Genomic DNA, 55,204 nt, shown 5'->3' with positions numbered 1-55,204 from the left:
TAGTGTGACCATATTTTCATTACCGAATTGAGTTATTTCTAATATTACTATTATTATTATTATTATTATTATTATTATGCTTGAAGTTGTAGTAGAGGTTTTCCACCCATTTTTTTAGGTATTGTTTTCTGCCCCCCCACACATGCCATTCTGGTCACACCTCTGAACTCTGGAGTTTGAAAAGAAAGAGAAATAAAGAGTACAAATTGAATTAAAAGAGACTTCAGAGCAAAACATCAGTCAACGTTAGTCTGATTTAAGAATCAATAACTAATCCATATCGATCAAATCAAATCAAATTTATTATAAATTAATTATTTATATAGCACATTTCATTTACAAATAATTCAAAGTGCTTTACATAAAATAAAAGCATTGCAGCAGGGAGTGGAAGAAGCATTAAAATACATAAAATAATATAAAGAGAAACAAAACAAGCAACAGTCAAGATAAGTTAAATCACAACAATAAGATCCAGTAATTAAAAGAGCTGACGCCGCACTGCTTGCCGGGAGACGTAGTTTGGCTCACAGCGCCCATTCTAAAGTCCGTAAACCCCACCAGCTAATCACAGCAGCACAGTCATCCATCAGCCAATCACAGCGCCTCAACCACCTCACTGACCAGTCAAAGTATTCTAAAACCCATAGCAACTAATCATAGCTTCACAAAATCTCATAGCCAATCACAGCGTCTCTCCTACCTGGGGAGCCAATCCTGTCACAACAACATACATGATGGTGCTCGGTACTGCGCTTGCGCACAAAGCGGACAGCTGATAACTCATCTATTATGCTACTTGGCTAAATAAAAATCCCGAAGAGAGGCGACGGGAATCGCCGCTGGACCGCCGGAGGACCGAAACACAAAGTAAACACATCTCTCTGGGTGGTGGCGGTGGGGTTGGCGGGTGAAACGGTGCAGATGATCCGTCCCGGTGGTGTGCAGAGAGTCGCTGCGGGTCGGAGGCTGCTGGGCGCTCGGCGCCTTCAAACAAAGCTCAGCTAACAGGCTAACATGTCGTTAGCGAGCCGAGCGGCAACATCTGCAGAGATCCGAATTCTGACCGAATTACTGCGCTCATCGTAGGTTTCAGAAACCACTGAGTGTCAGGGTGTCCCGTCCCAAACATGTTCGCATAACCAAACACTCGCTATTACAACCAGTTAGCATATTTCAGGGGTTCGGTGAGCAGCCCAGCTAGCTGCTATCTAGTTAGCTAGCCGCTAGCTAGCTAGCTGCGGCTTGCCCGCCATCTTTTAAAGCTCGGTAGGTGGATGTTTGGTCGGTGTGTGGGGCGCGCAGAGCGCGGCGGCGGCCGCGGGGATCGTGGGCTCAGATCCCCCGACCCGCGGTACATCAGCGCCTCCGTGTGCGGAGCTCCCGGTGGGCCGGCTCCGCGGCTGGAAATGAGCAGTTTTGTCGGTTGTTAGCGGTTAGCTCCTCCGTTAGCCACCGAACGGCAGCGTGCAGCCGACCGCCGGACCCGCACATCTGTGGAGCCCCGCAGGACTTTGGTTTGGTGCCGGGCCGGCAGGTAGAAGGCTGCTTTTCTGGTTCTGGAGGCGCTCTGAGCGGGTTGTTGTTGGGTTTAATGCAGTTTGCGGTTCCGGTTCCCTTTGGTCCGTACCGGCTCGGCTGCGGGTCCGGACCAAAGGGAACCGTAAATTGGACTGGCATTTGAGGCAAAATTGTCTTCTTTTTCTCTCCTTGTGACCATGAGTTTTAATCCTGATGCATATGCCTGGAACAAACCTATAAAGTTGAGAGTCTCCTGTCACATATAAACTTTGAATGAGGTCTCTGCGATGTCGTATGACGAGTTATGAGGGCTCCAAAACAGGGCATTTTCTGGCATTTTTGGTTCGTTAAGTGCTTTTCAATCGATTTTCCCATTGAATTTTTGGAATTGGACGGCATGTCCAGACCGGCTGCGGGTCCAAAGCGGTTTGATTTAAGCTTATCCGACCTTAAATCAACTTCTCCCACCTGAGAACAAGCTCAAACTTTCATCACTTTGCAGAGATGAAGCAGATAATTGAGTAATCAACCCAGAAACGTCATAATCCAGATGTTTGCTCTGATAAACCAGGTCCCTGTCACACTGTAAAACTCTAAAACTGTCACCTTTATGAATGCAGACACCTGAAGGAGTGAAAGTCCCCGTTTTAACCCGCATGTGTACATGTGGAGGTGGGATAAAACATCTGGATCCACCTCACCTGGACACCTGGTGAGGAGCAGGTAATCTTATCCGACCTTAAATCAACTTCTCCCACCTGAGAACAAGCTCAAACTTTCATCACTTTGCAGAGATGAAGCAGATAGTTGAGTAATCAACCCAGAAACTTTATAATCCAGATGTTTGCTCTGATAAACCAGGTCCATGTCACACTGTAAAACTCTAAAACTGTCACCTTTTATTCATTCGCTTCTGCTTAAAGAGAATTAACCTTCAGAAAAGTTTCCGATCTGAAGGAAAGTCGTTTTTTAAATGCAGCTAATTTAATTCTGTTGTTCTAAAATAACTTGAGATCAAACGTCCGATGGAGCCGGAGCTCCTTTTTATTTATATGGTGCAGAGACAGCAAAGAGAAGCAGAGGAATGAAAGCACCGATGTGTTCGTGAGAGCAGAAAGATGCAGCGAGAGGAGCTCTGCTGAGGACCTGTGGCTCCGAACATCTTTCCCAGAGCTTCAGCTGACAGAAAATAACCTTCTGACACCTTCAAACTGAGTGTCCGGAGCTCGTTTGGAAGCAAAACTCCAGCAGAAAGATGAATCTTAAAGGTGCAGTTCCAGCAGTTAGACCGACCTTGATTGAACCAGATGTTTGAAGGTGTTCAGCTGCAGGTTTCTGTAGTTTCCTCCATCAAAGTGATGAGGGAAGTGATCAGATGTATCAGCCAGGTAATGAGCTCTGAGCTCAGTTTCATCGTGTTGCTGAACGTCTCCGGGTTGTGAGACGGCACATTTAAAGTCAGTAAGGAACATTCAGGAATCCTGTTGAGCTGTACAGCTCCAGCTGTGAGTTTGTTTAAAGTGTTGAAACCTTCATTTAAACTGATAAGTTGCCAGATTTCTAAAGATGAAACAATCTGTGGAACTGGTCTGTTCTCTGAGTTGAATATGTTGAAATCAAATATGTTTAAAGATGTGTTCAGATGTTTAAAGGTGTGTTCAGATGTTTAAAAATGTGTCCAGATGTTTAAAGATGTGTTCAGATGTGTCCAGATGTTTAAAGGTGTGTCCAGATGTTTAAAGATGTGTTCAGATGGAAGCAGAGCAGCAGGCCGTAACCCAGGCATGTTTGGGTGGAACCTGCAAATTGTCATTAATTCTGTGGTTCTGTGGCTATTTTGACCTACAATCACAGCAAAGTTTGTTAAAAGTTAGTTTTTAATATTCTTATTATATTTAATATACTATGAAATTACAGGAATAAACTGTAGAAGCATCAAATTAATCTGAAGTCATAAAAAAAGTAAATTCTGGCATTTGAACGTTCTGACGGAGGAGCTCCCTCTGCCTGGTGTCTGTAGTGACGGAGGAGCTCCCTCTGCCTGGTGTCTGTAGTGACGGAGGAGCTCCCTCTGCCTGGTGTCTGTAGTGACAGAGGAGCTCCCTCTGCCTGGTGTCTGTAGTGACGGAGGAGCTCCCTCTGCCTGGTGTCTGAAGTGACGGAGGAGCTCCCTCTGCCTGGTGTCAGTAGTGACGGAGGAGCTCCCTCTGCCTGGTGTCTGTAGTGACGGAGGAGCTCCCTCTGCCTGGTGTCAGTAGTGACTGAGGAGCTCCCTCTGCCTGGTGTCTGTAGTGACGGAGGAGCTCCCTCTGCCTGGTGTCAGTAGTGACGGAGGAGCTCCCTCTGCCTGGTGTCTGTAGTGACGGAGGAGCTCCCTCTGCCTGGTGTCTGTAGTGACGGAGGAGCTCCCTCTGCCTGGTGTCTGTAGTGACGGAGGAGCTCCCTCTGCCTGGTGTCAGTAGTGACGGAGGAGCTCCCTCTGCCTGGTGTCTGTAGTGACGGAGGAGCTCCCTCTGCCTGGTGTCTGTAGTGACGGAGGAGCTCCCTCTGCCTGGTGTCTGTAGTGACGGAGGAGCTCCCTCTGCCTGGTGTCTGTAGTGACGGAGGAGCTCCCTCTGCCTGGTGTCTGTAGTGACGGAGGAGCTCCCTCTGCCTGGTGTCTGAAGTGACGGAGGAGCTCCCTCTGCCTGGTGTCAGTAGTGACGGAGGAGCTCCCTCTGCCTGGTGTCAGTAGTGACTGAGGAGCTCCCTCTGCCTGGTGTCTGTAGTGACGGAGGAGCTCCCTCTGCCTGGTGTCAGTAGTGACGGAGGAGCTCCCTCTGCCTGGTGTCTGTAGTGACGGAGGAGCTCCCTCTGCCTGGTGTCTGTAGTGACGGAGGAGCTCCCTCTGCCTGGTGTCTGTAGTGACGGAGGAGCTCCCTCTGCCTGGTGTCAGTAGTGACGGAGGAGCTCCCTCTGCCTGGTGTCTGTAGTGACGGAGGAGCTCCCTCTGCCTGGTGTCTGTAGTGACGGAGGAGCTCCCTCTGCCTGGTGTCTGTAGTGACGGAGGAGCTCCCTCTGCCTGGTGTCAGTAGTGACGGAGGAGCTCCCTCTGCCTGGTGTCTGTAGTGACGGAGGAACTCCCTCTGCCTGGTGTCTGAAGTGACGGAGGAGCTCCCTCTGCCTGGTGTCAGTAGTGACGGAGGAGCTCCCTCTGCCTGGTGTCAGTAGTGACGGAGGAGCTCCCTCTGCCTGGTGTCAGTAGTGACGGAGGAGCTCCCTCTGCCTGGTGTCTCTAACTGGTGCTAACTGTCTGCAGATGTTTCCATGGTAACAGCTGCAGAGATTCACTGAAACATGTTCCAACATGAACATAAACCCAGAATCTGAGGCAGAACCAGAGTTAGTTCAGTTCTGAGCAGCTTTAAAGTGAATATCTGCAGATGTTTCCATGGTAACAGCTGCAGAGATTCACTGAAACATGTTCCAACATGAACATAAACCCAGAATCTGAGGCAGAACCAGAGTTAGTTCAGTTCTGAGCAGCTTTAAAGTGAATATCTGCAGATGTTTCCATGGTAACGAGCTTTTTTCCTGCCTGAATGGTTCATAGGTCAGAGTTAAGTGGCTGAAGGCGAGACGCTACAGGTGAATGGCAATATTTTAAAATAATAGATATCACCATGAAACTTCTTCAGTTGATTACTTGTACAAGTATGGAAAAAAAATGTATTACGAGTTTTAGAAATTTTGTTTGTTTTATTAGGCATTATCTCATTAAATATGCTTACATTTGCGTATATTTCCAGAAGCTCAATCTGAACATGTGATAAAGCCAGGTGCAAAATTCTTTTTTCATTTTGTTTACACACAAAATGAAAAGAAAATTACAGAGGGATTTCAGGAGATCTGCTTTAATTTCCTAGGAAATCAAAATATACTGTCCATAGGCTAAAAAAAACATCGATTTTCGCCATATTTTTTTATTATAATGTCACATAAATCAGGCCAGGAATGATTTATCAACAATTCCTTCTGTAAATATCTTCAGAATACTGCTGAGTGTATAAGTGGAAAGTTTGGTGTTAGTAGGTGCTCCATAGGCTGAGATATGCCCCTTTTCCACCCCCGAGCTAGCCCTACTCTACTCGGTTCGATATAGCGCGACACTGCACGGCACGGCACCACACAAACCGTGACCTGGAAGTGGGCGGAGTCGGCCCGGTCACCATTAACATGACGTCGGTTTCAGGCGACTACAAAGTTAGTCAAAAGTAAACACAACGATGGAGTGTAGTGTGTAATGCAGTTGACAATCCATATTGTTTAGTTAAACCAAGCTCTTTATTAAAAAAGACAGTACAAAAGTAAACAGCAGGAGTTGTCTCAGATACAGTGTTGGTGCCGGTGGAATGCAGATAGCAGCTGCTGCCTCAGCTGCACATTGCGATGCCAGTGTCGGTTCTGAAGCCTGCGGGATTGGAGGATCTTCGCTGACCTCAGCAACCGAACACTCATCGGTTGCACAAACCGAGTCTTGAGGGGAAAAAAAAAAAAAAGTGTGAACATACAAAACGCATACACGTAACCGCATAGGTGAGACACTGTGCTAGCCTTCCAAAACAGCGTTGTTTGCTAGCTCACTCAGAACAACTTACATGAGACACCTGTGTAACTTTTTACACAAGTTAAAGACTGAACATGTATTTGTTACGATATAAAACATGCATTTGTTAAGATATAAGCGTTGCACCAAGGGGATAAGAACAACACTTACCATTTTCCATCGCCTCCAACAAAGACGTCGCCGTGTCCACGCCACTCTCCTTGCCCCGGTTCGCTGGGCGGTGACCGTAAATGCCGTCCATTTGGTCGAACCACTTCCATGTCTTTCGGTTTGACCCACTCCGGCTGTTGTGGTCCTTTACCTGCCGGTAATCGCTCTTCAGCTTCTTCAGTTTGTCTCGGCACTGCTGAGAATTCCGGGGATAGCCATGGCTAGCCATCAGGAACACCTTCTCATTTCGTGTCGCTCCTTCTGTATGGGGTCCTCAGCCACCACACACAGAAAGCTCTGCACCTCGCTCATCGTCCATGGGTCGGCTTTCCTTCTCTGGTCTTCCATATTCGTAGTTCTGTTTACTCTCTGTTGCTCTCGCAGGTGTGTTTTCATACGGCGGGTGATTATTTAAAGCTCCCCGAGCTTCATCGCGTGTATGACGTAATTTCACCTGACCAATCAGTGGACAGCACTGATCACGTGACGTTTTAGTATCGGCTCGGCCCGACTAGACCCACCTCTGAAGCAGGTACTAGCCGGGGCTAAAAATTGTAACGGGTCCCACCTTCAACCCGCGGTGGAAAAGCTCCCAATCAGGGTAGAGTGGTACCGTGTAGAGCTGTACCGGTACAAAAATGTTCATTGGAAAAGGGGCAACATTGATGCTGTAAAAATACAAAAAAACTACAGAAAACGGCATTTAAAGATTTAAATAGGGGAATTTAATACATTTGTATTGGAAACAATTGCTCCAAAACAGAATGAATGCTCAGGCCCTGAGTAATAATAATATTGAATAAAATAATCTTATTAATACAGAATACAAGCTCAGCACAACACAACCTGTGTGACCAGCCGCTGTCATTAACTTTGCTATAACGACGGTGTGTGTGTGTTGCAGGTTGTGCGATGGGACTGCATCTCTTGGAGGAAACGTGGATGTGAAGCATCGCCTGCAGCCCCTGAACTGACCACGCCCCCTCCCCCACCTCTCGCACACACACAGACAGAGGGAGTCGTGTTTTCTCACCTTCAGGTCAGACGCCGCCGTCCAACGGTGCATCGCCGCGTCTGCGCCGTCCACCATGTCGGACGCCCCCGAGGCTGCGCCCGCTAGCCCACCTTCGATCACCAACCCGGCCCCCCCTGAGGTCACCAACCCCAACAAACCGGGCAGGTAGGAAGCGGCCAACGGGCACGGGGGGACGAGCGTGGCGAGGGCGTGGCGTTGTGTTGTCCCCCCCGCAGAGCGTCAGGCCGATCTGTTGCTGACCGTCTCTAACTGTCGCTAACTGTCGCTGACCGTCTCTGACTGTCGCTAACTGTCTCTGACCGTCGCTAACTGTCGCTAACTGTCTCTGACCGTCGCTGACTGTTTCTAACTGTCGCTGACCGTTTCTAACTGTCGCTGACCGTCTCTGACTGTCGCTGAGCGTCGCTAACTGTCGCTGACCGTTTCTAACTGTCGCTAACTGTCGCTAACTGTCTCTGACCGTCGCTGACCGTTTCTAACTGTCGCTGACCGTCTCTAACTGTCGCTGACCGTCTCTGACTGTCGCTGAGCGTCGCTAACTGTCTCTGACCGTCGCTGACCGTTTCTAACTGTCGCTGACCGTCTCTGACTGTCGCTGAGCGTCGCTAACTGTCGCTAACTGTTGCTGACCGTCTCTAACTGTCGCTGACCGTCTCTAACTGTCGCTGACTGTCGCTAACTGTCTCTGACTGTCGCTAACTGTCTCTGACCGTCGCTGACCGTTTCTAACTGTCGCTGACCGTTTCTGACTGTCGCTGAGCGTCGCTAACTGTCGCTGACTGTCGCTAACTGTCTCTAACTGTCGCTAACTGTCTCTGACCGTCGCTAACTGTCTCTGACCGTCGCTGACTGTTTCTAACTGTCGCTGACCGTTTCTAACTGTCGCTGACCGTCTCTGACTGTCGCTGAGCGTCGCTAACTGTCGCTGACCGTTTCTAACTGTCGCTGACCGTCTCTAACTGTCGCTGACCGTCTCTGACTGTCGCTGAGCGTCGCTAACTGTCTCTGACCGTTTCTAACTGTCGCTGACCGTCTCTGACTGTCGCTGAGCGTCGCTAACTGTCGCTAACTGTTGCTGACCGTCTCTAACTGTCGCTGACCGTCTCTAACTGTCGCTGACTGTCGCTAACTGTCTCTGACTGTCGCTAACTGTCTCTGACCGTCGCTGACCGTTTCTAACTGTCGCTGACCGTTTCTGACTGTCGCTGAGCGTCGCTAACTGTCGCTGACTGTCGCTAACTGTCTCTGACTGTCGCTAACTGTCTCTGACTGTCGCTGACCGTCTCTAACTGTCGCTGACCGTCTCTAACTGTCGCTGACTGTCGCTAACTGTCTCTGACCGTCGCTGACCGTTTCTAACTGTCGCTGAGCGTCGCTAACTGTCGCTGACTGTCGCTAACTGTCGCTGACTGTCTCTGACTGTCGCTGACCGTCTCTGACCGTCTCTAACTGTCTCTGACCGTCGCTGACCGTTTCTGACTGTCGCTGACCGTTTCTGACTGTCGCTGACCGTTTCTGACTGTCGCTGACCGTCTCTGACTGTCGCTGAGCGTCGCTAACTGTCGCTAACTGTCTCTGACTGTCGCTAACTGTCTCTGACTGTCGCTAACTGTCTCTGACCGTCGCTGACCGTTTCTAACTGTCGCTGACCGTTTCTGACTGTCGCTGAGCGTCGCTAACTGTCGCTGACTGTCTCTGACTGTCGCTAACTGTCTCTGACCGTCGCTGACCGTTTCTAACTGTCGCTGACCGTTTCTAGCTGTCGCTGACCGTCTCTGACTGTCGCTAACTGTCGCTGACTGTCGCTAACTGTCACTGACTGTCGCTGACCGTCTCTAACTGTCGCTAACTGTCACTGACTGTCGCTGACCGTCTCTAACTGTCGCTGACCGTCTCTGACTGTCGCTGAGCGTCGCTAACTGTCGCTAACTGTCTCTGACTGTCGCTAACTGTCTCTGACCGTCGCTGACCGTTTCTAACTGTCGCTGACCGTTTCTGACTGTCGCTGAGCGTCGCTAACTGTCGCTGACTGTCTCTGACTGTCGCTAACTGTCTCTGACCGTCGCTGACCGTTTCTAACTGTCGCTGACCGTTTCTAGCTGTCGCTGACCGTCTCTGACTGTCGCTAACTGTCGCTGACTGTCGCTAACTGTCACTGACTGTCGCTGACCGTCTCTAACTGTCGCTAACTGTCACTGACTGTCGCTGACCGTCTCTAACTGTCGCTAACCGTCTCTGACTGTCGCTAACTGTTTCTAACTGGCGCTAACTGTCTTGTTGTGTTGAGCGTGTGTTGTTGTGTGCGTCCCCCAGGAAGACGAACCAGCTACAGTACATGCAGAACGTGGTGGTGAAGACGCTGTGGAAGCATCAGTTCGCCTGGCCCTTCTACCAGCCCGTGGACGCCATCAAGCTGTGTCTGCTGGTACGTTCCCCGCACAGGTGAGACGGGTGGTCCTGCTGCCCCCCGCTGAGCTGACCACCTGTGTGTGTGTGTGTGTGTGTGTGTGTGTGTGTGTGTGTGTGTGTGTGTGTGTGTGCAGGACTACCACAAGGTGATCAAGAACCCGATGGACATGGGAACCATCAAGAAGCGGCTGGAGAACAATTACTACTGGAGCGCCAGCGAGGCCATGCAGGACTTCAACACCATGTTCACCAACTGCTACATCTACAACAAGGTAGGTGCACGCCGCCGTGCACGCCCCCCTCAGGGCCGGGGCCGCAGCCTTTGACCTGTGTGTGTGCACGTGCAGCCCACAGATGACATCGTGCTGATGGCTCAGGCGCTGGAGAAGATCTTCCTGCAGAAGGTCGCTCAGATGCCGCAGGAGGAGGTGGCGCTGCTGCCGCCCGCCCCAAAAGGCAAGAATAAGAAACAGCCCGCCGCCACCACAGGTGACCATCTCACACACGTGCACACGCTCACACACGTGCACGGTCACATGCACTCTCACACACGTGCACACGCTCACACACGTGCACACTCTCACACACGTGCACACGCTCGCACACGCTCACACACATGCACACTCTCACACACGTGCACACGCTCACACACGTGCACGCTCACATGCACTCTCACACACGTGCACACTCACACGTGCGTGCACACTCTCACACACGTGTGCACACATGCACTCTCACACACATGCACGCTCACATGCACTCTCACACACGCACATGCACTCGCACATGCACTCGCACATGCACTCACTCGCACATGCACGCACATGCACTCTCACACGCACGCTCACATATACGCTCACATGCAAACTCACACGCACTCTCTCACATGCACTGTCACACGCACGCTCACATATACGCTCACATGCACGCTCACGTGCTCACACTCACATGCACTCTCACACACTCACATGCACTCTCATACGCACTCGCACATGCACACTCACATGCACACTCACATGCATTCTCATACACGTGCACGCTCACATGCACTCTCACACACATGCACACTCTCGCGCACTCACATGCACGCTCACATGCACTCTCACACACATGCACACACTCACATGCTCACTCACACACGCACGCTCACATGCACACACTCACATGCTCATTCTCACACACGCACGCTCACATGCACTCTCACATGCACACTCACACACTCACATGCTCACACTAACATGCACACTCACATGCATTCGCACATGCACTCGCACATGCACTCTCACACGCATTCGCACATGCACTCTCACACGCATTCGCACATGCACTCTCACACGCACTCGCACATGCACTCTCACACGCACTCTCACATGCATTCTCACACACGCACGCTCACACTCTCAAGCACGCTCACATGCACTCTCACATGCACACTCACATGCACTCTCACACACTCACATGCTCACACTCACATGCATTCTCTCACACGCACTCGCACATGCACTCTCACACGCACTCTCACACGCACTCGCACATGCACTCTCACACGCACTCGCACAGGCACGCTCACATGAACGCTCACACGCACTCGCACATGCACTCTCACATGCACACTCACATGTACTCTCACACACTCACATGCTCACACTAACATGCACACTCACATGCATTCGCACATGCACTCGCACATGCACTCTCACACGCATTCGCACATGCACTCTCACACGCACTCGCACATGCACTCTCACATGCATTCTCACACACGCACGCTCACACTCTCACGCACGCTCACATGCACTCTCACATGCACACTCACATGCACTCTCACACACTCACATGCTCACACTCACATGCATTCTCTCACACGCACTCTCACACGCACTCGCACATGAACGCTCACACGCACTCGCACATGCACTCTCACATGCACACTCACATGCTCACACTCACATGTACTCTCACACACTCACATGCTCACACTCTCACGCACGCTCACATGCACTCTCACATGCACACTCACATGCTCACACTACATGCACTCTCACACACTCACATGCTCACACTCACATGCACTCTCACACACTCACATGCTCACACTCGCATGCATTCTCTCACACGCACTCGCACATGCACTCTCACACACACTCACACATGCACTCTCACATGCTCACACTCACATGCACTCTCACACACTCACATGCACTCTCACACACTCACATGCACTCTCACACTCACATGCACTCTCACACACTCACATGCACTCTCACACACTCACATGCTCACACTCACATGCATTCTCACACACGTGCACGCTCACATGCACTCTCACATGCACACTCACATGCTCACACTACATGCACTCTCACACACTCACATGCTCACACTCACATGCACTCTCACACTCTCACATGCTCACACTCACATGCACTCTCACACACTCACATGCACTCTCACACTCACATGCACTCTCACACACTCACATGCACTCTCACACACTCACATGCTCACACTCACATGCATTCTCACACATGTGCACGCTCACATGCACTCTCACACACATGCACACTCTCGCACACATGCACTCTCGCGCACTCACATGCACGCTCACATGCACTCTCACTCACATGCTCACTCACACACGCACGCTCACATGCACACACTCACATGCTCACTCACACACGCACGCTCACATGCACACACTCACATGCTCACTCTCTCACACGCACGCTCACATGCACACACTCACATGCTCATTCTCACACACGCACGCTCACATGCACTCTCACATGCACACTCACACACTCACATGCTCACACTAACATGCACACTCACATGCTCACACTCACATGCATTTGCACATGCATTCGCACATGCACTCTCAAACGCACTCGCACATGCACTCTCACATGCATTCTCACACACGCACGCTCACACTCACGCACGCTCACACTCACGCACGCTCACATGCACACTCACATGCACTCTCACACACGCACTCGCATATGCACTCTCACACGCACTCTCACACGCACTCTCACACGCACTCTCACACGCACTCGCACATGCACTCGCACATGCACTCTCACACGCACTCGCACAGGCACGCTCACATGAACGCTCACACGCACTCGCACATGCACTCTCACATGCACACTCACATGCTCACACTCACATGTACTCTCACACACTCACACGCACTCGCACATGCACTCTCACATACACGCTCACATGCTCACACTCTCACGCACGCTCACATACACGCTCACATGCTCACACTCTCACGCACGCTCACATGCACTCTCACATGCACACTCACATGCTCACACTACATGCACTCTCACACACTCACATGCTCACACTCACATGCACTCGCACATGCACTCTCACACACACTCGCACATGCACTCTCACATGCTCACACTCACATGCACTCTCACACACTCACATGCACTCTCACACTCACATGCACTCTCACACACTCACGCTCACATGCACTCGCACATGTACTCTCACACACACACTCTCTCACATGCACTCTCTCACATGCACACTCACACTCTCACGGCTCTGTGCTGCAGGACTGACGGGAACCTTTTCTTCTTCAGTGAGTCAGCAGGCGGAGTCTTCGGCCTCCACCCCACCCTCCTACCCCTCCCCTTCCCCCTCTCAGACGCCTGTCATCTCAACCACGCCCACACCAGTACAGGCCACGCCCCCAGTGGCTGCCCCGCCTCCCCCAGCGACCATGATGCCGTCTGCGCAGCCTGTTCTCAAGGTAACGGTGTCAGCTGACCTGAACTCGGGTGTTTTTCTGTGCACTTGCGTGTGTTTTTACACGTGTGTGCGTGCGTGTGTGTGTGTGTGCGTGCACGTTTAACAGAAGAAAGGTGTGAAGAGGAAAGCCGACACCACCACTCCCACCACGTCCGCCATCTCTGCTGGTCGCGCCGACTCTCCGTCCGCTCAGGACGTCAAACCGGTGAAACTCCCCTCGTCCCGCCGCGAAGCCGCCGCCCGCCCTGCCAAAACCCGCCGGGAGACGGGTGAGGAGGTGGCGGTGGGCGATGTCGGAGCAGGGGGAGTGGGAGCAGGCGGGAGGAAAGGCGGGAAGCTGGGCGAGCAGATGAAACACTGCGATGCCATCCTGAAGGAGATGCTCTCCAAAAAGCACGCCGCCTACGCCTGGCCCTTCTACAAGCCGGTGGACGCCGAGGCGCTGGAGCTGCACGACTACCACGACATCATCAAACACCCCATGGACCTCAGCACCGTCCGGGTATGACATCATCATGACATCACGACGCAGCTCTGAAGGTAGAACGCCTGTGAACGCTGACGATTGTGTTTCCCCCTCCGACAGAAAAAGATGGACAAGAGCGAGTACAGCGACCCTCAGAGCTTCGCCACCGACGTCAGGTTAATGTTCTCCAACTGTTACAAGTACAACCCCCCCGACCATGAGGTGGTGGCCATGGCCCGCAAGCTGCAGGTACGTCCCCCCCCCCCGCAGAGCGTCCGCCCGTCAGGCCGGTCAGGCGGTAACTGTCGCTAACTGTCGCTGACTGGCGCTAACTGGTGCTGACTGTCGCTAACTGGCGCTGACCGTCTCTGACCATCGCTGACTGTCTCTGACCATCGCTGACTGTCTCTGACCATCGCTGACTGTCTCTGACTGTAGCTGACTGTCACTGACTGTCGCTGACTGTCGCTAACTGTCGCTAACTGTCTCTAACTGTCGCTAACTGTCTCTAACTGTAGCTAACTGTCTCTAACTGTCGCTAACTGTCTCTAACTGTCTCTAACTGTCTCTAACTGTCGCTAACTGTCTCTAACTGTCTCTAACTGTAGCTAACTGTCTCTAACCGTCGCTAACTGTCGCTAACCGTCTGTCTGCCGCAGGACGTGTTTGAGATGCGTTTCGCTAAAATCCCTGACGAGGGCCTGGAGGCGTCCGTCCCCTCGACAACGCCGCTGGTCAGTAAAAGCACCGCCTCCTCCGACAGCAGCAACAACTCCTCCTCTGACGAATCGTCCGACTCCGAGGAGGAGCGAGCCACGCGATTGGCCGAGCTACAGGAGCAGGTTGGTGCTGCCGACCAATCACAGGTCAAGAACATCCTGGTTTTCTTCTCTTTTTATGTTTCTGTAGGATGATGCTCCTCATGTTTCTGTGATTTTAGACCAACATTTATAACTCATCAGATGAAGGCGTCACTATGTGTTGATCGTAGGTTGTAGGTATTGATTATTAGTGTATCCCACCAGTTGAAGGCGGTGCACGAGCAGCTGGCCGTCCTGTCGCAGGCGCCGGTCAGCAAGCCAAAGAAGAAGAAAGAGAAGAAAGACAAGGAGAAGAAGAAAGAAAAAGACAAGGACAAAGGGAACAAGGGCAAGATAGAAGAAGACAAGAAGCCAAAGGCTACCGCACAGCAGCCCAAACCAGCCAATCAGAAGAAGCCGCCGGCCAGGAAAGCCAACAGCACGGTACCTGCCACCAGGTACGAGCTTCCTGAACTTTCAGATGAACATTACGCCCCCCCCCCCCCCCATAATGTTTGGGACAGAGTCCCACCTCTCTCTGAGCCCCCCCTCTGCTCCTCAGGCTGATTAAAGTCAGACTTTAATTTAAAGTCCTCTTCCTCCATCTCAGCTCCATCATGGAGACATTCCAACCCTTCTTACCCCCCTCAGGTCAGGCTCCATGATGTTTGGGACAGAGTGATGGCGGCTCCATCACAGCAGCCATGTTCAGCCCTCAGTTTGTCCCTTTAAGTCTCTCCTTCAGCCCACAGAAGGCCGCTCAGCTGGATGTGAATCAGCTGGATGTGAACCAGCCGACCGGCTCGGCCATGTTTCAGCTCTGAGAAACTCTGCAGGATGTTTGGGATCATTTTCCTGCTTCAGGATGAAGCTTTGGAGGCATTTACTGGAGCTGGAGCAGATCAGATGTTTCTATCCAGCTCCATCAGCACCGTGCCCACACCATCACACCCCCACCACCGTGCCTAACAGAGGAGCTGCTCTGCTATGGATCTTGGGCTCTTTCTGTTGGTCTCCACAGTTTCTTCCTGCCATCACTCTGATGATCATCTGGGTCCGGTCTGTCCAGAACACCTTTTTCCAGAACTCTGCAGCTCCTTTAAGGACTTCCTGGCAAACTGTGACTGGTCCATCCTGTTTCTGTGGCTAACTAGCGGTTAGCACATAGCAGCGTAGCCTCTGTGTTTCTGTGGCTAACTAGCGGTTATCAATCAATCAATCTTTATTTATATAGCGCATTTCATACCACAGGCAACTCAATGTTAGCATGTAGCAGCGTAGCCTCTGTGTTTCTGTGGCTAACTAGCGGTTAGCATGTAGCAGCGTAGCCTCTGTGCCTCTGTGGCTAACTAGCGGTTAGCATATAGCAGCGTAGCCTCTGTGTTTCTGTGGCTAACTAGTGGTTAGCATGGAGCAGCGTAGCCTCTGTGTTTCTGTGGCTAACTAGTGGTTAGCATGTAGCATGTAGCCTCTGTGTTTCTGTGGCTAACTAGTGGTTAGCATGTAGCAGCGTAGCCTCTGTGTTTCTGTGGCTAACTAGTGGTTAGCATGTAGCAGCGCAGCCTCTGTGCTTCTGTGGCTAACTAGCGGTTAGCATGGAGCAGCCTTACCTCTGTGCTTCTGTGGCTAAATAACGGTTAGCATGTAGCAGCGTAGCCTCTGACTGTGTTCGAAACCGCATACTGCATACTGATCGATCAGACAGTGTGCAGAGTGTTTACCCACAATGCATTTCGCTCCTGCCCGAGCCGAAATCAGCCGGCCTGAAGCTGATTTCTCTTAAGCTCTAAACTCTGTAAACTTTAGCAACATTTGAAACATTTTCAGGTGAGAAAGTAGTCGTTTAGATCCCCAACGTGTTGAAAACCTGACAAAATACCGGCTGTTTACAATATTGTTCCCACGAATTCGGTGCTACTAAAGCTAGCCGCAGTGAGCAACGCACTTCCTGTTATTTTCACAAAATAAAATACCCGTTGCCTTTTATCATAGGGAAAGCCATTACCATACAATTGGTGCTTTTGTTTTGAAAACAGGAAGTGAACCTACCCTCGTTGTAGCTAGCTTGAAACTGCCGTTTTGACAGGAAATGACGATCGGCGACGTCACGTTACGTTGCATCTTGGGTAGTTTGACTATGAGTAGTAACCTCATGATGCATACCCAACATTTAGAGAATCTAGTATGCATCCGGGAAAAAAGTCGGTATGAGTAGTAGGAGAAGTAGAAGTATGCAGTTTTTAACACAGCCTCTGTGTTTCTGTGGCTAGCTAGCGGTTAGCATGTAGCAGCGTAGCTTCTGTGCTTCTGTGGCTAATTAGCGGTTAGCATGTAGCAGTGTAGCCTCTGTGCTTCTGTGGCTAACTAGTGGTTAGCATGTAGCAACGTAGCCTCTGTGCTTCTGTTCATGAAGTCTTCTGTGGACAGTCGTCTCTGACAAAGACCCACCTGCCTCCTGAAGATGGTTCTGGTCTGTTGGACGGGCCTTTGAGTGTTCTTCTACTGTCTTCCTGAGCATTCTTTCTTCTTCATGATCTTCCATCAGCTGATGTTGGTGATCCTGAGGTTTGACCCGTCTCTGATGGTTTATTCTGGTTTTTCAGCTTCTTTTCATTCTTTCATTGGCACAGCCTCTCTCCTCATGTTGAACAGCTACAGAAACAAGCTGATGAAGCAGTGAAACACAGCTCGAACACACCTGTCCCAAACATCATGGAGCCAGAACTGAGGCCTGTGGATACAAAGCGTTGTAACGTCTCCATGATGGAGCAAAATGACTTCAAATTAAAGTCTGAATGTGACTTTAATGAGTCTGAGGAGCAGAGGAGGGGCTCAGAGAGAGATGGGACTCTGTCCCAGACATTATGGGGGGGGCTGTAGGGTCACTCCCCAGGTATGTTAGATGAGGAGTTCCCACCAATGAGAGCGACTCTGTCCCTCCAGGCAACTGAAGAAAGGCGGTAAGACGTCGGGCGGCGGCTCGGCCAACGGAGACGACGGCGAAGAGTCGTCCCTGCCGATGTCGTACGACGAGAAGCGTCAGCTGAGTCTGGACATAAACCGGCTGCCGGGGGAGAAGCTGGGCCGCGTCGTGCACATCATCCAGTCCAGAGAGCCGTCGCTGAGGGACTCCAACCCCGACGAGATCGAGATCGACTTCGAAACCCTCAAACCCTCCACGCTCCGTGAGCTGGAGCGCTACGTCAAGTCCTGCCTGCAGAAGAAGCAGAGGAAGCTACTGCGTAAGTACTCAGGTCATTTACTGGGTTTAGATGAGCTAACGGCGGCGCCCCAGGGGTCCCAGTTCTGATCCGGAGCCGGTTCCCAACATGGAATCACCTCTTGTGTCAGCAGCTGGGACTAAAACTGAATCTGGTAGCAGCAATAACTCCTTAGAAGCTGGTGTACTTCATTAGCTAAGCTGTTAGCGTTAGCTGCTGCTGAAGAAGAAAATGAACAGTGAACCATCACTCAAAGGGAAACTCTCCTCTGAATCTTCCTCAAAGATTTGAACCAAAACTTCTTCTCTTGTGAAATATTTTTATTCATTTTCTCTAAATTTCACCCGGACATTTTCCAGATAAAAACTTCTTGTTAGCTGCGTGAGCTAATGGCCAAACACTTCCTGTTAGCTGCATGAGCTAATGGCCAAACACTTCCTGTTAGCTGCATGAGCTAATGGCCAAACACTTCCTGTTAGCTGCATGAGCTAACAGCTAAACACTTACTGTTAGCTGTGTGAGCTAACGTTGTCGCTGCTAGCTGCGTGAGCTAACGGCGTCTCTGCTAGCTGCGTGAGCTAACGGCGTCTCTGCTAGCTGCTTGAGCTAACGGCGTCTCTGCTAGCTGCGTGAGCTAACGTCGTCGCTGCTAGCTGCGTGAGCTAACGGCGTCTCTGCTAGCTGCGTGAGCTAACGGCGTCTCTGCTAGCTGCGTGAGCTAACGTCGTCGCTGCTAGCTGCGGGAGCTAACAGCGTTTTGTTTCATTCATCGGTTCACTGGAACATGAAGACACCTTAAACTTGAGTTTTATTCAGAGTGGGGTCAGTTACAGGGTTAAGTTTCATGTGTTGATAAATGCTGCCACACTCACCGCATCGAGCAGCATTTACAACCACTGTTTCTAGCTAAAGGTTTAACCAGCGCTCGCAGCTACATTTCTAAACACCTAAACATGTCCTATCTTTGACTATTCAAACAGTCTGTATGAATAGAGCTCACTGACAGATTTTACAGTCTGATACAGTTCACTTCAATCCTATCATGTTTGATCTGCTGAGATCACGACGTACGATGCAGATGGATTGTTTCCAGGTCTTTAGTTTCCGATGTAATGTTTCTTCGCTCTGCTCGTGGTTTATAAATTTATGTGCAAACCGTGATGAAGAATGCAGCTCGTTCAGGTGACATTAAATCACTAAACATTCAGAAAATCAGAGGAACTCTAAACATGGCCGTCACAGAGTTTCAACTGGTCTCCATAACCCCGCCTCCAGGGTCTGATGTCAGAGGCTCTGGGTTCAGGTGGTGTTGTTGTTTATGTGAAACAATCTTGTTTACTCTACACGTTTAAAACCCACTGCTCCGATTGGTCCTCTCCGGTGGCCTGATCAGGCTCCGCTCCTTTCTCATTAGCTTTGCTGAAATTATTCTTTGGATCCAAAATTAGTTCACGCCCCTCAGTCCAGATTAAGTGATCAACAGTTTGAATCGTTTTCCCAGAAGTGATGTTGAAATGTGAATGAACAGGTGTTCAGCTGAACAGATGAACAGTTGAACAGGTGTTCAGTTGTTCAGTTGAACAGGTTTTCAGATGAACAGTTGAACCGGTGTTCAGGTGTTCAGTTGAACAGGTGTTCAGGTGAACAGGTTAACAGTTGAACAGGTGTTCAGATGAACAGTTGAACAGGTGAACAGGTGTTCAGTTGAACAGGTTTTCAGATGAACAGTTGAACAGGTGAACAGGTGTTCAGTTGAACAGGTTTTCAGATGAACAGCTGAACCGGTGTTCAGGTGAACAGTTGAACAGGTGTTCAGTTGAACAGGTTTTCAGATGAACAGGTGAACAGGTGTTCAGTTGAACAGGTGTTCAGTTGAACAGGTGTTCAGGTGAACAGGTGTTCAGTTGAACAGGTGTTCAGGTGAACAGGTGTTCAGGTGAACAGTTGTTCAGGTGAACTGTTGTCCAGGTGAACAGTTGTTCAGTTGAACAGGTTTTCAGATGAACAGTTGAACAGGTGAACAGGTGTTCAGATGAACAGGTGAACAGGTGTTCAGTTGAACAGGTTTTCAGATGAACAGCTGAACCGGTGTTCAGGTGAACAGTTGAACAGGTTTTCAGATGAACAGGTGAACAGGTGTTCAGTTGAACAGGTGTTCAGTTGAACAGGTGTTCAGTTGAACAGGTTTTCAGATGAACAGGTGAACAGGTGTTCAGTTGAACAGGTGTTCAGTTGAACAGGTGTTCAGGTGAACAGTTGTTCAGGTGAACTGTTGTCCAGGTGAACAGTTGTTCAGTTGAACAGGTGAACAGTTGAACAGGTGTTCAGATGAACAGGTGAACAGGTGTTCAGATGAACAGTTGAACAGGTGAACAGGTGTTCAGTTGAACAGGTTTTCAGATGAACAGTTGAACAGGTGAACAGGTGTTCAGATGAACAGTTGAACAGGTGAACAGGTGTTCAGTTGAACAGGTTTTCAGATGAACAGTTGAACAGGTGAACAGTTGAACAGGTGAACAGGTGTTCAGTTGAACAGGTTTTCAGATGAACAGGTGAACAGGTGTTCAGATGAACAGGTGAACAGGTGTTCAGTTGAACAGGTTTTCAGATGAACAGGTGAACAGGTGTTCAGTTGAACAGGTGTTCAGATGAACAGTTGAACAGGTGAACAGGTGTTCAGTTGAACAGGTTTTCAAATGAACAGTTGAACAGGTGAACAGGTGTTCAGATGAACAGTTGAACAGGTGAACAGGTGTTCAGTTGAACAGGTTTTCAGATGAACAGGTGAACAGGTGTTCAGATGAACAGTTGAACAGGTGAACAGGTTTTCAGATGAACAGTTGAACAGGTGAACAGGTGTTCAGATGAACAGTTGAACAGGTGTTCAGGTGTTCAGTTGAACCGGTGTTCAGGTGAACAGTTGAACCGGTGTTCAGGTGAACAGTTGAACCGGTGTTCAGGTGAACAGTTGAACCGGTGTTCAGGTGAACAGGTGAACAGGTGTTCAGTTGAACAGGTTTTCAGATGAACAGCTGAACCGGTGTTCAGGTGAACAGTTGAACAGGTGTTCAGTTGAACAGATTTTCAGATGAACAGGTGAACAGGTGTTCAGTTGAACAGGTGTTCAGTTGAACAGGTGTTCAGGTGAACAGTTGAACCGGTGTTCAGGTGAACAGTTGAACCGGTGTTCAGGTGAACAGTTGAACAGGTTTTCAGATGAACAGGTGAACAGGTTTTCAGGTGAACAGTTGTCCAGTTGAGCTAATGAACATAAAAAAGAGATGAATTGTTCAGGAATTAAAGGAACACCTTTCTAACGCTGTGCTGCGTCAGCAAATCACACAACATCTGTGACATCATCGCATTAACTCCTCCCCCTCTCTTGTTCCCCTGTCGCAGAAAAAGCAGCAGGAGGCGGGGCCTCTGGGGGCGGGGCCAGTCGTCTGAGTGGCAGCTCCTCCTCCTCCTCCGACGACAGCTCCTCAACAGGAACCTCCTCCTCCTCCGACACGGACTGAACACGCACACACATGTTACTGAACACACGCACGCACACAACACACACACGACTTCCATCCCCATCAATCAGAGACGCTGAACTCCGAACCCCCCCCCCAACACACACACACGTGCACGCGCCCAGACGTGCACACGCCCAGACGTGCAGACTGTATGTAAATATGCTGACCTGTTTTTTAGCTCCTAGTGTTGTTTTGGTTTTTCTGACAGTCAGAGGAAGAGGAGGAGGAGGAAGGCCGCGGCTCCCGGCAGGAGGAGAAGAAGAAGAAGAACGGGGGGCGGAGTCAGCTGGCAGACGCATTGATCTGTGGACAAAGGTTTATTTCTTCTTCTTCTTCCTCCTCCTCCTCGTCCTCCTCCTCTTCTTGGACGGCCGGTGGTGTGACCCCTGACCTCTGAACACATTCCAGAAGCACCTGCAGAGCATCATGGGAGAGGAGCAGCTGAGCTCTTGAGTGCGATCTGTTGGATATTGATTTACAGACGGATCGATTGATTGATTGGAAGTGGACAGAGGCGACGATCGTCCACCCGATGATGATGAAGCTTTTAGACGAGGCGATTGAACGGTGATCATCACATGATCTGGGAGAAGAGGAGGAGCTTAGTTTGAAGATGTTGCAGAGAGAAGCTCCAGCAGCCTCGGCCGCCACGTATTGATCTGATCTGATCTGATCGATTGGTTCGATCTGCAGCTCATATTTGTTTCTATTGATCGCATCAACAAACAATCGTGTTGATCAATCAGCCCCAAAGTGTCAGAACTCGGTTCTTTGTTGGCATTTAGAATTAAAAAAAAGATGTTTGAAAGTTTGATTTGAAAAGAAGAAAAACTTATTGATTAGAAACCATGTTTGATCGGTTGTGACGCCGCTTTAAAGACGAAGGTTTTCCTCCAGCCGTCAGCAGATCAGAAGCCAGTTTCTCCTCAGATAGAACCAGCTGGGTGTGGTCAGCAGGGGGCGCTGTGGGGGAACTACACAAACAACCTTTAACCTGTTGTGATTGTTCATGTTTCTGCTCCTGAAGTGCAGACGGGTGGTCATGTGATAGGTCATGTGCCTCAGCTGCCCCCCCGCCCACTCATTAGCAGGTCTCCATGGCGACTGACTGGCGGATCGTCTCTCTGCAACACGTAGATTTGTTACTAAAATATAAACGTTTGTAAAAGAAGGAAATCGATGTGTGAAATATGTTTAAATCAGGATCCAGTTTGTTTCCCTCTGAGACCAAACCTGCCCCCTGCTGGTCCTGCGGCTCAATGACACGACCTCCCGCGTGTCCCGCCGGGGTCAGCGCGCCCCCGCCCGCCTCGCCGGCGCCGGAACGAGTCCACAGAGAGCGAAACCAACTTTATTTTTTTAACACTACATTTCCTTTATCTTCTGTTTGAGTTTTCAGGTTGTGTGCTGAACTTGTTTGTGTCTTATAAAGTTCTCCATAAGAAAAATGTCTTTGTACCGCTGTCCTGTCCCCCCCCACCCCCACCTTCCCCCAGTCCTAACCACTCATACTGTCCCAGAACCGTCTCCCCCTTACCTTCCCCCCGGTCCTAAACACTCATACTGTCCCAGAACCGTCTCCCCCTTACCTTCCCCCAGTCCTAACCACTCATACTATCCCAGAACCATCTCCCCCTTACCTTCCCCCCCAGTCCTAAACACTCATACTGTCCCAGAACCGCCTCCCCCTTACCTTCCCCCGGTCCTAAACACTCATACTGTCCCAGAACCGCCTCCCCCTTACCTTCCCCCGGTCCTAAACACTCATACTATCCCAGAACCGCCTCCCCCTTACCTTCCCCTGGTCCTAAACACTCATACTATCCCAGAACCGCCTCCCCCTTACCTTCCCCCGGTCCTAAACACTCATACTATCCCAGAACCGCCTCCCCCTTACCTTCCCCCCGGTCCTAAACACTCATACTGTCCTAGACCCACCTCCCCCCGGTCCTAAACTCTCATACTATCCCAGAACCGCCTCCCCCTTACCTTCCCCCCAGTCCTAACCACTCATACTATCCCAGAACTACCTCCCCCTTACCTTCCCCCCCAGTCCTAACCACTCATACTATCCCAGAACCACCTCCCCCATATCATCCCCCCGGTCCTAAACACTCATACTGTCCCAGAACCACCTCCCCCTTACTTTCCCCCCGGTCCTAAACACTCATACTGTCCCAGAACCACCTCCCCCTTACCTTCTCACCCAGTCCTAACCACTCATACTGTCCCAGAACCACCTCCCCCTTACTTTCCCCCCGGTCCTAAACACTCATACTGTCCCAGAACCACCTCCCCCTTACTTTCCCCCCGGTCCTAAACACTCATACTGTCCCAGAACCACCTCCCCCTTACTTTCCCCCCGGTCCTAAACACTCATACTATCCCAGAACCACCTCCCCCATATCATCCCCCCGGTCCTAAACACTCATACTGTCCCAGAACCACCTCCCCCTTACCTTCTCACCCAGTCCTAACCACTCATACTATCCCAGAACCACCCCCCCCTTACCTTCTCCCCCAGTCCTAACCACTCATACTATCCCAGAACCACCTCCCCCTTACTTTCCCCCCCAGTCCTAAACACTCATACTGTCCCAGAACCGCCTCCCCCTTACCTTCCCCTTACCTCCTGATGTCAGTTCTTCTGGATGTCATGAAGCCGACCGTCTACCAACTCATATTTATTCACATTGGCTCAAACTTTTTAAATAAATAATTAGTCTTTAAAGTAAAGACACCCCCCCAACCCCCCTTCCCCAAACATTTGTCACGAGGTGGCAGGAAGAGGACGAAGGTTCTAAGGTTTTCGGTTGAACTCCCTTTAAACATTCTTTCAGGTGTTTCCTTTGTTTACTCCATAATTCTTTGATCAGCTTCATCCCGGTTCTGCCTCCACAAACCGGGCCCAGTAGAACCTACCCGGCCAGTAGACCCTACCGGGCCCAGTAGACCCTACCGGCCCAGGAGAACCTACCCGGCCAGTAGAACCTACCCGGCCAGTAGACCCTACCGGCCCAGGAGAACCTACCCGGCCAGTAGACCCTACCGGGCCCAGGAGAACCTACCGGGCCAGTAGACCCTACCGGCCCAGGAGACCCTACCTGGCCCAGGAGAACCTAGACACGGGAGGTTTCTCCTGTTGCTCATTAGCCCCTCGGATCAACAATCAATGATGTTTTGGTTTGATCAGCTTGGATCTGATCACGACATCATTATCAGTGTATCGTCAGCATAGTATTCATCACTGACAGGTGACCAATCACACGGACAGAACAAACAGGAGCAGCTCGCCCTGCCAGAACAACGACACCACGTGGACACGTGCGTGTGGCTGCCGAGCGGCGCCGCCATCCTTGGAAAAGCTACAGAAATAACTGACTGCGAGCTCCGCCCACTTCCTCACCTCCACGCCGCGTCGCTTCTCTGATGCTCAGCCTCTGTTGTGGCGAGGCGTTCTGATTGGCTGGACACCCCACCTCTCCCTCCTCTGATTGGCTGCTCATTGGTAAAAGTTTACGTTCAGGATCTAAACCGGTCAGCTTAAAGGAATTTCACCGGCCTCTCGCGGCGCCCCCCTGGAGATCGTACGGTTCGGTTGAGCTCGCCAACGGTGGAAGAGTTTCCCGCCTCATTTCTACAGCGTCTACTGTGCGTTTTTAAATTTTCAAACGGTTGGGCTAACGGCCCCCTGCGGTGGGCGCAGCAGATGAGATTAAAACGGTCGCTCTGGGTTTTATTGGGTGACATTTTCAACACGAATCAACAACAACCTGAAAGTTTCCTCTTGAGTGCCGGACGGACAGACAGCTCGTTGCCACAGTAACCCTCCTGTTTGTTTTTAGTTGATGGTCAAAGCTTTGATGCTTATAGTTAATTTTTGTATTTTAATAAGAAAAAGGAAAAAAGTGATTTTATGTATTTGCATGCACTCCGGCCGTACGTTTCTTCTGTATGTTTGAGCACTGTATAGTAGCTGTATAGTAGCTGTCTGAGGTGTAGAGGAGTAGAGCCGCAGAGGGCGCAGAGGACAAACCGACGAAAACCAACAAGTGAATTATTTGATGTAATTACTGAAATGGGATCCTTATTTTCTGAGTTCATTTGTTTTCATAAATAAACACGTAAACTGAGGAAGCGGCTCGACTCTCATTGACTCGCAGGTTGCAGCTTCACTGCTGAAAGGCGAGGCCACGCCTCTCCTGACCCCTGACCCGCGGTTTGTTCGGACCAACGCAAACTGGGCGCCGCACTAATAAAAGTTAACGGGTCACAGTTAGACGGGATCTGACAGGACAACAAGATCGGTGTCGGCCGGGATGGGCGATCGGTCATTGGTCCATCAGAGCGTTTGACTGAGCGGTTGCTATGGAGCTAGCAGGAAGTTATTCCCGTGGGATTAAACATCCCTGATCGGCAGAGCGTTGGTGGTACCTCATCCTGACGGTCGGTCAGGAGAGGAGGACGAGTCTGACATCGACAGCTGATGGTGAAGTACAGCCTCGTTTCCACTATGCAGAACGGTACGGGTCGGGTCTGTTTGGGGTCAGCTTGCTGTACAAAGGGGACCCTCAGGGGTGGGCGGGGCCAAACCGTTAACAGCAAATAGCATCCATAATGTGGAACCACCTCTGAGCTTCTTCAGCTTAATGCCACACCGGCTCGCGGTCCGGTTGAAACCACTCTCTGACATTTCTGCGGCAATCAGCTGGAAAACTTTTTGGTTTGGCCCAGCGCCATCGAGCTCCCGCTGCACAGCCTCCTCACCAACACCGGAGAGCAGAGCCTGGAACCGGTCCTGTGTGCTGGGTACCCCAAGCAGAAGGGCTACAGACATGGGAACCATGGGTTCCATGGGACCGCTACGCTTTGGTGGTAGTGCAAACACTGAAATAAGAGAACCGTTCTGAACCGACCCGTACCGTAAAATGCTTCAGAAACTCTTCACTTGCAGCCGAAGGTGAACAGGCCATGAGACCCGATCAGTTCCTTCACCGGCCCGACCCGGTGGAAAGGTGCCGCTTTCCTTCAGAGACTCTCGGAACCGTTCACATGACCATCAAAGCTCCAGCAGGAGGTGGTGAGAACTGCAGAAAAACTTTAGTGTGTGAACTCCACACAGGAAGTGACATCACTGAGCTGTGACATCATGGGACCAATAACGCCTTTAATTGTTCTAAAAGGTCCAGATTTAGTCCCTTAAATCAATGCAACCATCTCACCACTGAAAGGATCGGATTATTGGCTAAATTACAATCAGACTGAGTTATTAAGGGTAATTCTCCTTGGATATATGGCGGTGAATGAATGGGATCAGAGGCACAAAGCGTGTCATACCCCGGTATGATAGGTGGCGCTGTACCCATTCCAGCTGTTGCTAATAGAGCCACTTCCTGTTGACCTCTTCACCACCAACAACAACAACAAACTCAGGCATTGGAGAAAGATGGAGAACGCAGAGCCAGATGAAGCTACGTCCCTCTACATTTGCTCTGTGATGAGCTGCTTGTTGCACAAACTCGATGCCCAACGGAGCATTCTCCATCGCGTTGTTTGTTTCTTTCTGACGGCGACAACAACAGGAATATCGTCTCCTTTGACTTCCGGGTCACGACCCCGGGAAAACATCTGGAGCATGCGCAGAACGCAAAGTCTGATTCACCACGTGCTTCAGCGTCTACAAGCAGGTTTAGAGTGACTTTCAGCCCAGTTATCTCGGGGTCTGAATCCCATCCGATCCAGTTCTTAGTCAGATTAAGGTGTCTACATGCACTTAATAACTCAGTCTGATTGTACTTTAGCCAATTCAGCCACCTCCTTTAATAACTGAACACCAGAACCGGCTCCATGGATCTGCAGGAGTTCATCTGGGACAGATGGGAAGCAAAGGCTGCTCCACCAGCTGCTGCAGTCTATGGGAGCCGTTACTGTAATCTGCTATTGCAGAAAAACTAAAAGGCTGTAAAAGCTGATGATGTGGCTCATCAATGACATATCCCAGACCTAATAATCCCCCATAGAATATTTCCCTTTGCATTGCATACATTGAAAATACAGCAATTTTTGTGTGTGTTTTTGAACAGAAATTGGTGTTTACCTCATATACACTGGTATTTAAAGGGTTCATTTTTTGGAAAATAATTGAAAACTTGGTGGTTATGATCAGAACTGAAGTGGAATAAAAGATTTGTGGAAAAAAATATTAATATATTATGTTTTTAGGTCGTTTTAAAAGGGGACAAAGTTTTTTTTCTACACAATAAAAAATTGCATTGTATATGATGTGTGTTCGAAAAAATATGATGAGTATCACTATTTCCAGTGTGAAATTAGAGGAGAAAGTTCACCCCAAGTGGACAAAAATGTCCCCATCAGGGATTAGGGTTTATCAGAACCTTTAATCAGAACCTTTCAACCTTCAAACAAACAAATCTTTTCTGGGTCACAGTCCAGTCTCTGTCCTGGTCCTGGTCCTGGTCCTGGTTCCGGTTCCTACATGAGGCTGCAGATCCTGGACTGCCCCTCGGCGCCCCGCTGGCCCCTCCGGTCCCGGATCAGCACCGCCTGGTTCCCGTAGCTGCTGTACCAGGCCGACTGGCTGCGGGTCAGGTAGGTGGAGGGCGGCTCCGCCTGCAGCTGCTGCTGCTGCCAGATCAGCAGCGACGTGTCCCGGTACCGGAGCTGGCCGAACGGCTCCGACAGGGCCTTGGCTGCCAGAGGGGGGCGGGCCGGGCCGGGGGGACTGGGGGGGCCGGAGGGGCCGGGGGGACCGGGGAGGCCCGAGGACCCGGGCTCCTCTACAGCAGCTGGGTCACACTCCGACATGCTGAGGCTCGGTTGGGTCCGGACCGGTTCAGGTCCAACAAAGCTGAGGAGAAACCAGCAGAAATGGAAAATAGAAAAATACTTTTTTCATCCCCCAATGGGGGAAACTATTACGGAGCCCCTAAAGGGATATGGAGGGATTTTTATCTCGCAAAAGTGTTTTTCCCACGTCAGTGAACCGGAAGTAAAACAGACACAGCGATGGAGGAGCCTACCCATCATCCGTAGACTTATGTCAAAGCCATGTCTACGTGCAAGAACGGATTTGATGTCTTTATATGTTAGGCCAATACTAAAATAGAAATCAATAAACTTCTCCCACGGATGATGGGTATGCTCGTCCATCGCTGTGTCTGTTTCACTTCCGGTTCACTGACGTGGGAAAAAAACTTTTTGCGAGATAAAAATCCCTCCAGATCCCTTTAGAGGCTCCGTAAAATTCTAATTAGTCAAGTAGCTCAACATTTTTTTTTAAATATTGACAATGATTGTATTAACAACAACAATAATAATACCAATTCTAGTAAAAAAAAATAATACTACTAAATAATAATAATAAAAAATGACTAAATAAACATATAAATTAATTGATTAAAAAAATAATAATAATAAAATTAAATTAAAAACAAAGGGGAGGCAAAAAAAAGAAGCAGGCAGGTTAGTGAGGTCCGCGGTCCGGATCGGAACCGGGTCAGAACCGGATCAGTTACTGATCAGAACCGGGTCAGTTACCAATCAGAACATCGATCATTTAACCCGGTTAAAGCCGGGCTGAACCCACCGTTCCGCCGCATGTCCCTGCCGGCCTCCGTACAGTCAAACTGCTGAGCGCCGCACTTCGCAGCTAGCAGCTGTTAGCTGTTAGCAGCTAGCTGCTGATGCCGCCGTTCGTTGCGCCAACGTAAACACGTCACAGCTGCGGCTTCACCGCGTCGCTGACGTCACAACCCTTCGCGCCGTCGGAGGGAACTGTGACGTTTAGCCGCGTTTCGCCCCGAGCCGCGCGGGCAGCCGCGGGCCGTTAGTTAGCTTTAGCTGCTTTAGCTTCAACCGGAGCGTCTGCAACCAATGGCAACCGTGCGCCCGGAGTCCGGTCCGGGTAGGAACAGAGAACACCGGAACTATGGTTCCCACCCAGGTGAGCCGGGTCTGATTCTGCTGGAGGGGAAGGGTTAAATATAAAGAGGGCGAGCAGGTAATTCAGCAGCTGGAAACATCTGGAATATTTTATAATATTAATTTTTTTTAACAGAGAGAAGCTCTGTTGTGCTGAGCAGACGGAACCAGGTCCCTGGGTGTTTCTCAGGCCCAGTTTAACGGTAATATGTGGTGAAATAAACATGTTTCACTGACAGAAGAGAAGCAGTGATAGAATTATAACTAGTAACCGGTAACCAGAGAGTTTCTCCTCTGGAAGAATCTGGGACAGATTACTTATTATTATTATTATTATTATTATTATTATTACAGGCCATCATGTCCAGAACCAGCAGCTGGAGATTTAACAAATGTTCTGAAAGTGTTTTCTGTCATCACTCCATCTCTAGATAGATAGATACATACTTTATTGATCCCAAAGGAAATTCAAGCATCCAGTAGCAGACATAATAAAGCAATAAAATGTTTATACAATAATAAACATTTCAAAAACAATCTAAGAATTTCAAAAACTGTTTAAGAATATAAAATATAAAAATATAAAGTGACCAGTGAAGTGACTCTAATGGGATCATTTTCAGTTTCATGTATGAAATCAGTTTGGGACCCTCAGGGCTCTGCTTTGGGCCCCTCAGGGCTCTGCGTTGGGCCCCTCAGGGCTCTGCTTTGGGCCCCTCAGGGCTCTGCGTTGGGCCCCTCAGGGCTCTGCGTTGGGTCCCTCAGGGCTCTGCGTTGGGTCCCTCAGGGCTCTGCGTTGGGCCCCTCCGGGCTCTGCGTTGGGCCCCTCAGGGCTCTGCGTTGGGCTCCTCAGGGCTCTGCGTTGGGTCCCTCAGGGCTCTGCGTTGGGCCCCTCAGGGCTCTGCGTTGGGTCCCTCAGGGCTCTGCTTTGGGTCCCTCAGGGCTCTGCGTTGGGCCCCTCAGGGCTCTGCGTTGGGTCCCTCAGGGCTCTGCGTTGGGCCCCTCAGGGCTCTGCGTTGGGCCCCTCAGGGCTCTGCGTTGGGCCCCTCAGGGCTCTGCGTTGGGTCCCTCAGGGCTCTGCGTTGGGCTCCTCAGGGCTCTGCGTTGGGTCCCTCAGGGCTCTGCGTTGGGCTCCTCAGGGCTCTGCGTTGGGTCCCTCAGGGCTCTGCGTTGGGTCCCTCAGGGCTCTGCTTTGGGCCACTCAGGGCTCTGCGTTGGGTCCCTCAGGGCTCTGCGTTGGGCCCCTCAGGGCTCTGCGTTGGGCCCCTCAGGGCTCTGCGTTGGGTCCCTCAGGGCTCTGCGTTGGGCTCCTCAGGGCTCTGCGTTGGGTCCCTCAGGGCTCTGCGTTGGGCCCCTCAGGGCTCTGCTTTGGGCCACTCAGGGCTCTGCGTTGGGTCCCTCAGGGCTCTGCGTTGGGCCCCTCAGGGCTCTGCTTTGGGCCACTCAGGGCTCTGCGTTGGGCCCCTCAGGGCTCTGCTTTGGGCCCCTCAGGGCTCTGCGTTGGGTCCCTCAGGGCTCTGCGTTGGGTCCCTCAGGGCTTTGCTTTGGGCCCCTCAGGGCTCTGCTTTGGGTCCCTCAGGGCTCTGCGTTGGGCTCCTCAGGGCTCTGCGTTGGGCCCCTCAGGGCTCTGCTTTGGGCCACTCAGGGCTCTGCGTTGGGCCACTCAGGGCTCTGCTTTGGGCCCCTCAGGGCTCTGCGTTGGGTCCCTCAGGGCTCTGCGTTGGGTCCCTCAGGGCTTTGCTTTGGGCCCCTCAGGGCTCTGCTTTGGGTCCCTCAGGGCTCTGCGTTGGGCTCCTCAGGGCTCTGCTTTGGGCCACTCAGGGCTCTGCGTTGGGTCCCTCAGGGCTCTGCGTTGGGTCCCTCAGGGCTCTGCTTTGGGCCACTCAGGGCTCTGCGTTGGGTCCCTCAGGGCTCTGCGTTGGGCCCCTCAGGGCTCTGCTTTGGGCCACTCAGGGCTCTGCGTTGGGTCCCTCAGGGCTCTGCGTTGGGTCCCTCAGGGCTCTGCGTTGGGTCCCTCAGGGCTCTGCTTTGGGCCACTCAGGGCTCTGCGTTGGGTCCCTCAGGGCTCTGCGTTGGGCCCCTCAGGGCTCTGCTTTGGGCCACTCAGGGCTCTGCGTTGGGTCCCTCAGGGCTCTGCGTTGGGTCCCTCAGGGCTCTGCTTTGGGTCCCTCAGGGCTCTGCTTTGGGCCCCTCAGGGCTCTGCTTTGGGTCCCTCAGGGCTCTGCTTTGGGCCCCTCAGGGCTCTGCTTTGGGACTCCCTGAACTTTTTCCGTTTGCTTTTAAACGTCTTCATAGTTGGGCTACGATTTACTTAAAGGCATAAACCCCAGTTAGAGCTGCTGTCAGCCAATCAGGGACTGCTTGATGTCCCAGAACCAACCAGAAGCAGCTGAGCTCTCTATAATAGATCGGCCGTCTCCTCATCCCATTGAGTTGCTGACTTTAGGTGTGCTGTGAGATGCAGCCACCAGGGGGCGCCCGTCTCCAGCATGTGATGAAGCTGAAGCAGTTTTTGGGTGGAACAGGTGGTGGAACGAGTCAGAGAAGCTGGAGAGAAGTGAGATCAGAGGGTTAAAGTGCTGCTGGAGGTGAATAAGGGTTGAGAACAGCAGCCGGAGGAGGAGCTGCCGTTAGTTCTGCTTTAGGCGTTGCAACAGAGCGAGGCAGGAAGCCGGAGTGACACATTCAAGGTCTGTGCGTCGCACCGATACCACAGAGCCGCCGAGGCAGAGAGGGCGGAGGTGCGAGAGCAGGGGGAAGTAAAGGGAGAGGCTTCAAGAGAAGGGCAACACAACGCCGAGGACGCTGAGCAGGGCAGGAGGCCGGGAAGCCTAGGAGAGCTGAGAAGGAGGCCGGGAGACCTAGGAGAAGAAAGAAGGAGGCCGGGAGACCTAGGAGAGCTGAGAAGGAAGCCGGGAGACCTAGAAGAGCTGAGAAGGAAGCCGGGAGACCTAGAAGAGCTGAGAAGGAAGCCGGGAGACCTAGGAGAAGAAAGAAGGAGGCCGGGAGACCTAGGAGAGCTGAGAAGGAAGCCGGGAGACCTAGGAGAAGAAAGAAGGAGGCCGGGAGACCTAGGAGAGCTGAGAAGGAAGCCGGGAGACCTAGAAGAGCTGAGAAGGAAGCCGGGAGACCTAGAAGAGCTGAGAAGGAAGCCGGGAGACCTAGGAGAAGAAAGAAGGAGGCCGGGAGACCTAGGAGAGCTGAGAAGGAGGCCGGGAAGCCTAGGAGAGCTGAGAAGGAGGCCGGGAAACCTAGGAGAAGAAAGAAGGAGGCCGGGAAACCTAGGAGAAGAAAGAAGGAAGCCGGGAAACCTAGGAGAGCTGAGGAGAGGAGGAGAAAGTAAAGGGAGAGGCTTCAAGTGAAGTAAAACCCAACGCAGAGGACGCTGAGCTGAGGCCGGGAGACCTAGGAGAGGAGGAGGCGTGATGGAGGAGGACATCAGGAAGCAGGGGACGCTCTTCCTGCAGCAGCAGCGCTTCGGAAAGGTACGACTGAGGAGTTCCCGGGCGGAGTTAGGGTGGTGCTGCTGATCCTGACCTGTGTGTGTGTGTGTGCGTACTTGTTTTCCTTACCGTGGGGGGTCCTGTGACAGGGAGCCCACCAACAAAGTGGCACCCGTGTGTTTGTGGGGCCCAAAATCCTGGACCCCACATTGGAAACCACTTTAAATCAGCTTGGGATGCTTTCCCAACATGCCTCATGCATTTTTTTTTTTAACTTGGCCTATTTGGTAGCTGTTGTGGGAATTTTAGTAAGGCACAGAGTCAGTTATTTTCTGAGGAGATAAGATGCTTTTAATAATTTCTTGCAAGAGAGAACAACACAATACAGAGTACAGAGCTACTCTGAGAATCTTAGGCAAAAACAAGTCAGTTAATATGCAGGTTATTATGTAATCGCTCCTTTGATATGTTCAAGCATTTGTTATCTATCTTTCCTCCCTTTCTACAGCCAAGGCGCCTCGGTATCGTGCCATGTTCCCTGTCATACTCCTTAAAGTTGTTAAATCATAAGAGCACAATACCCTCATTGAAAGAGGGAGAAAAGAGTGTCTTGCATGAGTTATTACCGGTTGATCTGTGTTGTTCTCTCGTAGCGAAAAACTAACATGTAAAATAAGGCAAGGCAATTTTATTTATAGAGCACACTTCGTACACAGGTAATTCAAAGTGCTTTACAGCTACATAAAATCACAAGAAGGCAATAAAACCATTAAAAAGAAATAAGAAATAAAAAACCATTAAAAGTAATCATTAATGAATTCATTAAAAAGTGAAGAGTGCAGATAAAACACTTTCAGGTGTCATATGCACAGCTAAACAGAACTGTTTTCAGCCTGGATTTAAACATTGTCAGAGCTGAGGCCTGTCTCACATCTTCTGGAAGACTGTTCCAGATGTTAGGAGCATCAAACTGAAACGCAGCCTCACCTTGTTTAGTAAAATAAAGTTTCAAATTGTGTTTATTGAAAGTGATTTTTAATATCAAGATTTTTTTTGGGACTTGCCTGATTTTTTTCATAGTTCTAGGACCACTAGAAAGGGTGGACCCCACAACTCACTAAACTCCTGTCGGTCCTGCAGTGGGAGGTTAACAGGGATGTGTGTGTGTGTGTGTGTGTGTGTGTGTGTGTGTGTGTGTGTGTGTGTGTGTGTGTGTGTGTGCACGTGCACGTGTCCGTGCGCAGCGCTGGAAGCGGGTGTGGTGCGTCCTCTACAGGGAGAGCTCCTGCTCCATCTCCCGGTTGGAGTTCTTCGAGTGCAAAGATGGAGGCGGCGCGGAGAAGAGCGACCGGAGTCTGCGCCGACACCAGGAACACAAGAAGGTAAGAAGGGCAAGCTAACGAAGCTAACGAATCACTGGACAGAGTATGGGTCAAGCCCAAACAGGGTTACCAGAGCCAGTTCCAGGGGTGATGCTCTGTCCCATTTAGTCAGGCTGTATTCTCCCACAGAGCCTCTCACACCTGGAACATAATTCCCAGCACAATTAGAGAATTGCCAACATTAAATTAATTTTGTAAGCAGGTAAAATCATGGCTACTGGATCAACAATACTGTCAACATAATTCAATATAGTTGGTACTGGCAGTTGTTCTTAACTTATTGCTGTATTTAACTTTGTACTTGTATTTTATATTATTTATTTTAAAATGAGTGAGATGTCTTTGACTTTTTAATTTTACAATTGTGTGCAATACTTGTTTTTTATTTATTTTTTAAGGAACATCAAACCTGTCAAGGGACTAAAGATGGAAATTAGCCTTATGGCTACAATCTTGTATATTTTGCATTTTGTTTTAAATGCTAGTAATATATGCTGTCTCTTTGTTAAATAAATAAACTTGAAACTTGAAGCCCTAGTTGGGCTAAGATTGAGAAGGAAGTTGCAGCTCCATTTAATATTGTGGAATAAGTATCACAGAAGAAAAAAGACAGACAGAAGAAGAAGAAAATCTGATCTTGCAACACTCTCGGTGGGCATGGGCACATGAGCTGTTGGGGATCTCACAATATAAGCAGGGCTATTCTTCTTTATGGAATAACCCTCCAATATGTATCAGGAAAAAGACATGTTTTCAGCATACGTGGCTGGCAAAAGGGATACGTGTTGTCAATGACCTATACAGGGACCGACCGGTCACTTAGATCAGTGGTTTTCAAAGTTGGGGCCGCTAGGGGGGCCTCAGAAAATTGGAGTGAAGATAAGAAAAAAATGGAAAAATAAAAAAATAGAATTCAATTTTTTAAAAATCATTATAAAAAATAGTCACCTTTTTTTAATCAGTATTGTAAAATACAATTTATAATAATATATCATATGGAAATGTTATTTGCCATGCTTGTCTTTCTGATTGGCTGCCAGTCAAAACATCGTAGACCTGGCGGTTTGCGCCTGTTCTGAAGCTGCTCTGCTCCTCAAGCTAGCGTGTAGCTAGCTTAGCCAAAATGGACAGATTTTTGAGTTGGAAGAGACTGAAAGAACTGGCCGACTAAAATCAGAAAGTATGAGGCAGCATACATTAAGTTTGGCTTTACAGCCTAACAGAAAAATGGCGTCCTCTGTCTGGAGACCCTCTCAAATGAGTGTTTAAAACCTTCGAAACTTCAGCGTCACTTGATACAAAAACATCCGGCGGAGTCCGAAAAAACGGTCGACTTCTTCAGACGTAAAGAAGAGCATTTAGTCAGGCTGCATTCACACAGCGAGCTGCTGTCCGTGAAGAAAAGAAAGAAAATACCTTCTAAGAGTTGATGTTTCTTTACATATTTTGTAGCATTGTCTGTGGTTTGCAAAGGGGGCCAGAAGCTGAAACTGTTTGGGGGGCCTTGGCATGGAAACGTTTGGGAACCCCTGGCTTAGATCATTTCAGGACCTTAAAGAACAATGTAATTTAACAGATAAAGGGGATTTCTGGAAGTATTTACAATTGAGGAGTAGAGTGAGTTCTACTTTCAAGATTCAAAGTTTTATTTGTCACATGCATAGTTATACACGGTACCGTCCACAAAATACAAACTATAAACTACAAAATATAAACTAGGTAGCAAAGTAACATTAATAGAAAGTTAAAGTAAAATTAGAAATTCCTAAATTAGAATCGTAGAATATCAAATAAAATATATAAGCAAGATTAAAATACAAAATAAGATAAAAAATATATACATATAGAATAAAATAGAGTACAAAATAAAGTAAAGTAAATATATGTATGTGCATAGGTTAAAGTCCGAGATATGTGCAAAAAATGCGGACAGCTTGTGGGAAAAAGCTCCTCCTCATTCTCTCTGTGTTCGCCTTCGGGGTGCGAAAGCGTTTCACGGTCTTCCTGGCTCTGATCCAGCACCGCTTACTGTAGATAGTCTGCAGGTCGGGAAGCTCGGTCCGGGTGATACGTTCAGCCGATCGTACCGCTTCCTGGAGCTGCTCCCGAACCAGGTTGTGATGTTCCCCGTGGGATGCTTTCGATGGTGCAGGAGTGGAAGTTCTGCAGCACCTGGGAGGGCAGTCTGAAGTCCCTTAGACGTCTGAGGTGGTAGAGACGCTGACGGGCGTCTTCTTTGCGGCTGCGTTGATGTGGCAGGTCCATGAAAGGTCCTGTGAGATGTGAGCTCCGAGGTACTTGAAGCTCTCTACATCTGCCGTACCGTTGATGAGAACAGGGTGGTAGCTCCTCTCCTGCTTTCTGCTGTAGTCCACAATCAGCTCCTTTGTCTTGCTGACGTTGAAGTGGAGATTGTTGTCCTGGCACCAGTTCTCCAGGTGTTCAATCTCCTCCAGGTGGGCCCTCTCGTTGTTGTCTGAGATCAGGCCTACCACAACGATGTCGTCAGCAAACTTGATGATGGTGGTGGAGCTGGAGGTGGCGACGCAGTCAGAGGTGTACAGCAGCCCCGACTATTCAGAGACAGCAGGAGAAGCCGGGCAGCCTCTCCCATTCTCTGGCAAAACTGCTACATCTTCAATGTTAAATTGACGATAAAACAGTTATTCACAAAACAAAAGATAGCCCAATACTGGATTTACTTTCATACCTACAACATGTTGTCCTGTAGCTTAATGAAGTGATTTGTTCTGAAATCGTTCACTGAGGAAATCATGTTATGAAGCCGCCACTAACCGCCGGGCTTCCGAGCCGAGGGCTGCCCGGCTTCAGGAGTGGGGGGAGAGTCAAGTTTTTTTCTACAATTCTAGGTCATCATTGGCTAAATCGACAAAAACTCATCACTTCCGAGGCTGCCCGGCGTCTCTGGGGGTAGATTAGACGTGGGCGTGTCAATATGAGGGGCTGTGTCGTGATGATTGGAGTTAGTGTTTGTCCATCATGAGGGATTCTGTGGCAGCCGAATCTTTAAGCGGGGAGAAGCACGCTGGAACTTCAGTCCCAAAGCGGATACCAAAGAGGCTGGTTGTCTGTGAAAGTGCTGTCGGAGTTTCACTCATTTCCCATCGTTTCCATTTCCATCCTCACACACTTTTGTAAATATTACACTGTAAATAAGAAACACATCCTTGTTGTTTAGAAGTTTTGTCAATCATATTCCTGTTGTGCATTTGTTTGTCGTGTTAGCTCGTAGTTTTGTCACAATGGCGTAATATGGGCTTCCACTGTTTTAAAAGTCAGCAGCCGGCACTGGTGTACAGTGAGTACAGCAGAGGGCTCAGGACACAGCCCTGGGGTGCTCCAGTGCTGAGGGTGAGGGTGCGTGAGACATGTTTGCCTACACGCACAGCTTGTGATCTGTCTGTCAGGAAGTTGGAGATCCACTGACACAGGGACGGGTGGAGTTCCAGATCTTCCAGCTTTGTGGTGAGTTTGGAGGGAATAATAGTGTTAAATGCTGAGCTGTAGTCGGCAAACAGCATTTTAACATAATTACCCCTCCCAGTGTCCGGGTGTGAGAGGGTTGTGTGGGGCAGATGGGTGATGGCATCGTCTGTAGACCGGTTGGGGCGGTACGCAAACTGGAGTGGGTCCATGGATGCAGGCAGTGCAGAAGTGATGAAGTCTCTCACCGGTGTTTCAAAGCACTTCATCACCACTGATGTGAGGGCTACTGGGCGATAGTCACTAGCCGCTTTCGGACTGCAGGAACCTTTGGCAGTTCTAATAACCTTTTAATCCGCGGGGCCGTTTTCTCCCGTGTTCGGACATACAGGAACTCGGGGCTTTCTCCCTCAGTTCCTATAACCATTTCAGCTCCTTCTCCGAGGTCGGGTCTTTTCATGGTTTCTATAGAACACACCTGACGGAGGTGTGTGGTGGTCGGTAGCTACGCCCCATGTCATGCTATCACGGCTGAAATGTTTCCTCATACCACACAGACAGAACCGGTGCGTGTTTAATAAGTTAAACTTACACTGGTCTCCTTTGTCTGCGGCGCTCTGCTGAATGCCGACTGAAACAGCTCCGCTGGGGAAGAACAGTTATCAGAACGGAATTCGAGTAGGACAGTTCTGATAACTGCGTTCTTATAACTACTCTGTCCGAAAGCGGCTATTGAGACATGGGGGCTGCGGTTTCTTGGGGACAGGAACAATGACAGACTGTTTGAAGCATGTTGGTACGATGCCCTGCGTCAGAGAGAGATTAAAGATGTCTGTGAATACCGGAGCTAGCTGGTCTGCGCAGGCTTTCAGGACTCGTCCGCAGATTCCGTCGGGTCCTGCTGCCTTCCTGGTATTCACTCTTTTAAACACTCTCCGTACATCTCTTTCTGTGATGGTGAAGGGACTCTGATCTCTGACACACTCTCCTCTGTCAGCAGCACCGTTGGTGTGATTAACACTGTTAGCGCCATTAGCACTGCTAACCGCAGCCTCGAAACGAGCATAGAAGGTGTTTAGCTCGTTGGCCAGAGAGATGAGTCCGCACTCTCCGGTCTGCAGGGTGGGCTCTTGTAATCCGTTACTGTTCTTAGTCCTTGCCACAGGTCCCTATTATCACCGTGCTGGAATTGTGACTCTAGTTTCCTTCCGTAGCGCCGCTTCGCCTCTTTTGCCGCTTTGCACACTCTGTATGACGCAGCCTTGTAGTCGCCCATGTTCCCGCTGATAAGCCCCGCGTTGTGGGCAGCAGTGCGGGTGTTCAGAGCATCGCGGATGGTTTTGTCCACCCACGGCTTCTGGTTGGGAAACCTCTTGACAGTAGTCTTTTGGATTAGAATGGGCGGAGGAAGGTGAAAATAAGGTTCAAGAATTTCTCAATTGTCGTCATACTTTGCACTCGGCCTCGCTGTTTTATAGGAAAATGTCAAATATTCAAACAAGAATGTGTGAAAGCTTGAGACTAATATGGCAGAAGGTACCTGGGTGGTGAGATTAGTGAAGATGTATGGCAGGATTTGATCTCAAATGTAGGCTGGGCTACAAGGGAGGCGAGGAGTGAGTTCATCCTTTATAAGATCGTTCACAGATATTATTTCACACCACTGAAATTGTTTAGAATGGGATTAACTCAGGATAATAAATGCTGGAAATGTCATAAGGACTCACATATATATACATATATGGTATGACGCCATAGAGGGGTGCAGGGCATGGTGAGGAGGATAAGTATGTTATACATGTGATTGTATTCATGTATGCTTTGAATATGTATGACATTTCAGGGGTGCCAGGGACGGGGGGCTGCCTTTAAGTTGTAAGATATGTTTTATTTAATTTTTTTGTTTTTTTTGTTTATCAATGTTATATTCTATTTTTATTCTGTTTATCCTTTTTACTTTCTTAAACAGCCTGTTAATTTAATTCTGTTAATTTGTTTGTTACATCTGTGACATCTGAAATGTCTGTGAAGATATTATGTTAAAACAAATAAAAACAAATAAAACATTTTTGTGTGTGTCCCAGGTGGTCCGGCTGTCCGACTGCATCCGTGTGACGGAGGTGGAGATGGATGGAGGTCCCAAAGACTCGGGCTCCTTCCTGGTGGAGACCACCGACAAGATCTACGTGTTCGCCTGCGACCGGAACCAGCTGGAGGACTGGACCCACAAGCTGTGCGAGGTGGCCTTCCCTGTAGGTACACGTGCACGCTCACACACGTGCACACTCAAAGCTGCTGGTCTGTTAGAACCTGAAGTGCACATTTACTGCTTATATTCTTATTAAAGTGCACATTTACTGCTCATATACAAGCTTTAGATTCAACATTAATGAGTTTAAACTCTGGCCTGTTTGGATCCTCCAGCTCAGACAGACTTCTGTGTTAAACTACCATCTCGCCCTTAATGTGTCATCTACGTAAACTTATTTATAGATCAAAATGTAGGTATTTTTATCTTCTTCCACTTAATATAACTGTCAGTGTGACAGACCTCACAGTTTTCTCTCAGATAACATAGAAAGTAGCCCCCAAACTCCAGAGTTTTCTCTTCAGATTTGGAGTCTCTGTAAGCTGCCATAAAAACTGTAAAACACACAGCAGAGGAATAAAAATACAGAAGCAGCTTCTGCTGCTCACAGTTACAGAAGTCAGTAAATCCAACTTCTCGTTTTCACAGTGTGACTGTTTGTTTGAGGCTGTTTCTGTCCGGCTCACCACAGAAAGTCACAGATGATGTGGGATCATTTAAACTGATTCAACTTCAGATTAATCAGATTACAGCTCAGTCTTATAGGCCTTCGGGAGAGAAAGCATCATCTCAACAACTTTCTGTGACTCTGCAGTCTCATAACATCCTTTTGGAAGTTTCAGGATGATCTGAACTTAATGTTTTAAGAGAAAACGTTTGTTATTTTCAGCTAATTGTAGCCAAAAAGGGCTCAAAATGAAGAAGTGGAACAAAAACAGACTGAGTCCGGCTGAACGTCACCACCAAAAAGTTTAATTTCAGCCCGAACGAGCTGTGAAAGAATGTAGAGATGGTGGTGGTTTCAGCTCCACTTCCCCTTTCAGTGTGTGTGCAACAGGAAGTGCACGCTCAGCCAATCAGGCTGCAACGTTTCAGTTTCACCGGTTCGACCTGCAGCTGGAACACAAAGCAAAGCTTCTCTGTGAGATACTAACGAGAAATTAAACGAGCTTATAGTTAACACAGGAAAGCTGCTTCACATCTAAATTTAACTGACAGGATCTTTATGTGAAGTCTGAAGCTTGTTTAAGATGTTTAAGATCCCAGCCGTGTGAGGGGCCTGATAACTGAAGGCTCTGCCTCCCAAACTGGCAGCTGGTTCCACAGAGAGGGGCCTGATAACTGAAGGCTCTGCCTCCCAAACTGGCAGCTGGTTCCACAGAGAGGGGCCTGATAACTGAAGGCTCTGCCTCCCAAACTGGCAGCTGGTTCCACAGAGAGGGGCCTGATAACTGAAGGCTCTGCCTCCCAAACTGGCAGCTGGTTCCTCAGAGAGGGGCCTGATAACTGAAGGCTCTGCCTCCCAAACTGGCAGCTGGTTCCTCAGAGAGGGGCCTGATAACTGAAGGCTCTGCCTCCCAAACTGGCAGCTTATTCCACAGAGAGGGGCCTGATAACTGAAGGCTCTGCCTCCCAAACTGGCAGCTGGTTCCACAGAGAGGGGCCTGATAACTGAAGGCTCTGCCTCCCAAACTGGCAGCTGGTTCCACAGAGAGGGGCCTGATAACTGAAGGCTCTGCCTCCCAAACTGGCAGCTTATTCCACAGAGAGGGGCCTGATAACTGAAGGCTCTGCCTCCCAAACTGGCAGCTGGTTCCACAGAGAGGGGCCTGATAAGTGAAGGCTCTGCCTCCCAAACTGGCAGCTGGTTCCACAGAGAGGGGCCTGATAAGTGAAGGCTCTGCCTCCCAAACTGGCAGCTGGTTCCACAGAGAGGGGCCTGATAACTGAAGGCTCTGCCTCCCAAACTGGCAGCTGGTTCCACAGAGAGGGGCTTGATAACTGAAGGCTCTGCCTCCCAAACTGGCAGCTGGTTCCACAGAGAGGGGCCTGATAACTGAAGGCTCTGCCTCCCAAACTGGCAGCTGGTTCCACAGAGAGGGGCCTGATAACTGAAGGCTCTGCCTCCCAAACTGGCAGCTGGTTCCACAGAGAGGGGCCTGATAACTGAAGGCTCTGCCTCCCAAACTGGCAGCTGGTTCCTCAGAGAGGGGCCTGATAACTGAAGGCTCTGCCTCCCAAACTGGCAGCTGGTTCCTCAGAGAGGGGCCTGATAACTGAAGGCTCTGCCTCCCAAACTGGCAGCTTATTCCACAGAGAGGGGCCTGATAACTGAAGGCTCTGCCTCCCAAACTGGCAGCTGGTTCCACAGAGAGGGGCCTGATAACTGAAGGCTCTGCCTCCCAAACTGGCAGCTTATTCCACAGAGAGGGGTCTGATAACTGAAGGCTCTGCCTCCCAAACTGGCAGCTGGTTCCACAGAGAGGGGCCTGATAACTGAAGGCTCTGCCTCCCAAACTGGCAGCTGGTTCCACAGAGAGGGGCCTGATAACTGAAGGCTCTGCCTCCCAAACTGGCAGCTGGTTCCACAGAGAGGGGCCTGATAACTGAAGGCTCGCTGTTTGGTGAATGATCAGATGCTGGTTGCTACGGTAACGGTGTTTTGATGCTTTGATGTGTGCAGATGAGTTGGATGGAGCCCTCGGTGAAGCGAAGTAGCCTGCAGAGAGGCAGCCGGGTGGAGGAGGAGGACCTGATGGAGCAGAACTCCCTGTACAGCGGCAGAGAGACGGGTACAGCTGAGCCTCCACCTTCTTTATTAGATTTACAGTTTTTACTGTTTATAGATAAATAAATTTACTCTGAACCCTCTGAGGACAGAGCAGCTTCAGCTCTCTGCAGCTCTTCAGTCACTTCCTGTCTCACCTTCACCCAAACCTCAGACTTCCTCCTCGTGTGTTCCTCAGGCCGCTAAATTTAGCATTCTGAGGTCTGAATGACGCACACACTGAAGGCTTCTGTCCTCCCAGGAGCTGTTCTGGTTCTGGTTCTGGTTCAGGTTTAGGTTCTGAGCGCTGCTCTGGCTGATAGCAGAATATCAGGGTTTCATGCAGCCGTGTTTTAGTCAGCTAAAGGATGCCAAGGAGGACTTGGTCACCCGGTGACCTGGTCACCTGGTTACCTGGTTACTCGGTTATCTGGTCACCCGGTGACCTGATCACCTGGTTATCTGGTCACCTGGTTACCTGGTCACCCAGTTATCTGGTCATCTGGTCACCCGGTTACCTGGTTATCTGGTTACCTGGTCACCTGGTTATCTGGTTACCTGGTCACCCGGTTACCTGGTTATCTGGTCATCTGGTTATCTGGTCACCTGGTTATCTGGTCATCTGGTTCCCTGGTCACCTGGTTATCTAGTCATCTGGTTATCTGGTTACCTGGTCACCCGGTTACCTGGTTATCTGGTCACCTGGTTACCCGGGTTTCTGGTCACCTGGTCACCTGGTTACCTGGTTATCTGGTCACCTGGTTATCTGGTCACTTTGGTATCTGGTTACCTGGTCAACCGGTTATCTGGTTATCTGGTTACCTGGTCACCCGGTTACCTGGTTATCTGGTCACCTGGTTATCTGGTTATCTGGTTACCCGGTTACCTGGTTATCTGGTCACTTTGGTATCTGGTTACCTTGGTATCTGTTTACCTGGTTATCTGGTCACCTGGTTATTTGGTCACCTGGTTATCTGGTTATCTGGTTACCTGGTCACCTGGTCACCTGGTTATCTGGTTACCCGGTTACCAGGTTATCTGGTTACCTGGTTACCTGGTTATCTGGTCACATGGTCACCCGGTTACCTGGTTATCTGGTCACCTGGTTATCTGGTCACTTTGGTATCTGGTTACCTTGGTATCTGTTCACCCGGTTATCTGGTCACCTGGTTATCTGGTCACATGGTTACCTGGTTATCTAGTCACCTGGATTTCTGGTCACCCGGTGACCTAATCACCTGGTTACCCACGGACCTGGTTACCCGGTTATTTGGTTATCTGGTCACCCCGGTGACCTGGTCATCTGGTCACCCCGGTGACCTGGTCATCTGGTCACCTGGTTATCTGGTTATCTGGTCACCTGGTCATCTGGCCACCTGGTTATCTGGCCACCTGGTTATCTGGTCATCTGGTTACCTGGTCACCTGGTTATCTGGTTATCTAGTCATCTGGTTATCTGGTTACCTGGTCACCCGGTTACCTGGTTATCTGGTCACCTGGTTACCCGGTTTTCTGGTCACGTGGTCACCCGGTTACCTGGTTATCTGGTCACCTGGTTATCTGGTACCCTGGTTATCTGTTTATTTGGTTACCTGGTCACCCGGTTACCTGGTTATCTGGTCACCTGGTTATCTGGTTACCCGGTTATCTGGTTATCTGGTCACCTGGTTATCTGGTCACTTTGGTATCTGGTTACCTTGGTATCTGTTTACCTGGTTATCTGGTTACCTGGTTATCTGGTCACCTGGTTATCTGGTCACTTTGGTATCTGGTTACCTTGGTATCTGGTCACATGGTTATCTGGTTATCTGGTTACCCGGTTACCCGGTTACCTGGTTATCTGGTTATCTGGTCACCTGGGTATCTGGTCACTTTGGTATGTGGTTACCTTGGTATCTTTTTACCTGGTTATCTGGTCACCCGGTTATCTGGTCACCTGGTTACCTGGTTATCTCGTCACGTGGTCACCTGGTCACCTGGTCACCTGGTTATCTAGTCACCTGGTTATCTAGTCACCTGGTTATCTAGTCACCTGGTCACCTGGTTATCTCATCACCTGGTCACCTGGTTATCTAGTCACCTGGTTACCTGGTTATCTCGTCACGTGGTCACCTGGTTATCTCGTCACCTGGTTACCTGGTTATCTCGTCACGTGGTCACCTGGTTATCTGGTTACCCGGTTACCTGGTTACCCGGTTACCTGGTTATCTGGTTATCTGGTTACCCGGTTACCCGGTTACCTGGCTATCTGGTTACCTTGGTATCTGTTCACCCGGTTATCTGGTCACCTGGTTATCTGGTTATCTGGTCACATGGTTACCTGGTTATCTATTCACCTGGATTTCTGGTCACCCGGTGACCTAATCACCTGGTTACCCACGGACCTGGTTACCCGGTTATTTGGTTATCTGGTTATCTGGTCACCCCGGTGACCTGGTCATCTGGTCACCTGGTTATCTGGTTATCTGGTCACCTGGTCATCTGGCTACCTGGTTATCTGGCCACCTGGTTATCTGGTCATCTGGTTACCTGGTCACCTGGTTATCTGGTTATCTAGTCATCTGGTTATCTGGTTACCTGGTCACCCGGTTACCTGGTTATCTGGTCACCTGGTTACCCGGTTTTCTGGTCACGTGGTCACCCGGTTACCTGGTTATCTGGTCACCTGGTTATCTGGTCACTTTGGTATCTGGTTACCTGGTCAACCGGTTATCTGGTTATCTGGTTACCTGGTCACCCGGTTACCTGGTTATCTGGTCACCTGGTTATCTGGTTATCTGGTTACCCGGTTACCTGGTTATCTGGTCACTTTGGTATCTGGTTACCTTGGTATCTGTTTACCTGGTTATCTGGTCACCTGGTTATTTGGTCACCTGGTTATCTGGTTATCTGGTTACCTGGTCACCTGGTCACCTGGTCACCTGGTTATCTGGTTATCTGGTTACCCGGTTACCAGGTTATCTGGTTACCTGGTTATCTGGTCACATGGTCACCCGGTTACCTGGTTATCTGTTCACCCGGTTATCTGGTCACATGGTTACCTGGTTATCTAGTCACCTGGATTTCTGGTCACCCGGTGACCTAATCACCTGGTTACCCACGGACCTGGTTACCCGGTTATTTGGTTATCTGGTCACCCCGGTGACCTGGTCATCTGGTCACCTGGTTATCTGGTTATCTGGTCACCTGGTCATCTGGCCACCTGGTTATCTGGCCACCTGGTTATCTGGTCATCTGGTTACCTGGTCACCTGGTTATCTGGTTATCTAGTCATCTGGTTATCTGGTTACCTGGTCACCCGGTTACCTGGTTATCTGGTCACCTGGTTACCCGGTTTTCTGGTCACGTGGTCACCCGGTTACCTGGTTATCTGGTCACCTGGTTATCTGGTACCCTGGTTATCTGTTTATTTGGTTACCTGGTCACCCGGTTACCTGGTTATCTGGTCACCTGGTTATCTGGTTACCCGGTTATCTGGTTATCTGGTCACCTGGTTATCTGGTCACTTTGGTATCTGGTTACCTTGGTATCTGTTTACCTGGTTATCTGGTTACCTGGTTATCTGGTCACCTGGTTATCTGGTCACTTTGGTATCTGGTTACCTTGGTATCTGGTCACATGGTTATCTGGTTATCTGGTTACCCGGTTACCCGGTTACCTGGTTATCTGGTTATCTGGTCACCTGGGTATCTGGTCACTTTGGTATGTGGTTACCTTGGTATCTTTTTACCTGGTTATCTGGTCACCCGGTTATCTGGTCACCTGGTTACCTGGTTATCTCGTCACGTGGTCACCTGGTCACCTGGTTATCTAGTCACCTGGTTATCTAGTCACCTGGTCACCTGGTTATCTCATCACCTGGTCACCCGGTTATCTGGTCACCTGGTTACCTGGTTATCTCGTCACGTGGTCACCTGGTCACCTGGTTATCTAGTCACCTGGTTATCTAGTCACCTGGTTACCTGGTTATCTCGTCACGTGGTCACCTGGTTACCCGGTTATCTGGTCACCCGGTTATCTGGTCACCCGGTTATCTGGTCACCTGGTCACCCAGTTACCTGGTCAACTGGTCACCTGGTTATCTGGTTATCTGGTCACCTGGTCACTTGGTCACCTGGTCACCTGGTTATCTGGTTACCTGTTCACCTGGTTATCTGGTTATCTGGTCACCTGGTTATCTGGATACCCGGTGACCTGGTAACCCGGTTATCTGGTCACCTGGTCACCCGGTGACCTGATCACCTGGTTACCTAGTTACCAGGTGACCGGTCCATTTGGACCCTCCCTCCCACCCACTGACAGCTGGGATGCCTCCAGCTCTCTGCAGCCCTGACCTGGATTAAGCGGGAACAGAAGAAGGATTTTTATTATTTTATTAATCTTTCAGTTAACCTTAAAATAAATGCTCCTTCACTACATGAAATATGTTGACTCATCTTTATGTTTGTCACGTTGAATCCAGTGTTGATTCTTCAGCTCATAATGATCAAAGGGCTGAAAGAAGAAGTCAGTTCGTGTCTCACGTTTATTTTTATTGGCCTCAAACAGCCGCAGCTGGTTTCTGACACGACAGAGTGGAAGTCTTAGCTCTGAGACAGTTTCCATTGTGGTTCTGAGCTCTGCGGCTGCGTAGTGGAAACTTCTGAGCGCCGGTTCCTGCTGCGGTCGCAGTCCGGCGCAGGGTGTCGCGGCACTGCAGTGACCAGTGGCTGCCAGACGAGCTTTTATCTCCACAGGACAAACTTCCTGCCTGTCAACAGGAAGTGTTTGACATTTGGGCTTCGGTGAGCTGAGCCTCAGCGGCGAGCTGAGCCCTAAGTTCCAACTCTCAGAGCCTGAACTTCAGAGCAGGGAAATGGAAGCATCTGAGAAATAACTCCTCCTGGTTTATTTACTGATTTATTTTCTCCTTTAGCAGCAGCTAACGCTAACAGCTTAGCTAATGAAGGTGACGTACACCAGCTTCTGAGGAGTTATTGCTGCTTCTTTAGCAGCAGCTAATGCTAACAGCTTAGCTAATGAAGGGGACGTACACCAGCTTCTAAGGAGTTATTGCTGTTCCTTTAGCAGCAGCTAACGCTAACAGCTTAGCTAATGAAGAGGACGTACACCAGCTTCTAAGGAGTTATTGCTGCTCCTTTAGCAGCAGCTAACGCTAACATCTTAGCTAATGAAGGGGACGTACACCAGCTTCTAAGGAGTTATTGCTGTTCCTTTAGCAGCAGCTAACGCTAACAGCTTAGCTAATGAAGGGGACGTACACCAGCTTCTAAGGAGTTATTGCTGCTCCTTTAGCAGCAGCTAACGCTAACATCTTAGCTAATGAAGGGGACGTACACCAGCTTCTAAGGAGTTATTGCTGTTCCTTTAGCAGCAGCTAACGCGAACAGCTTAGCTAATGAAGGTGATGTACACCAGCTTCTAAGGAGTTATTGCTGTTCCTTTAGCAGCGGCTAATGCTAACAGCTTAGCTAATGAAGGTGACGTACACCAGCTTCTAAGGAGTTATTGCTGTTCCTTTAGCAGCGGCTAATGCTAACAGCCTAGCTAATGAAGGTGACGTACACCAGCTTCTAAGGAGTTATTGCTGTTCCTTTAGCTATGCAGTATGTAGTATGTAGTAGGCGGTTTCGAACACAGCTAGAGTCTCAAAAGGAACTAAAACTAAGACAAAGAATTACTAAATGTGCTCAGAAGTAAATGGAACCAGAACCAAAGGTCACAGATTACCATAGAAGAAGTGGGTGAGACGCAGAAATCAAAGAATAAACCAGAACATGAAGATCAATAACGAGCAGAAAATAAAGGAAATTTAAAAAAAATACCGTTTAAAACACTGAAAAAAGCAAGTCAGAAACACAAACTAAAATAGAAGACGTGAGACACAACGTTGCAATAAGTAACAGGAAGTTAAAATATATCCAATCACATGGAGGCAAGTTCCTAAAAATAAAGTCACAGAAGCCACAAAAGGATCCAAACAAAGCTGAGTCAGCAGGAAACACGTGGGAACAAAGAAACCATTAAACACTCCAAAACCAAACGACCTCAAAGGAAGCTGGTTTATAACCTAAATATGACCGAAGCAGCGCCCCCTACAGGCACCAGATGGTACAACGCAACTCTGTGACCACTGTTCACGTTTGCTCCGCCCCCAAAATATGACACATCAGCGTTTCAGCATCGGAGAAAATGTCCCCCGACAGCCTCTCAGTTTCTTAAAGGGACAGTTAGTCAAATTCATTCTTAAGTTCACAACAGCAACTTTACACTGAGCAGAGCACGAGAAACGAGACCACAATTTAATCCATTTAGTACATTAAGTGTACAAAATATTGTTCAGCTCAGTTCCCCGTTTCATGTTTGTTTAAAGGGACAGTTCGCCTCTTTTGACATGAAGCTGTATAACATCCCATATCAGCCACATCATTTATGAACATCTTCTTACCCCCTGCTGCGTCCTGTGAGCAGAGTTCCAGCCTCGTTTTGGTGTTGATGAAGGTAGTCCGGCTAGTTGGCTGGGGTTTAAAAAATAAAGCGTTTTGTACAAATTAAAAAGTATGGGGCCAAAAATCCACAACAAGGTGAGACTGATAACGTTGTACAGATAAGTTGAGATAGATAGAAAATTCCTCTTAAGTTTGGACACATGCTCCTCAAGGATCCATGAAATTAAATGTGGTGTGCCCCAAGGCTCAATTTTAGGCCCCGTACTTTTTAATTTGTACAAAACGCTTTATTTTTTAAACCCCTGTTTCTGCACATTTTAGTAGCAGCCCGACAATCATGTTGTTTCTGAATTGAGTTTCTCTTCATCTTAGTCTGGTTTCTGGTGAACTGCTGCTCTGATTGTTGTGGTGGAAGTCAACCAGAGTTGTGTTTGTTTTATTTATAAAGCTCGATATGAACAGACAAAGAGACGCAAATAAAGGCGGTTAAACGCAGACGATCTGCAGACCAACGCACCCAAAATAAAACCAAGTACGGTGAGCGTGCACGGAGAGCGTGCACGGAGAGCATCATCCTCCACTGGGTTTCACTGTTTTAATTCAATTCAAATCAATTCATTTTTATTTATAAGGCGCCAAAATACAACAAATCTAAAGGCCCTTAAATAATTCAGTCCAATTCAAGCCAATTGGAGTTCAATTCATTGTAATTATAATCCAATCAAATCCAATTAGTTAAATTCAAAACAAGCCGTTTTGAATTGGATCCGGCCTGGATCTGGCCCATACAGTGTAACTCTATATATAGTACCTGAGTGTTGCAGCAGTGCTGCCACAGCAGCAACATTTCTGGTATAAGTGAGGTCAGGATAAGCAGCTCCTGCAGCTGCTACTGTTGTTCCACATCCTGAAACACCTTCATCTCACAGCTGTGTGGTTTCCTCTGTGGATCAGCAACAGTTCTACGACTCTGCAGGCGAACACTTAAAGTCCTGGTGTCGTATTTTAGTTCATTTACTTTTAGTTTCCTAACATATGCTTTTATACAGAGACTTCCACGTTCTGAACAACTTTAAAGCCTAATTTCAGTCAGAAACTCTGGTATCAACGAGAAGAACTGATGGTTCCTCCATCATGGAACCAACAGTGAGAGTTGACTGGACTGAGTCCGCCTTGTTTGTAGGGATGGCAGAACCAGAACCAGAACCAGAACCAGATGAGGTTCCTGAGAGGAACTCAGAGTTTAACCAGCTGCTGCAGAGCCAGAAGTCTCTCTGCATCTGGTGGTTTCATAGTGCATGCTGGGAGAGCTCCTGAAAGAGCACTGCAGTCCTGGAGCTTTAAGGTTGCATTCCTTCCTTCATGTAGACATGTTAGGGAGACAACCTGAAATTGATTTATATTACAAAGAGAAGGGGCCCCAGTATGGAGCCTTGGGGCACTCCAGCAGAGAATCAATGACATGTGAATGTTTGTTCTTCGTTCTTCACTTTCAGATAACACCCACTGAGATAACTTTTACCAGCAGCAGGAGTTGGTGGCAGACAGTCAGATACAAACTGATTTCACTGATGTTGGAAAAATACACCCAGATTTCTCTGAGTGATGAAGAGTTTATGTTGATACAGTGATGATGGACTGATTGGCTGCTTGATCAATAGTTCAGTCACAGAGAGGTGAGGTTGAAAGATGAGCTGATGAGGTTTGTCCGGTGGGAGTGAAGGTACAGTTGGGTATCATCTGCATAGCGACTGATAAAACCCAATGAGGTGGTCGATTCGGTCAAGAGAAGGGATCCCAGAACAGAGCTGTCCATGCCATGACATCATCATGACATCATTAGGTTATCTCAGTCTGGTTTTCATTTTCTGAAATTCGGTGAATATGAATTATTCTCTGCTCAAGCTGCTGCCCCCGCGACCCGATCCCCGGACAAGCGGAAGATGATGGATGGATGGATGGATGAATTATTTGATCACTCAACAGAGAAAAGAAGCTGAAACTTGTAGAGTTTAATAATTGATTGATGCTGAATTATCAACTTCTTTGTGGATCGATTCATTCTTCATGTTGAATTTAACGTGCGTTTCAGTGTCGGTGCAGGACTTCAGAGTGTGTGTTCGAAGGACGGACGCGTCCGATCGCTGCCGGCTGAAGGGCGACGGCATCCTACGAACTGACGTCGATGCTCTGCACCTGCTGGACAAGACGGGGGACATCCTGTTCACCTGGCCGTACAGATACCTGCGGCGCTTCGGACGGGACAAGGTGACCCCAACACACAGAAACACACGGAACAGTCCTTTAAAGGTCTTTCCTGAATGGAAATCCAGATTAGAAACACATTTTAAAAGGTGAAGAAACATTTGTTTCTGCTGGTTGTTTGACTGAATAACGGAAACATGTTTTGGACGGCAGGAAAAGTCACAAAGTTTTAGCAAATAAGGCTTGAGGTTGTTATTAGGAACCTGATTTAGAACAAATGTGCAGAGAGGTCAGATCTGAGCGGTCTCCAGGCTTCAGTTTATCTAGAAAATAAAAGCGGTCCAAGTATAGATCCCTGAGGAACGCCACAGGTCAGAAACGCCAACAAAAAACCATTAGATAAGTCAGAAATAAACCATGAATCCCATAAATTTTCTATCGGTCAAAAAGGAAAACTGCAGCAACCAGCTGGACTTAATAAAGTTATTTTATTCTCACACAAACCCGTCGGAGCATCACGCTGTGGTTTGACATCATGAGTCGGGCAGTTATTTTAGGGTCTGAGTTGGTCTGCAGTTTATATAGAAAATAAAAGGGGTCCAAGTATAGATCCCTGAGGAACGCCACAGGTCAGAAACACCAACAAAAAAGGGTCTGAGTTGGTCTGCAGACTCCTCTGTTGGGACGCCAGCGAGTCCAGAGCATCTGATTAAAGTCAGGAAGTAAGAATGGACTCCGTTGTAACTGCTTCCCTCTCTGCAGGCAACCTTCTCCTTCGAGGCGGGTCGCAGGTGCGACTCCGGCGAGGGCAGCTTCGAGTTTGACACCAAACAGGGCAACTTCCTGTTTCAGGCGGTGGAGGCAGCCATCAACTTGCAGAAGATCTCCCTCCCCCACAGACAGACGTCCGCCGGCGGCGGCCAGGGGAGTCCGGAGAACCCGCCTCCACCACCGTCCAACCCTCCGCCGCCCTACAGCAGGACGCTGCCTCAGCCCCGCGGACAAGTCCCACAACCCCCTGCTGCTCAGGTCGGGCAAACAAAGATCTTAATCTTCCTGGATTTTCTGAAATATAGTCTAAATGTTCAGAAAAAATGAATGAATATAGAAGTAAAACCTACACAGACGAACACAGATTACACCAGACTCTGGTCAAATTTCCTGTAATTTTAATTCTGAGCAACATTTCCTGGAACAGGATGATGTAAGACTTCAGCATGAAGCCCAAACCACACGTCCTTCAGTTCAGCTCACAGACCAGACGTCTTCCTTCAGCTAAATGACCCACTTTAGAAGTTTTATGTTTTCTGTCTGCAGGCGGCCGACGGCGTGTACAGCGTCGTGAACGATCCTGCAAACCAGCCAATGACAAACAGCGAGGGCGCCGGGCCTGCAGCGCAGCAGCGCCCCCAGCTGGTAGGACACCAGAATCAGCCAATCGAGCATTTCATGATCAATTCCAGGAGATCAGAAACATCCAGGAACACAAACTGGACTCATACACAAGTTGAATATAGTTAGGAAACAAACACGAGGAGATAGTCTGTAGATTAGATTAGATTTTATTAGGGCTGGGCAACGATTAAAATGTTTAATCTAATTAATCACATGATTTCCCTGATTAATAACGATTAATCGCATTTGTACGCAGAATCCAAAAATGAATCCAAAAGTGGTGTATAGCTTTTAGCATTTAGCTTTATTTTAAATGTGCTGCCATATGAATGAAAGGGCCATAACATTTGTTGTGCAAAAATACTTTTATGTGAGCAACAGACTTTTACAAAATAAAAGCCTGTGAGCGGCAGACTTTTACAAAATAAAAGCCTGTGAGCGGCAGACTTTTACAAAATAAAAGCCTGTGAGCAACAGACTTTTACAAAATAAAAGCCTGTGAGCAACAGACCTTTACAAAATAAAAGCCAAAATAAAAACCCGGTTTGAGTCCCGCATCGGCAGCCCTGTACTGCGTGTTGTTCCCCCTCTCTCTGCCCCCTGCTTCCTGTCTCTCTGAACTTTCCATTAAAGGCAAAAAAGCCCCCCCCAAAAAATTAATAATAAATAAATAAATAAGTAATTTAAAAAAAAAAATAAATAAGATAAAACCTGCGTTAATGTGCAATAAAATATTCATCTGCGTTAAATAATTAACTAAGTTAAATTAAATAAGTTAACGCGATAATAACGAGTTAACTCACCCAGCCCTACATTAGATGGCTAACATTAGCTGGCAAACATGTCTGATTACTCGGGTCCCTAAAAACCGGCTGCTGCTCACCGGCTCTTTTTTTTTCTGTTTTCAGTCTCGTTTGGAGCCTCCGGTCGACAAAATGCTGACCGCCGTGAAGAGCCTGACCCTGGATACTCGCGGACTCCCCGTCCCCCAAAAGAACCAGGTCAAGATGATCTCCAGCTGCCCTCTGCCCAACATCGCCCCCGAGTCCGGCTCCAGCGTGGCGCCGGGCCCCGGCTCCGGCTCTGGCCCCGCACCTGGCCACGCCCCCAACCTACGCACCGGCCCCAGAGCGAGCGCCACCACCAGCCAGGACCAGATGTACTCCCAGATCAGCCTGCCGGCCGACGCAGGTCGCAGATCCAGGAAGGAGAAGAGGAGCGACAGCAAGGCGGGCCCCTGTAGCCCCCCGCTGGTCAACAAGGAGTCGGAATACTCCCAACCCTTCGACACCATCGCCTCAAGCGTCATGGCCGACATCCTGAACTGCCACCAGGGCCGCGGTGCCGACCCGGGCGACGACCTGGGCGCCGACCCGCTGTACGACAGCATCGACGAGATGAAGATCAGAAACATCTTCACATGCGAACCCAACGCCGCGGGGGGGGCGTACAGGAAGGTGGACCACATCTACGACGAGCCCGAAGGCTGCGCCGCCGCCGCCACGGGAACGGATTCCACCCCGGCGGTGTACGATGACCCCGAGGAGATGAGGGGAGACGCCTGGAGGGTCATGGGTACGACCGCCGACCCCAAGGGCCACGAGTACCCCTACAACCCCCGAGTGGATGACTACGCTGTGCCCAAACGACCCCAGAGGGTGTTCGCTGCCGCCCGGAGGACCACAGAAGAAGAAGAGCGGGAGGACCGACTGGAGGAGGAGCCCCAAGAAGAAGAAGAAGAAGAAGAAGAAGAGGAGGAGGAGGAGCATTCACCGTACAACAACGTGATGGTGAAAATGGTGTAGGACATAAAGGGGAGGACAGTACATCTGTACCAGCGGCGGTCCTGGCTAGGTTTACGCCATCCCTTGCCCCCCCCCCCCCAAAAAAAAGACTTACCCCACCACCAACACAACAACATATTGGCTGTGTTCCAAACCGCATACTACATACTACATACTACATACTGCATACTACATACTGCATACTACATACTGCATACTACATACTACATACTGCATACTACATACTACATACTACATATTCATCGATCAGACAGTATGCAGAGCGTTTACCCACAATGCATTTCGCTCCTGCCCGAGCCGAAATCAGCCGGCCTGAAGCTGATTTCCCTTAAGCTCTAAACTCTGTAAACTTTAGCAACATTTGAAACATTTTCAGGTGAGAAAGTAGTCGTTTAGATCCCCAACGTGTTGAAAACCTGACAAAATACCGGCTATTTACAATTTTGTTCCCACGAATTCGGCGCTACTAAAGCTAGCCGCAGTGAGCTAACGCACTTCCGGTTATTTTCACAAAATAAAATACCCGTTGCCTTTTATCATAGGGAAAGCCATTACCATACAATTGGTGCTTTTGTTTTGAAAACAGGAAGTGAACCTACCCTCGTTGTAGCTAGCTTGAAACTGCCGTTTTGACAGGAAATGACGATCGGCGACGTCACGTTACGTTGCATCTTGGGTAGTTTGAGTATGAGTAGTAACCTCATGATGCATACCCAACATTTAGGAGGATCTAGTATGCATCCGGGAACTTAAAAAAAGTTAAAGTTTGTATGAGTAGTA

General features: G+C 49.4%; 3 protein-coding genes across 10 annotated transcripts; 2 read left to right on the top strand and 1 right to left on the bottom strand.

Annotated features, from left to right (window-relative positions):
• Positions 1-750: 750 nt before the first annotated feature.
• Positions 751-25,633, top strand: brd3b (bromodomain containing 3b). Of its 7 annotated transcripts, none has more exons than XM_075466992.1 (13): positions 751-870; positions 2,142-2,244; positions 7,182-7,457; positions 9,627-9,738; positions 9,857-9,994; positions 10,070-10,211; positions 13,301-13,497; positions 13,603-13,998; positions 14,083-14,211; positions 14,622-14,828; positions 14,988-15,220; positions 17,706-18,004; positions 21,383-25,633. In XM_075466992.1, exons 3-13 carry the CDS (start codon positions 7,366-7,368, stop codon positions 21,499-21,501), a joined length of 2,064 nt encoding a protein of 687 aa, XP_075323107.1. In that variant the 5' UTR covers positions 751-870; positions 2,142-2,244; positions 7,182-7,365; the 3' UTR covers positions 21,502-25,633. The 7 variants fall into 7 exon arrangements, with proteins under 7 accessions (XP_075323107.1, XP_075323112.1, XP_075323111.1 ...); XM_075466993.1 differs by lacking the exon at positions 751-870 and adding an exon at positions 1,293-1,537; XM_075466997.1 differs by lacking the exon at positions 2,142-2,244 and having other exon boundaries at positions 10,070-10,178; positions 13,328-13,497.
• Positions 25,634-27,919: 2,286 nt separating this feature from the next.
• On the bottom strand, positions 27,920-29,417 carry brd3os (BRD3 opposite strand). The gene is made up of 2 exons (XM_075466990.1): positions 29,111-29,417; positions 27,920-28,372 (listed from the first exon to the last, which is right to left on the bottom strand). The coding sequence occupies exon 2, from the start codon at positions 28,327-28,329 to the stop codon at positions 27,997-27,999; it is 333 nt and encodes a 110-aa protein (XP_075323105.1). The 5' UTR covers positions 28,330-28,372; positions 29,111-29,417; the 3' UTR covers positions 27,920-27,996.
• Positions 29,297-54,873, top strand: dok2 (docking protein 2). 2 transcript variants are annotated; one of them, XM_075466989.1, is made up of 8 exons: positions 29,297-29,467; positions 34,133-34,270; positions 39,799-39,966; positions 42,487-42,595; positions 51,112-51,287; positions 51,987-52,253; positions 52,542-52,640; positions 53,528-54,873. In XM_075466989.1, the coding sequence occupies exons 1-8, from the start codon at positions 29,453-29,455 to the stop codon at positions 54,422-54,424; spliced, it is 1,869 nt and encodes a 622-aa protein (XP_075323104.1). In that variant the 5' UTR covers positions 29,297-29,452; the 3' UTR covers positions 54,425-54,873. The 2 variants fall into 2 exon arrangements, with proteins under 2 accessions (XP_075323104.1, XP_075323102.1); XM_075466987.1 differs by lacking the exon at positions 29,297-29,467 and adding an exon at positions 32,846-32,930 and having other exon boundaries at positions 53,528-54,872.
• The last annotated feature ends 331 nt before the right edge of the window (positions 54,874-55,204 follow it).

Source organism: Odontesthes bonariensis, chromosome 6 (assembly GCF_027942865.1).
Source record: "Odontesthes bonariensis isolate fOdoBon6 chromosome 6, fOdoBon6.hap1, whole genome shotgun sequence".
Classification (NCBI taxonomy): Eukaryota; Metazoa; Chordata; class Actinopteri; order Atheriniformes; family Atherinopsidae; genus Odontesthes; species Odontesthes bonariensis.
This window is presented reverse-complemented; position numbering and strand designations above follow the sequence as displayed.

Bases quoted from the DNA above. Each gene is read 5' to 3' on its own strand.
- brd3b (XM_075466991.1), top strand. From the start codon at position 7,366: ATGTCGGACGCCCCCGAGGCTGCGCCCGCTAGCCCACCTTCGATCACC. The intron at 13,498-13,602 runs GTAACGGTGTCA...CACGTTTAACAG, and splicing joins CTGCGCAGCCTGTTCTCAAG to AAGAAAGGTGTGAAGAGGAA. The intron at 13,999-14,082 runs GTATGACATCAT...CCCCTCCGACAG, and splicing joins TGGACCTCAGCACCGTCCGG to AAAAAGATGGACAAGAGCGA.
- brd3os (XM_075466990.1), bottom strand. From the start codon at position 28,329: ATGTCGGAGTGTGACCCAGCTGCTGTAGAGGAGCCCGGGTCCTCGGGC.
- dok2 (XM_075466987.1), top strand. From the start codon at position 32,871: ATGGAGGAGGACATCAGGAAGCAGGGGACGCTCTTCCTGCAGCAGCAG. The intron at 42,596-51,111 runs GTACAGCTGAGC...CGTGCGTTTCAG, and splicing joins GTACAGCGGCAGAGAGACGG to TGTCGGTGCAGGACTTCAGA. The intron at 52,641-53,527 runs GTAGGACACCAG...TTCTGTTTTCAG, and splicing joins CGCAGCAGCGCCCCCAGCTG to TCTCGTTTGGAGCCTCCGGT.